Here is a 54,846-nt window from a genome sequence, read left to right as displayed (position 1 = left end):
GACACAGGGGGCGCTTTTCTAAAATTCAATCCCAGCATTCTTTGCGTATGCCCCCGTTCGTATGCACGACAGTTTTCTCCCTTTTTCTATTTTTTATGCGTGATATTAACGATATTTGTATCAGCGACAAGGTGGATAATAACACTTACTGGCTAATAAAAGAGATATATTTTATAAATGGCATGTTATAAAATAATACTTTGCACGTTTCATATTTGTTTTTTACGAGTACTCAAAAAAACATGGCGGCGCCCATGAAAGTAGGGTACACTTCCGGTTACTCGCATAGTATATTATGAATCTGCGCATGCGTAGTCAGTAAGCCGCTGGCGCGACTATTACTTTGAACTTTCAGTCGTTTACAATGTCAGAGGGATAAAACCAGACCGAGCTGAGAAGCACTCTGCCGGCCGAGTTCAGATAAAATGCCGGCGAGCAATTAAACAGTTTGACGTATGATTGGATCTAGACGCATTGATTCATTTTAACGTGGCTTTTCTGTTTGTTTGGAGATGCATTTGTGTGGACACGCGATTAAGCAATTATTCAATGGCTGCGTGTTTAAAGCTCTTTGGAAAAAAAAAACGCTCAGTTCATGTCAGTGTCTCAAAAGCTTTGCATGACGCGGGTACAAAATAATGTCAGATGTTGTACCAAACATAAAAGTCCTATGAGAATTACTGGACTCAATTTCTAAAAAATGAGAATCTTGAGAACTATGGCGAATGGGTAACAAAATGATGATTATCTTGATATGCAAATTACCCAATTAGATTATCGAAAATCGATTCACGAGGTTCAGATTCGGGCTAAGATAGACTATCTTGTAGTTTCTATAATCCTCACTCTTTTATAATCCCCATTGTCGTATTGACAGTTAACCTTCAGGCAGACCGTGACAATACAATGAGAAAAACATCAAATACTGCATCATTGCAGATGAAGCCATCGGCGACAGTAATGCCATTGAATAGGGAATTCATGCCATTACCTCTGATAATACATAATTATAGGTAAATTGTGATTTTGCCTTAAGCTTGTTTTAGTTCTGTCATTACGATAAGATACACTTATTTTCCCGTCTAAAAATACGTAAAGATATAGACTGTGCAACCCGCCATTACGGCCCGTATGTGACTGTTTATTTTTCCCATCAAAAAATTAGTGCAACATTTTGCCAATTTTTTTGCATTTTTCTATAATTTTTCTGATAATTTTAGACCAAATGAACAAAACATTTCATTGGCAAAGTTTTTATCAAAATTTTGAAAAAAATCTGACAAAAATTGATTGAGCTTATAAGTATAAGGGTGACAAATTGACTTCGGAGCTTCGGAGCTCAAAGGGTGAATAATGTCCATTGTCGTTGTTGACAACTGAATTTTAGTCCGGACTAGAACTCACTCGCCAAAAGTAAGATCATTTGTCAAACACGATACATTTGTAGGCAAGGATAGTTCTTTGTATACATACATTACGGAGAAGAATAAGAGAAATTTTCACTGAAACCGGTTTGTTTTAAAAATAAAGGAACATTGTAAATGTCACAGCTAAGGGTACAGTATATCAATCATTTGCATCATGCATGAAATCACACGTTCTTCTGCTAAGTGAAGATGGCGCACGAAAAACAGTCAATGTTTGACGTGTACAGGTACGTGTGTATACCGTGCGAATGCTCATTCGGACAGCTCGTATGAATATAAATTATGATATCGGTAGCTCTGTGCAAGCTCACTAAAACCTTAATTTAAGACAGATTAGCCGAGTTTGATTGAGAATTAGATAATGGGGAAATGACGCTTTCAAAAGGAATCTTTTCACACCAGGATTTAGACCGTATTTCAGTGGCATTGTCATGTTGTAGACTTCTCGCATTTCGTCATTCTGCTGAGTTTTTCCCCTGGAAATACAAGACGCCCGGTCAGATTAATGGAGATAGAAAAAAGCTAAAAGCGGTTACTGAACCCATCGATCTCTGCCCCCTTGAAATCATCTCCCTTGCTGCGGGTGCGGAGATTGGATACATAGCTGTTCCGGGCTTGCAACTGAGAAGAGCGTCGATCAATAGGAAGTTGCCATGGTAAACTGGGGTTTTCATCATTGGTTAAGATGACACCTTAGTACAGGGATATTAGCATATGACTCTTACTTCCTTCCTTCCGTAAGGTGTGCTTGCCTCATTGACGGCTGGAGTTTGTTCTGCCAAGGCCCAGGATGCGGTTGCTAATTTGACGGCGCTTGAAATGTTTACGGTCGTTACACGAGTTGCCCATTAGGATCAGAGGTCGAACACACATCCCTTGTGGACCATTTTAACTCCATTAACGGGGTGAGGAAATGAACGAAATAATATTGGCAGAGGACATACAAGTCTAATTGTTACCGGGAGTTGTAAGGGCAAGCACTGATGAATGTTTATACAAGCCGTCTCCACGCAAGACTAACACAGTTTGTGTTAATATTCTCGCCTAAGTGAAAGTGCTAGCAATAGGAGGGAAATGCACATACACTAACAGTAATAGGCCTATGAATTATATATGTTTATTTTATTTCCCCGAAGTGATAAGTCTTCCAAGGCTGTTATCGTCATCTATGATTCATGGTCTTTCGGTCGATTGGTTGACAGTGGTATGTAGTGATCAGAGGATTTCGTATTTTGACAGGCTTTCATTTGGCGATATGTTACGAGTAAAATAAACGGTAGAACATTAAAGCGTCATCATGAATAACTGTCAATTTGTGAGGTTTTCAGAATCTGTCTGATCACCGAGGTGTACTCTGCCTTGAAACTATCATGTCTCCGGGTGATCAGATGATCCATGCGGAAACCGAAGTCCGAAGAGTATTGCAAACTAATTCATTTGTAATCTATAGGATTCAATGATATTTTTACACTTGTTTAGTCTGCTAGGGAGTTAATTTATTCAGTGTTGTTAGAAGTCAGTTCAGTACTATACCACTGTGAGTCAGTTAACTCCAAAGCTGATCAAACGAGTGCAGTTGTGTTTATTGTACCTTGGATTACGCTTTTGAATAGGTCTCCTGACTGATTTAATAGAATATGTGGAGATATTACAAATGTCACGTAAAAACTGTCTGAACTTGTCTTTCGTGTTTTTTTTCTGCTCAGGCGAGTAGCGAATTTTCTCCTGTCGGCTGTACAAATACAGACTGATAGGTCGTCGCATCATTTCCAAATATGATGGCAATTAAGTGCTTAGTCCTACTCAACAGAGTAATTGGTCAATCGATTAATTGATTAATTGATTGATTGATTGATTTACTATCTTACTAATCTATTGATCCTTGTTGTTTTCACTCTGAACATAATTCGAATAAACCAAACGACATAGTGTAAGATTTCTGGGATTCTCATTTCAGCATTTAATACCAGATGACAAATCCATGGAAGATGCCACTGGCTAACAGCGTGTGGCAGAAAACTAAGGAGTGATGTCCGCTTCAAACCGAAATCTGAATGTGTCTTGAAATTTCAGTTCCCAATTGACGACAAAAGAACCGAGCTAAAGCTGTGAGAATCTGCATTTATTGATGTGACAGTAAATACACTTCCCATGGAAGCCGGCAACAAAATCTTGTTGAAATGGTCGCTCTACCAGCTGCATTCCCTCGCTGTGAATTATATCGTGCGATGTTCTGTTTTTCTGGGCTCCCTAGGAAGGTGGACATTCTCCACTAGCCTCGCTGATTGATGATTGGCAGGTGAACACACTTGTCTTATAATAACATGTGCGCGATTTAGACCCATTTGCAAAAGCGGTCATTAAATTTTTGCTTAAATTCCTTTATTCACTCTGCTACATTCAGGAGATGGTATTCCTTTTAGCTGCAATTATTCTCTGCATAGCAGAGAGAAGAAAAAAACAAGTATATGTGTATACAATCCGTCTCTTAGAACGTTTTGCTTGGGTCAAAGGTCAATTTTCCGAGGTAGTTCTTTCTGTTTGTAAGATTCTCAGGTCCTGACTGACGTCAACATTTGGATCATGACACAATGGACATCAATCGCAGTATGTTCATTTCTTTGTTCGGTATCTGTTGGCCGTAGGGCAGAAAACGGTTGCAACATTCTAGACTCTTGAGTTCGCCTTGAGTGTAGCAATATATTTTGAAAAAGAAATTCTCAAGAAAGATCAAAACATAGCATATGTCTATGGAACTTTGTATAACTGAAGCCTTTTAGTGTGCGTTTCACCTAGGTACCGCAACTCAGCGTATGAGACGGACACAATCCACCTACGAAACACACAATTAGCTTGGTTATCACGGACACATTTCAAAGCCACCGACTCGTCGATTTATTACAGTAAACCAGCATTGGGCAGCCGCTGTCTAGACTGAGAGATAAACAGTTGACCAGACTTGATCTACAATGTAACTTTTTCTTGTACAATTTCAGCTAAGAGTTCAAGAGGTGAAGGTATTCTCAACAGAAACTAACTAAAAAGCCATACATTGTAGATCAAGTGTATCTCTCAGTCTAGACAGAGCGGCTGTCCAATGCTGGTTGACTGTAATAAATCGACGAGTCGGTGACTTTGAAATGTGTCCGTGATACCCAAGCTAATCGTGTGTTCTGTACGTGGATTGTGTCCGTCTCGTACGCTGAGTTGCGGTACCTAGGTGAAATGCACTGTAGTGTGCCAGTACTTCAGCTTGACACAGAATTGAATAGGCAGTTTGCCTTTAACCCTTTAGGTTATTTTGGTGTGTGTGGCAAATTGCTATGCAGTTCCATATGGGCGTGTTCCCAGCTATCGCTTTCGCATCGCAAGCCTTGTATTTGTATTCTAAAGAAAGGAATGCTTAATACGTGATCATGTTATAGAATGTTCATTTGATGCATTATAAATTCTTGAAGTTTTGTGTTTTGCTAATTCTTAGGGTTTCGGACTTTCTTACAAAGAATAAGACGAGGTCTTCGAATTAAATTTATTGACATTGATTAAGGTAATACTCACCTTGAAACGATGAATTTGCTCCAACTGACCTGAAAGAACTCTCACAAAATCGAGAATACAGGTCAGGGTTCAGAGTCACAGTCCAAATTTGGGCACGAGTAACACACTTTACGTAATTATATCAAATTTAAAAAGTCCACCGTACCCTATGTAAACTTGATGAGAAAAGTAAAATTTCGATTTTTATAAGAACAAGGCAGTGAAAACTTTATTTATATTCTTTTCTTTATACATTTTTGACTTGACAGATGAGACAAACGTTAATCACAATATGCCATTGTAACAACCAACAATAATGTAGGAACATCTACTATTAATTTAATTGTTACGAGGATCATAATGATGGTATGGCTTTTGATATTTCAATTTTGCATTGTAAAATCTTAACAAGGTAACAAATACTTCCCTCATACGATGTGGTGGGGCGACTGTCTTTAATCAAGAATACATGTCAAAAGACTTATTTTCTTTCGTAAAGGTAACTCGTGATACTGGGGTACAAACGAAAAAAGACTTTCAACCGTGCTTAAAGCAAAACTAAGCTTGTTTTGAAATCCCAGAATAGTGAACGTACGGAGAGGCTATGACGATCCCAAGACAATTGGTCGGTAAACGGTAAATGGGGAGAAGATAGGATTCACCCGCGTTAATGGAATTCTGCCCGAAGAAGGCAGAAAATCCAAAAAATCATGCACATAAAAGGCAGAAAATATAAAGACAGTTTCTTGTCGAAATAGACAGCAACAAATACAGCGTAAGCTGAAGAATACAGCATAAAGGAATCCGTCAGACATGTGGCCGGCGGATAGCGCAAATCCCGTTATTATGGAGTCGGGTCGATCTTTTCAATTGAACCGTCGAGTAAATTTACTTACCTATGCGGGGAGTCCAAACTGAATGTCTACAGGCCTTGCAAATTAAATTAAAGGTGCAGAGGACACACATAATTTGGTTGTGAGGCGACACGATTTGTGTAGAAATGGCAAGTCAAATTGGATTATATTTCGTTCCCGACTGCTAATGACAGAAATTATCGTGTGCGATGAGCAGAGGCGCGAAGACTTCAAAATTGGAGTCGCATTATTTTTTTCCCTGCTGAGTGATTCCTGGGCACTCGTGTTTTTTTTCCCAAACATTACCACAAAGAAGAAAGATTTGATTAAAACAAGCAAAATAAGACGCGACCTGCTCTTATTAGTATGTGACGAATGCTTTAATTGCTATTCGAAGCACAAACTGCCATAATTTGTTCAAATGATGTGGACAATTAGCCTTCACTTTTGTCAGGCGACAAGAGCGGTTTATATAAAACGACCAGAAAGCTGTCTCTCGCTCCGTTTACCTCACATACTCTCCGAACGCACACGCTACATTTAGTCCGTCAATCAGTACATTATCCGTAAATGGGAGAAGGAAGTAGCAAATAAATCACAAGATTCCCGAAGGACAATTTCTATTCCCCGCTTTTGTGTCAAACTCGACAGCCAACCATAATCTTCAAAAGAAATCAACATTTAATGAGGTCACTACTGCTATTAAAAGCGTACTCGAAAGCTATGTGATATTCCGAACTCTAAATCATTCCGCTCTACGTAAAGAAGCATTCATCGATGACACGTTTCCTTGACATCGTCTGCTTGTTGTCAATTGACTTCTAATTTTCAGCCTTAATTAGCGTAATTACTCAAATAGTCACATTTTTGAAAAATATGACACGTGCGCCAAGACTTCAAAAATACGATAATTTGTTGTAAATTTGTAGGAATAGGCCAACTGAAATTCCCAACAGAACTAAAATGTGATATGATCTTGATAAGCGATTTCAAAAAATTGGAGACGTCTCTGAGCTCCGCCGTGAAAATTAGCAATAATCTGCCTTTTCTTTAACAATAACTTGATTTTACATTAACATTTGTAATTGCGTCAATAATTTACATATTGTGAACGGCGATATTATATTCACCTGGACCATCATTGTACGAGAGACAGCAGACAGACAGACAGATAGACAGACAGACAGATAGAGACAGAGACAGAGACAGACAGACAGAGAGACAGACAGACAGACAGACAGACAGACAGAGAGACAGACAGACAGACAGACAGACAGACAGACAGACAATCTTCCTTACACCTCTTCAAAATAGGATAACCAGCCTTGCCGGCTCAGACACCCCACCAAGTGATTGACAATACCATCATAACCCAGGTCACGTCACATTGGAGACAGAGAGAGGCAGAGAGACAAAGAGAACGAAAGAGATAGGTAAGGCGCGCAAATTGGATCGTAATTAAATATGATCCAATGATAATTAAATATGTAAAACACATGATAGCAAGGGCAAGGGGTGATGCTCATGACAGTTATACTGATGATAGCCAAGCCATAGACAAGTTGCGTGTCGACTCATACGTACGTTCGAGTATCGTACTCGTACGCGGGCTTTCTAGACTATCACTGCACGACAATTTGTTACGCGCAGAAAAGATGCGCATTGAACCCTGGTATGTCCGCAGCGGCCTAGATACCTCACCGGACGCAGAAACGATGCGCACAAAGCGTTTACTTTCTAAGTAGTCAAGACTTATTCATCTATCTTTTTGAATATGCCATGTAACTAAGTCTAAGCCAATCATGATGATGGAATTATACGTGACGTGTAATAAAAGCCATTGGAGCGTACAATTGACAATATTGCTCACAAAATACCATTTACCAGAAATATTCTCAAATTGCTGAGTGCATGAGTCACTCATTCACGAGTAAAGGTTTGTCTGTCTTGGCATGACGTCATCTCTCATAACCGTTTTGAAAAGCTTGGATATACGGTAGCATTAGCGAGGCATGTGCAGGAATGTGTAAAAAACACGTACACATGCCGAAATGAACTCCGTTACAATTCAGCAATACACATGCAAACACCTATATATGTATGTATGTATGTATGTATGTATGTATGTATGTATGTATGTATGTATGTATGTATGTATGTATGTATGTATGTATGTATGTATGTATGTATGTATGTATGTATGTATGTATCTATCTATCTATCTATCTATCTATCTATCTATCTATCTATCTATCTATCTATCTATCTATGTATCTATGTATCTATGTATGTATGTATGTATGTATGTATCTATCTATCTATCTATCTATCTATCTATCTATCTATCTATCTATCTATCTATCTATCTATCTATCTATCTATGTATCTATGTATCTATGTATCTATGTAACGAAAACGTTTGAAAACAGGAATGAGTCAGCGATCAAAGATCAAAGACAAGCACAGAGTCGGACACCGCATTATAAACAAAAAGTCGAAAGAAAAATGCTCGTGCGCATTGGAAGACACGACGGAGAGAAATGAATCTGTAGGTATCAGTATAAGTGCAACTTGCTATGCTGACAGAAATATGTATGCGACGATAATGAGAGACACCTAAAGGTTGGTTTTTCAAAAGTTTACATTTCCAAAGGTTTGAGGCCGTGCTAATGTTACGGGGATCAAATCATCATAAGACGACTACAAAACATTGGAAATATCTGTATTTTTTGAAATATTAGGACCCTGGAAGTATTGTGGCAAATTAAGAATTTACAAGTCTGACGAATTTTGAAGCTCGCCAACTTCTCAATCAGGCCTCTAAAATCTGATATAGCTTCATCGTTTGATGCACCAATATAGCACGACCCGAGATTAGTTTAATCGTTTATCGGAGCAGCAGACGCAGAAATCAAACTTGGTTCCTCGTCCTCGTCTACGCGTCATTCTGGACAACCATCTCGAATGGATCAATGCAGAGTCGACAAGCAGCGCGGATGGAAATGACTGTCGGTAACTGGTTTCGCTGGAAAGAAAAAATCTAAGGATCATCACCTCAGTATACACATTCATCTAGATGACTTAACCTCAGTCAGGGGTCATGCAAACGATCATTTCTAAGCAGTTAACTCCGAACCCTATCGCAAATCCGTCAATGCTGAGTGATATCGCGGCATTGCCACACAACAACATAGACGTCGTTGTAGCTCGATCTTATAAGAAAATTTCTCGACTCATTTTTGCGTCTGATTACGGTTTTCTTGTTTCATTGACTTTTATAGTTGCTGGCCACTTTTTGATCAAGACAGGGTAATGCAAATAAATTACACCAAAGCTGCTCTAGAGGATTCGTATTGCCAGCCTAAGCTGCTTGATTTAAATTACGTCAAGAAGTAAATCCAAACGGAAGTCTTAGTCCCGTATCGTTGGCATTTGCTCGGCGGCAAACATCGTCTAAGTAATTAGGGTAGGAAATTTAATTCCGCCTCAATTTCTATTTACCGACCAGTTGGCAGCCCTTCGCTAATCCATTGCAACATTACGGGCGATGGTATCACCCGAATACCGAGGCAGCATTGGATAAAATTAAACACGGTAGAATTTGTCACTGGTGCAGTTTCTGACCAAGTTATCTGAGCAGTTGACCGGAGAAATAAGGACGACGGTTATCCGCATTGCATTGGTTTGATTTTCAGCAACATATCAAATCTGGATGAAAACCTCGACCTCTATTCGGGGCAGAGGAAAGATATTTGTTACTGATCCTTGACATTTGTTAAAAGTGTGATGTGCTGTTACGCGTTTCTTTATTATCTTATAATTATGTTCTCCAAAACACCTTGATACATGACCATTACCACAACAGCTCTAAACATAAAGTCTGTTAAATTTGGTGATACGATATCGTGAATTACCCAGTAGGTTGGCGAGGATTTTGTTGAACACTGTGGCTATGAAAGAAAACAACACACACAGACAAGTCGTGCTGGTCTCAAAGCGAAGTGGGCGATGATCACAAACTAACTTAATTTTGCCTAATATGGCAGCATGCTCTCTCTATATATATTAGAAGACGTCTCCTGCGCATGTTAATGGACCAAACGATGTATTGAAAGCATTGAAAAAACTACGGTCCCTAAGAACTGCTCTAGTTCGCCACAGAGAAGAACCTTTCTTCCCCGTTCCCAGCATAATTGACCCAACCATAACGCTTTTACTGAAGATTTGTAGCTACAGGATGAAGGGCATTGGTTAAATCGCAAACAATAGCGATCACTGATCGATCACTATATTATGCAAAATTTGCATCGCTGCTTCCGTTAATCAATGCAATCAATGTAATCTTTAAAAAAGTTGAATATCCATGGTGATATCCAATTAGACTAATTTGCAACGCTCTGCGGAGAAAGTTTGGGAGAAAAATAGTGAAATTCTAATTTATATTACAACGCATGAACAGTGCGAATCGAAATAGATGTAATGAATGACGGTTGATAACGTCTAATCCGAGACAGTAGTTGCGTAGACAATAACCGGTCCGCGTTTCCAGTCTTAATATCCGGAGGAATACTGAGATGTCGTCTAGACGCCTTCTTCGTTTGACATTGCCATGGCAGCGTGTTATTTTCTAGTCGTTGTGAAACACAGGTCTATCCCCAGATACCTTGGGTCACTTTGGTGGAAATAGAAGATTTTTTGTCTTTTTTGATGGATCGATTGCAATGATGGCTTGTAAAAGCTCTTTTTCCCTGTATCTCTCCCGAGTTGATGCGATCAGTTGGTTTCATCTGTAGAAATGTGATGAAAATATCGTTACGATTTCTGCAAGAGTTCGTTTATAGAGACGTCGTTGCAATACCGATAACTCTATAACCAATTAAGACACAGTTGAAGGACAGCGATTCGCAAAGACGTCTGTATCGCTAGCGATCTTACTTTTAGAGATTCGTTATCGTGTTTGCATATACTATTTGTGAGAGTATCGCGATTTCAAATCATAGGTAATTGTGTGCGTGTAACGAAGTCTGCAAATTGATTCTGATTGAGCCATTTCATGATTTCGCTCTCTCCGTTCCTCCGTTTCTCTTTCATAATTTTTGGGACTGATAATCGATCATTTGTCACACACGCGACCCGGGAAGAGTTGAAACCACCGACGGAGTTCCAATGATTGAATAGACGTCCTGTCAGGGGGTAGCTAGCAGCGTGTCTAATTTGCAAAAGTTCAGCGTAATTCATCAGTGCTCTGTATATCCCTGCATAGTGACGTCACGTCACCACCTGGCATTTTCATCCATAGCCTGTCGCACATCCTGCCAATTCCAAAAAGAAGAATAAAGCTTTCTATACAAGGAAACAGGATCGAACAATTTCCCATGTAACAGTGTATTTATTGGTGGCTAGTAAAACTACAAGTTACGTTGCACCATAGACCTCGTTTTCCCGAGGGTCTACGGTTGCTACACATAATTAAAAAGATATTACTAACACCGATTAACATTTACCGACAATTTAATGGACACCGGTAATTTTTTAATGCATGCTAGTACTTTATCGCCATAGCAGCGTTTTTCATGTTCAGTAATTTAGTCTTTTATTTGTTTTGCAACTGATTATATGTACGGAATAATTGTTATAAAGAATATATAATCATGCATGCGATTTGCGCATACCTATCATGGTATATGTTAAAATGACTTTGCTGACAGCCGATAAAATATCGCAGAATCATCCCATGTACGTCATTTTAGTCAGGTTTGTCTTGTAGCACTCGATTTTGAACTTGCTGGCTCTTGTTTAAAATTTGTTTCTTTTCGTCTTAAGCTTGGCAAGTTGGTGCTTTGAGAGGAATCAGAGAAAGTTCTCTTTTCAACGTTTAGATGATAAATACAGAGAGCACGTTAACTAGGCAAATTATCACTTCGGCGTTTACGTTCAGCCATGTCAACTATAGCGAGACACTTAAACCACTACAGATAGTACAGTGTAGTTGACTTGCTCCATCAGCCATGTAGAATAACTAAAGCAAGTTGACGACAATTTGTGCTCGAATCGTATATCGTTCCCTGTCATTCATATCAAACAGTGAAACTCCACTGAGTTAGGGGTGCCCTCCACACGCCGACAGTAAATCAAAAAAGGGCACGCACACACCACTCCACGTATTTGCTTGCTTGTCGGACAAAGCGTTTCTTTATCATTGCCGACAGGAATTGGGGTCTCTTCATTTTGATCCTGTACAGTTGATCCGACCTTACACTCGCATAATTATGATTCACGATGAGAGAGCGGTGCAGGATGGCCCTGCATGAGATGTGCCGATGCAAAGCCGCTTGTGTTGTCTATCACAGGCCGCACCTATACACACAGCAGACACGTTTGTTCTTTCAAGAGTGCACATCAGCTTGTTATATCAGGCAAATGTCGGTCTTGGCACTCGCTCACAAATCGAAAAAGTATATGAAGGGGAAAGAGTTAAAAATAACATTTTTACTCTGTTAAAGGGACAAAGACGCTATCTTTTCAAATGATAATCGGTTATTTTTGTTTCATTAGAAATCTATTAGAGATTAGAAATTCTACATTAAAGATGAAACAAAAATGTCAGTATGGGAAAAAGACATCAAAATTCACAGCTACCGCCCAAGGCAAACTTTTAAAAATACCTGTACACCACTGGAATGCAGAGTGTTTCGCAGTCACCGTAAAAAGTTGAACGTTGGTAGTCGACATAAGTCGATTTGTTCGGTCGACCATTCAGCACAGTTTTGTGATCCAGGGACCGAAATTGAAGTTTAAGTTGTTTAATGCATACCACTTAAAATGTGAAAACGTGTCATCGATGATCGTGTTACCTTGGACATTGTCATGTCTTCGAATTCTATGCAGTACTCTTTGAAAGGTGTAAAAGCTGTTTCACCCTATTCTATATACAAAGAGTCTGGTGGCATTGAACTTTAAATGCTTTTCGTGCCTCCATTATATGGTGTAATTACGCAGACAAGAAAATTTCAAACGTTGTACACTTCAAGGCGTTGATAGTTTTTGCTGCTTCCTGATAACTGCAGACGTAACATGGTCACCTTTCGGTATGCCACGAGAGAAAGTCATTGTTTTTCCTCGACTTCTAGCAATCTTAGGAAGATCACAATTATGGACAGTAACACCGATAGTCACCTAGCCTGAAAGATTTAGTGATATACGGATGCTCCGTAAAACTCTCAACAGCTGCATGCTTCGTTCAGTCTAGCATTCATCCAACTTTTCAATCATTCCTTAAACAATGTTTCGACTTAAGCAAGTTTGAAGTTTACCTTGTTTGGATACAATTCGGTGCTTTGCTTGCTGGGTTTTGAATTTCAGATATGTAATTTTATTTCTCTGATAACTTTTATCGTCTGCATGTGAAGTATTTCGACCCGTGTTGATCCCTACGTCCCTGAACTACGGTCACTTGACAAAAATTCATGTACAGGTGTCGCGTTGCAAGCCTATAAAGACTACCGTAAATTTCCACCGAATGTTGGAAGCTCGCAGACGATTTACCAATTTGAAAGCACAACACTGCTATCGCGAGACAAAAGAAGACGGCGTGAGAGAATTGCTGATCTTCACGCATAATCGCTGCGAAGTGATCAGTGAATGTACCAACCGATGTTTTGCATTTGGGATTGTACACTGTGAGAAAGGAACATCCAAGAAATATTGTCTAACATCTTGACAGACCGTGGCGTGTCAGTGAAGCCCCCGTCCGCTTACGTGAAGAAAATTGCCCGTCCATCTGCCAAGAACCTACTTGCGAAGGATCTTCAGAACGCATAGTTTTTGTTTTAATTCACAAGTGATGTTGGACGGAAAACAACAACTACAAAACAAAAACAATAACAACAACAACGTCCTCCACCCCTCCTCCTTCTCCCAACCATCATCATCATCATCATCATCATCATTTACAATTATTATGATTATCATCTTCGTTGTCGCCTTCGTCGGCATCGTCAAGATCATGGAAACTTACACTCAATCTCGGCTGCAGGAACAAAAAGTACCGAAATAGAAAGTACGATAATATGGGTAATGAAAGACAATATTTTGAAGAAATTAATACGACGACTATATTTTAGAAATACAAGACTGGTATGGTGAAGGTAGAAAGGTAGAAGGTTGTATTTTCCACATTCTAAAGAGTCTTACCTTTTTTTACAGGTGATCTTTTATCTTAGTTACCATGACAACAATTGGTGTGAGAACAAACAAACGCAAGGGGAGCGAGGTCGCCCTGGTTTTATAAGAAGATTTAGTGAGATAGCCAGTCAAATCTCTGAAATTGAAAATAAGCTAATCGATGAAACTGTATATTATAAGACTTAATCGATAGCCATTTAACGACATGAGATGTGACCAAACTATTTGTGTAGACCTTCTGACCTTGTATACTAGCAAGCATGCAGCTGCCTTTTCATTGTAGTTATTATTCAAGATTTTCGACGATTAGATAGGATAATGTAAAAAACCCAGACGAGTTATTTAGGGGTTTCAAGAGTGATGAGAAGACGGATAGAGCTAATCCACCTAATGTTGTCTGGCAGACAATCTGTGATGTGTAGAAGTTATAATCCAGGGTGACGCCAGTTTTTCCCCGCATCGTGGACACATTAAATGTCAGATCTCAGAATTTCCAAAACCACGTAAGAGAAATCTGATCGCCAAAACGAAATTATCTAAGTAAAAAATTTAGGCTCTTTTGGTCACCGTATATTTCCGCCTCAAAATGTATGACGATGGTGTGAAACCGGAAGCATGGTCCAGGTAACTGAGATTGAGATGAGAAGTTATAGTTAAATACAGGATTTTTCTGAATGCTGACTTCTTTCTTGTGTAATTCAATATGATTCTATGAAGTCGGAGAAGCAGACGACAAAATGTGACGAAACATGTAAGGCACAAAGCTGCCGGACAAAGTAACTCACATATTTAAAGTATATTGCAAGGGGTATTAAAACTGTTCGGTACTATCGTTGAACGGACATTTCTGTCACCTTAATGACATTATTAACGTTTTATTCTAGTCTACGAGCCCGGTATCACTCTGTGTGCTGCGTTCGTGGTTTAAAAATAATAATGGTTTCAGTTCTTGTCTAGAACAGCGCACTTCCATGATATTAATATTATAATCATGACCTGAGTTTGGCATCCATGACGCTATTCTTATAGTCGTCGAACGAATACAGCTACAGGGTAAGTTGCATTACGAGGAAGTCCGTCATTGCTAATCGCAACCAATAAAATTACAGTCATCTGTAACGTCACAAATTTTAAAATTTTGTTACACTACAGTATACTACGATAATTTATCAAACTTAACCAGAGTAATTGACTTACATAAGCGTAAAGACACTATCAAGAAATACGCCATCTTGAAAAAGAACATTTTCAATGATCAATGTGAAAGTTTTCTTCGACACGGCAGGTATGGTAATACTATCATCCAGGGAATGTACAGAAAACACATTAAACTAACAGCAGATTTCTCTATAAAGTTGACCCCTGGACCTCGCTTCGAATCAACGAAGTCTCGAAACAAGTAATGAGAGAAAACCCGATCATCCTAGGGAGTCGATGTCTGACAAACCATGTGTCCCAGTAAGTACAAATATACTCAGTTCCCGTTTGAGATGTGCAAACACGGGGATGTGGTATCGAGCAAAAACAATCAAACCTGTTTTTTCTACTCCTCAACGATTGTAAACCTGTAATGAAAATAAGTCCCCAAGCGTTGTGATTCATTGCTGTTCGTCCCCTTTCTTTATTCGCAGGCACGTTCAGGTACACAGTGTTGGTTTATACGTCTGAGAACATTCCAGCACTTTCAAGTTTTTCAAACGCAACAATCAACATTTGATATAGCTGTATATATTACATTCTCCGCGATGAATACATCTTTATACTTACAGGGTGTGTCAAGGTCAGACAATTGAAGCCAGACAAGGGAACTTTGTGACGTTTTTGGTCATGTAAGTAACGCTGATTTATTGACGCGCCTCAAATGTACTTTTACGTAGCCATGCTAAAATTGATATCAACGCACTCTACATAAAAGTAAAAATTCAGAACTTGAAAACGTAGTGATATGAAAATAACGATCATGTGAAACACGACAATCATATAAAACAATCTCCAGCGAACACTGCATGGAAAGGTTTTTCTTACAAATTATCAACTGACAGAGCTACTCGACAACAGGACGTTTCAAAAAACGGGATGCATACTCTATTACCATGAAAAATAATGTTGCAAGTTAAGATACACTCGACTGTCTTACTTCACATTTCTTCATAGTACATTGTCATTTGTACATAAAATAAATTTGAATTTGTCCTGTTTGTTTGTTTGTACGTTTGTTTGTTTGTTTGACTGCAGAAAAGTCAGCTATCTCGGAAAACTAGCATCATAGTTATTGTTCGTTTTCGAGAGACCAGTAGATGAAGTCTCTAATCCAAAATGTGTCAATGTTCATTGATGTCGACAGCTACATCCCTTTATGTTTCAATTCTCCTTGGGCTTTCGCCCAGCACGATTCGACAGCGGTACCCTTTGCTAATACAGACAAGGGCGAGGAGAACACAGCTCCCGGGGATTTGCCAATTACGTTACCTCGCACTGGTGCGTGTAGTGCTCTGTACCAAAATCGAACCGGTGTCCTGTTACACATCTTCTAATTCATCAATACGTCGCTTCCACTCAGCCTTGTTATAAAAGGTGCACGACACTTTTTTCTTTCACTTTTTACTGATTGGTCGAACGTCTTTCCTGACTCACCGGGGTCGTTGTACTCAGTTGAATTTCCGATGGTCGAGGATGTCGGGGATTTCATTTTCATCAACTGCACGCGGGTATTCTAGAGAATGAATATCGAATAATTGGTGGAATTTCATCGCTCAACTCGGGTATCAATAGGAAAGCACGTTCTTATTTTACAGGGCGGAAGAATTTTATAATTGAGTCGAAAATCAAGCCACAAGTAATACGATGTCGCTAATTTGGAAATATTTTGTAAGGAAATTCTTCAAAGCTGGAGTACGCTTACAGAGCTAGATCTAAATTAATCACGTGGAATTGGTAACAAGCACAGGGTTTTGAAGACCACAGCGGCTTCTTTAATGTACATACCCATGATGCAACACTGGAAGCCGGCCGTCACGCACCACACAGCTTGGAGTCTGAGCTGGCACTTCCTCTTCTTCCTTGCTTGAGTCGAAGACATGTGGACATGGACTGGTTCAATCTTGCGCTTACAAGTCTAGAGCCTTCGACAGGCCTGGGGTGTAAAATTTTGGCGCGAGACTGAAGTCGTTGGCATCTTCTCAACATCCGATCCACAAGTCATCCGACTTCAGCGGAGGAAAGAAAAGATTTTCGGGCTTAAATGGTGTTTAGATGCCTGCGGGAAAACTAGAGCATTATATATATTGGAACCAGTAGGGTGCAATATTTTGAAAGTCGAAATGTCTTGTTAGGTAAGCAAACAGGCGATTAGTACGGGGCAGGCCGAGACAGAGGTCCCGTGTGGATAGCAGCCACAAAACCCTGAGGGGACAGTGTCGTTGGTGGTATTAAGTTGTGCTCTTTACTGCAAAACTGACAAGTTACTAGCAATTCATATTACTCATGTATAGTCTTTCATGAACGGAAGACCATATATCTATGTCACTCATAGCTTGATTTTTAAGATACTTAACATTGCTGTACAACTTCCACGAAATTGAAAGTCTAAAAAACCGCCCATCATATTTTTTTCATTGTATGAAACTACTGTAACATATACTTACGCTATCTGTTAGTATGGTTTACCTAAATTGATGAAATTGTCCATGACACGTCGCACATATGAGTGGTTAGATTATTACACAGAAACAGTTATTTTTTGCGTCCCTCCAAACTTTGAGCTTTGAAAATGACAATTATTATCCTAATTGCCTTCAATCTGCCCATTCATGCCACGTCAATCGAAACATCAAAACACTATCACACTATATGTGTTTGTATTCCAAAAGCAATACTGTATAATGTCTTTACAGATTATCCTGGTAATATACGAAAAGTATTACTTTTTCCTAGAAAACCAGAAATAATGTTAACATTCTGTTGTTTGAACACTACGTGCGCACTAAATTGATTTGTTTTAATCTTTTTTCGGTTTCCACGGCATTTATTGGCTTTGCATTGAGCCCTATATCAATTACTGGTCTCGATCGAAGGGAAGCCGTTGACCCTTTCAAATCCGGTGAACTCCAAAGAACACATTAGGCATTGAAGTGAGGTTATAGAAAATAATTGACGCTATTCGTAAGACCCACCAAGTTCCGATCCAGTCCTCTTTAAGGGTTCTATGGGAATCGACTATCGAGGTCAATTAACCTTCAAAACGGTATGTTTGGGGGAAGAGTACAATTGAATCATGCGAGCAGGTAAGAGGTTAAAACGACCGCGAAATGATCGCTTTTCTCAATTCTGTGATAATAACCCCTAATTGATGAACGGATGCAAAAAGTTGTGTGAACTTCTATCAACCAGCTTCAGAAGATATCTACATGAAAATGTCGTACCGTGGGCGATACACGTTCATTTTATTTGCTAAGTTTCTACATGACTTTGCCTTTGATGTACCGCTGTGAATTGCTTTGTGTCAAAAGACTTCGTCAGTTTTCAGCATGAGAAGATCACCACCATCTATTATGAAATCAGCTCCATCGTGAACGCTTCAAAGAACAGCTTTCAGTTGGCGTGAAATTGGAGTGATTATGTCTAACACACCGTGCATCTATTAAACTTTGCCGCCAGTGCGACCGTCGCTTTCGTAAAAGATGTTTGTATGAATGTATGTAAAAATATGTATGTATATGTATGTATGTAAAAAGATGTATATGTATGTATGTATGTATGTATGTATGTATGTATGTATGTATGTATGTATGTATGTATGTATGTATGTATGTATGTATGTATGTATGTATGTATGTATGTATGTATGTATGTATGTATGTATGTATGTATGTATGTATGTATGTATGTATGTATGTATGTATGTATGTATGTATGTATGTATGTATGTATGTATGCATGCATGCATGCATGCATGCATGCATGCATGCATGCATGCATGTATGTATGTATGTATGTATGTATGTATGTATGTATGTATGTATGTATGTATGTATGTATGTATGTATGTATGTATGTATATAGGCGAGCATGCACATCTATGGCTGCGTTCATACATGAAAACGTTGCACTTCTTTATATTACTTTCACCTAATGTGTAGTGTATACAACGCGATACCGTGCACAGAAAATGGTGAGAGGAAAATCATCTAAAGACATTTTATCTCCGCATTACAATAGCTTTACTTCCATCACTAAGAAGTACTTCATCTATTACCAATACAGTTGTATGTTGAAATTTTAAGGACAATAAAACCTATTATTCTGGGGCATTGTTCTTCGTTTAGGGCCTTAAATTAAAATGACTATATGGATGAATTTTTATATAACAAACACGAACAGCACAGACTGAAATACACTAGTAGATTTTCAACAATAATACGAAAGAAACAAACTGAAACAGACAGTGGCATATTCAGCATTATTTGGCAATAAGCAAAATTTGGATCGAGAATGAAACAGTTTAATGGGGCATTGTCAGTTCAAACACTATCCCGTTTCTCGAGGATCTGCATAGTGCCTTGTCCTCACGTGACTGTGAAATAAACTTGCCATTTTTATCGATTTTCATTTTAGTGTCAATGTGAGTTTATTTAGACCACTTTAGTTTTACGATTTAAGCCCTCTCTGTACCAGGTATAGAAATCCGTAGCAGAACTTGAATAATACATTAATTGATAATTAACAATCTATTGATTAATTAATTATTTTAGAATTGCTGTCTCTCATTTGAGTATCTGTAACTTACATCAGCATAAATTACGCTGTATGGGGTATGGCGTTGTTTTCGGTACAGTAATTTCCTGACAAAATTCTGCATACCAGAGTATATATTCAAGCATTCTGAAGAACATTAATCAATGAAAGTTATTTCTGGACTGACAAAATACAACAAATTTGTGATTTTGGGAATGAAGAATAATCAACAAACCCTACGAGACCGAATCTTGGTCGCCGATTGACGCGGGTGATTTCTTGGGGAAATGATGAAACAACGCCAAAGCCGCGCATGTTGCCGATCGCCACGTCTCACTTCGCCAATCCTGCATCTGAGAATAAATGTAGTAATAACAATAATTGCTACCTTTTTCGGTTTTATTTGCACACTTTCTACTATCACAAATTCATGGCGGAATTACAACGGAATTTTCTTGGCTCCAGAGGAGCATAAATAAAGCTAGAAAATTCTGTCTTCTACCATTGATATCATGTTAAAATATTTGAGACAACTTTGATGCATCGAATTTAACGCAGAGAGATATCTTGTGAACATATAATTCCCAGTAGGGACCAAAACCATTTTCTTCCTTCTTTTTGTTCATTACTTGTTTTCCTCAGGCTCATAATTCGTCCTCGACCCCGCAACTCCCCTGAGTCAGCGTCTTTTTTGATCAAAGCAATCGAAGACGGAAAAGATACGTCTCGGGGCAACGGCGACTGTCTCTTCAAATAAGCTTGTATATTTTCTGGCTAAGTCCCGGTAAACTTGATACATGTACACTGTGAGAAAGCCGTCTCGGTATAAACGTGTTAAGGGATAGAGTACGGCAGGACTGCTGAAACACTACATTTGGACGACCACAATTCATCGCGACTACATGTACGCTCCAAGCTTCAATCTTGCACACATCTCGTCTACCCATTAAGTCAAGATATGAGAATGGGCAGATGTTCTCAGTTTGTGTTCTCTTAATCACTCTGATGAGCCGCTCTAACCTCATGGCATTTTCAATAAGTGGACCCTGAGAAGTTTACCTACCTTGAATTATAATTCTGTCATCAGCGATGTCGGTTTTCGATCAGAGCTAAGCTGAGCGGCAAGTCAAGGCAGATCAAAGCGAGATAACTGCGGCGGAACATCAATGCTCGCACTTTCCTCCGGAAAAAAAGAAAATCGATTTTCGTTTTAGAATTTAATTTGTTCAAAGTTGACATTGATTGATTTGCTTCGATTCTCTAAGATTCGTATCACTTACAATCTGTGCAATTTTAGTCGAGGAAAATGAAATTTAACGAATACTCATTGAAGTTTGGAGTTGATATGTTTGTTAGAATGGTATATTTGGCCACAGCGAACAGACAAAGAGATTAGTTTTACTTTGTTAACACATTGCCTTCGATGCACGCAATGGCAAACAGCGAAAGTGCAAAGCAACGTAATGTGAAACACATCAAAACGTTTGTGGGATAGCGGGCCAACGGCGTTTTCTGTGCAACCTCGTGAGATTTCTCAATTGCAAAATTACGCCTGGTGTATACCACTCGCCGAGTGGTTCAATATTGTATTATATGCTTTCACATTGCCTGCATATGAAAGACGCCGAGGTCAAGGGTCGAGAGGCCTCATCTTGTCTACTACAGTCACGTGGTACAGACCTATTGGTAATTGATAGAAGCAAGTAGTAGGGCCTCGGCAAAACAAAGAATTAGCGACGGAAGAAAACTAGCTGCGAGGCATCTTCGGTATACGCCTTGCTACCGAGCGGTATTTTCTCTGTTAAATATTAAACATATTTTCCATCAAGTTCATTCATTCATGCATTTTGCCTGAAGGATGGATAAACCCTCGTGAAATGCATTGACTTGGGAAGCGTCTGTCTTCATCACGCATATTACATGCATATTAAAACAGAATGCAGGCCTACACAAAGTGGGGTTGTTACTTAACATAAAACACTGTATCAGGCATGTGTACAGCGTGATGTAGACTGGAAACTGACGAACTGCCGTGGGCTGGTGAATACTAGTATTTCCACATCGAATCTTTCTCTAAACACACTTATGGCTGTTTTCAGAGAGACATCTAGCACCTGATAATGAAGAAGAATAAATTTTCACCTTGCGTTTGAACGCAGAATTTACTAAAATATGTATCAAATTTGTAACTGGTTTACACACCGTACTATTAAGCTTAGTTTTGGCATTGGAATATGACAGACATCTCATCAGGGTTGCAGGGTTTTACTCTCTCTTGATAAATACCGATAACAAAAATGGATAAAACAATATAAATGCATTAATATTTTACAAGATTCAGTTTCGCTATTTTGATGCTTCAGGGTATATTCATTGATATTAAAATTCCACTGATTAGTTAATGAAACAAATGTAAGACACTGATATTTGATACTTTCACTGGGACGATAGTTAATGGATTTTTTCAGTATACGAAAGATGGATGTTAATTTAATGTCAATGAATAATAAATCTTGCTTCATACTTAGATGTAAAAACCATCTCTTAAAATGACTTCCCTGGTGCAGATCAAATCGTTTCGTTAAAATATATAATTGGAAAGATAAGTTATAACTGATAGAGCACTAGAAAATAAAAGCATTAAGTAAAGTGAGAATAACAAAATGTGTACGTGGTACCATGAAGGTTTAAAAAAAAACTTTAAAGGGACGACAGTTGGAACTTTTACTGATAAAAAAATGGTCATCTCTAAGCCGTGCATGAAGAAACCACGCCCCTCTATGTATGACGGAATTAGGCGAAGTTGAAATTACTGATCCAGATTTAATGCGTGCGTTGCAAATGCCAGCGAGCAGTTTTCAGTTTGTACCAACTTTCCAATATCATAAACTGCGGGCAAAAAGGTAACATCATAAGGCGTTCCAAACATAGCTGCAAATTTATAAAAATATGTTGTTACAGTATCCGCAGACGGAAAATGAACTGAGTTATTTTTGAACGACGACACTGTTCTGTATCGGTATAAAGATATATATTATGTGTGGTACACGGCTGACTGAGTGCCCTGAGTACATGACCCCGTCAAGACTCATCTCCCGCCCCGTAAATGCACCTAAAGGTCCTCATAAAGAGTGCCACCTAGCGCACCTTTTGTAATTTGATCCGTAATTAACCATGTTTAAGTCTATCAAAGGCGACTTACTTTACGCTTCGGGCTCTCGAATTAGAACCTCTGGAGGTCACAATTAACAAACACTGTGACTGGGCTTGTGCAAAGATGGGCAGTGCGGCAGCGGGGCTCTATCGCCTGTGACATGGAATACAGAATGCAGATTTATTAGGCAGAGTTTTTGAAGTCAAACAGACGGGCTGTTTTTCTGTACGACTTCTGTTTTGGATTGGAATTCTTCAAGTCAACTGTACCGACTTGGTGTCTGCGCGGGGAAAGATCAGTTTTCGCCGATCACATCGAGTTTCTGATAGCATACGCATGACATCGCGTCGAGAAAACAGCACGGAAGTTCTATTTTCAGTAAAACTTCAAAGGTGGCTCGCATGAAAGGTATCCTGGTTTCAGGTTGTGAGTCAGACAGGGTCATTTCTGGTGGATACATGTCAGAGCTGAACATGGAGGAAGCCAGATGGCACTGCTCTTATAAGTAAACATTAATTCGCATAACCCACTGAGGGTTCTAACAGCGAAAGTCAAAGTTGTGATCTATACTGCTCGCAAGACGAAACCCAACAAACATGTTTCTGTCTCCCTTTCAGAAATCAGAGGAATACGAGCTTTCCGATGACACCACGACCCAGACATGGCCTAGTGAGAGAATCTCTGCAGCTTAGTGAGCGCATTAGACGACCTATACAATGTACCTGCTTCCACCGTGTCGCTATTGAACACAGATGAGGAGCTCTACGGGCAGTACATGTGATACCGATCGACCGGCAACGTGATTTGAATTTAAATGGTGAGAAGTGTTCATTGGTATAGACACGCCAGGTCTTTGCACACACTGAGCGCGGTATTTTGTCTGGATTGGTAGACCTATATTTACAGAGAATGTGTGAATAATGTAACATGGCCCACTCAGTCGACAAAGCCACACACTGAATCGGATATTAGAGATGCCGAGCTGAGCACAAAGAGTGATGTACACGCAATCTCATGTTCCCTGAACCACAACGCCGGCGTTCGCTACACCGTGACTTGTAAACCCAGCATCCGGGCACGCAGATGAAATTCACAGGTCGCTTGGATCACTTGATCAAGGGCGAACACACTTAGGTTGATATCATGGTATGTTGAACCAAAAGCAGAGCTGAGAACTTGATCGAGACGAAGTACCCAACATGGTGAAACGTTTGCCGGGTTTTTCTTTGCGCTTTGTGCCGCGGCTTTCCTAACACTGTACACAAAAATCGGGAATCTTCCGCAGCCACCGATCTACAGAACGCCAACGAACCCGAGGTGAGTAAGAATAGAATACAGCCTTATCAGGGGCAATATTTACAACCAATATCGTATCATGTACGGGATTTGGCATACTTATGCGGGATTTGAGGAACGGGTTGGTTGATATCGGTGTAAGCACCCTTGGGATAATCATCGCCCGTGATCATGAAGCTGAGTATACGCACGCAATGACATTGAGTCTGTAGACGCGATGCTTGGAAACCACCTTCGGGTGATTTCATGCACAGCGCCAGATAGAGGCGCACATCAACTTCTTAGCCAAAGTCAAATCGTCGAGCCGAAACAGTCGAACCCAGAGTGATCATTTGAAGCGAATGCACTGTGGCGATTGAATAATCAGTTCGTCCTCTCGTCGCTAACGCTTGGTATGTTTACACGATACCATTAATGCGATGTTCCACTTCTTGTTATTATTCTATCTTATTCCAGCTGTGACATTCTGTTTTCATAAAAATTATGTCATCCCTAATCGATATGATGCATTCGGGTTAAGTGGAGAGCAACGTTAGATAGTTGGTACTTGGTGCTCAATGTTTTACTTGTTATCGTGTTCCCTTCCCCGTGCCCCAGTGTATTTTCAACAACTTGAACAAGAAAGAGAAAGCGTGTCACTTTGAACTTTCAGTCTTTTAAAATGTCAGAGGAATAAACCAGACCACGCAGTGAAGCACTCCGGTGGCCGAGGTCAGAGAAAATGCCGGCAAGCATTTAAACAGTTTGACGTATGATTGGATCTCGACGCATTGATTCATTTTAACGTGGCTTTGTTCGGAGATGCATTGGTGTGGACACGCGATTAAGCAATTACACAATGGCTTCGCGTTTAAAGCTCTTTGACAAAACACCCCTGTCAAGCTCTCCATAGCTTTGAATGACGCGGATACAAAATAATGTCAGACGTGATACTATACATAAAAGTCACATGAGGATTTCTGAGCTCATTTCCTTAAAATTGAGAAAGGTAAAAACTATGGAGAGTAGATAACAAAATAATGATTATCTAGAAATGTAAATTACCCAATTGCTTATCGAAAGTTTAAGAGTCGGTCAAAGATAAATGATCTTGCAGTTTTTATAATCCCGACCTTTTTTATGATCCTCATTGTCGCATTGACAGTTAACCTTCAGGCAGACCGCGACCATACAATGAGAAAAATATCAAATACTGCAGCATTATTACAAGAGAAGCCATCGGCGACAGTAATACCATTGAATCGGGAATTCATGCCATTACCTCTGATAATACATGATTATATAGGTAAACCAGTATTTAAATTGGCGACCAAAGGTGAGAGATGTATCTGTAATTGGTACCTTTCTTTATACGGCAACAGGAAAAGTATCTTATACTATACTACTTATACTATTGATGATGAAAGTGTTAGTGTTCTATGATATTAGGCGCCATCATTTTTTTTGTGTTTTTCGGTAATTTTGTTCTTTTCTGTAACTATGAGATCAGTTTCGTTTACCGCTTTCATAATTATGTAAAAATGAATATTGTCCAGCCTGCTATTACGGCCTCTATGTATGAAATTTTCATTATTGGTATCTGAATTTTAATCCGGACTTGAATCCACTCATCAAAGGTATCAGTATCAGTAAGATTACTTTTCAAACACTATACATTTTGTTGGCAAGGATAGGACTTTGTATGACAACATACGTTACGGATAAGAATGAGAGAAAAGTTCACCGAAACTGGTTTGTTTTGTGATAAAATAACGGAAATATTGTGAAATGTCACAGCTAAGAGTACAATTTATCAACCATTTGCATGTATTAAACCCAACTTATCTTCAGCGAAAAGAAGATGGCACATGGAACATAGTCAGTGTGTTATGTGTACGTACATATACCGTGCAAATGTTCCCCGGGACAGCTCATATGAATATAAATTATGAGATCAGTATCTCTTTACAAGATCACTAAAACCTCATTTAAGACAGATTAGTCGAGTTTGATTGAGAAATCGCGTCATGGGACCAGGAGATGATGGAAATGGCGCTTTCAAAAGGAAATAATTTTATTCCATGATTTAGACCGTATTCTAGTAGCATTGTCATGTTGCGGACTTCTCATATTACGCCGTCGCCATTCTGCCCAGGTTTTCTATTCCTGGAAATACAAGACACCATGGTCAGATTATTGGAGACAGAAAAAAGCTAAAAGCGGTTACGGAACCTATCGATCTATGCCCGGTGAAATCATCTCAATTGCTCGGGGTGCGGAGATTGAATGCATAGCTGTTCCTGTCTTGCAAGATGAACGTCAATCAAAAGTAAGTTGCCATGGTAACACGGGTGTTCCATCATTGGTCCAGATGACACCCTTACCGAGATATTAGCATATAACTCTTCCTTCCTAAATTCATGCCGTTATACATCTGGAGTGCTTGCCTCATTGACGGCTAAAGTTTGTTCTTATCCTGGACTCCGCAGAGGCCCGGGATGCGGTTGAAGGTTTGACGCATGGAATGTTTACAGTCGTTACATGAGTTGCCCATTAGGATCAGAGGTCGAACACACATCCCTGGTGGATCTTTTAACTGCATTACAAGGGTGAATAATCGAACGAAAAAAGCATCATCTAAGGACATACAAGTCTAATTGTTACCGGGCGTTGTAAGGCAAGCACTGGTAAATATTTATACAAGCCGTCTCCACGCAAGACTAACACAGTTTGTGCTAATATTTTCGGCTCGGTGAAACCGCCAGCAATGAGAGGGGAAATGAGCATGTACTAACAGTTAGGCCTATGAATTATATATCTGTATGTTATTTTTCCTGAGTGATAAGTCTTCCAAAGCTGTCATCGTCACATATAATTCTCGATCTCTCGGTCTCGGTATTGGTTAATAACGTAGTGATCGGAGGATCTAGAAGTTTGACAGGCTTTCATTGGGCGACATGTTACGAGTAAAATAAACGGTAGAACATTAAAGCTTCATCAGTTTCAACTCTTCGCGTATTTTGTGAGGTGTTCTCCTGTATGTTTATATTATTGTTCGGAAATGTGATTTCTTGTTCTAGTCTCACACCTAGTACGTCGAAATGCCCAGCGTAAAATTATGTCAACACCTAGATGTACATGTATGTATGTATGTATGTATATGTATGTATGTATGGCTGGATATGTGCAATATTCGTAATCTTTCTTGTCATGTTGTTATTGACAACTGACTTTTAGTCGTGACAAGAATTCATTTATCAATGATAAAACAGCAGTTAGTACAAATGTGTCGTGTTTGCAAGTCTAATTGTCGATTACGTTTCAACAATCCTAAAGAGAAGAAGAGGAAAAAGCATTTGTTTTAAAGACTAAAACTAATGAAAGCCAAACGTTACAGCTATTGCACCTTTCAGGTATAGAGCGCGCCTCAACTCTTTTCTAGTATACGAGTCCTTGGGGCTCATTTTAAAGCTCTTGGCGTAAGAAACACTTTATTCGAACACGTGGAGATATTAGAGCTGTCAAGTAAAAACCGACTGAACTTGTCGATCGTTTTTTTGCTCAGGCGAGTGGCGTATTTGTACCTGTGTTTAACGTTTGTCGGCTGTACAGATATGACAGATTTGTCGCATCATTTCCAAATATGGCAATTGATTGCTCAGTCCTTCTATTCAACAGATTATTCGATCAATCGATTGATTAATTGATTGATTGACTGCCTGATTAATCTATTGATTATTGCTGTTTTCACTTCGGATATTATTGCTTTCGAATGAGCCAAACGATACAGCGTCAGATACACGTTAAACTTTCTGGGAATCTCTCGTCAGTTCTACCAGATGGGAAATCCACGGAAGATGTCACTTGCTAACAGAGTGCGGCAGAAAATTCAACATTAATGTCCACTTTGAACCGACATCCGATTGTCGAAGAAAGGACAAAGCTAAAGGTGTAAGAATTTGTATTTGTTGATATGAGAGTAAATACATTTCTCATGGAAGCCGGCAACCAAATCTTGTGCGCCGTTAAAATAGTCGCTTTACCAGCTGCACCCCCTCGCTGTGAATTATATCGTGCGATATTCTCTTTTGCTGGACTCCCTAGGGAAGTGAACATTCTTCACTAGCCACGCTGAGTGATGATTGGCAGGTGGCCTTACTTCTGTTATGATATCATTGGCGTGATTGAAACTCTCTTTTGGAAACGCAGTCATTCAATGTCTTCTTGTCTTTATTTACAAAACTTCTATTCATCTATGTTCAGTAGATTTTCCTTCACCTGCAATTATTCTGCTCATAGTACAGGGAAGTAAAAAGGGGTATCTGTGTATACAAACTGTTTCTCGGAACGTTTGGGTTGGGTCAAAGATCAATTTTCCGCCGTAGATCTTTCTGTGCGTAAGAACTCAAAGTCCTGCCTGACATCAACATCTGGATGAGACAGAATCCAGGGATATCATGTGCACTTCATTGTTCTGTACCTGCTCGCCGTAGGACAGAAAACGCTAGCAACGCTTTATGCCAACTCGAGTTTACCGTTAGCTTGGCAAAATATTTTTGAAAAAGAAATTATCAAGAAATACCAAAATAAGCCATATGTGTAACTGAATGTTTTTGCTCTTTATACTTGACACGGGACTGAACAGACGGCCCTTCTGGTAATATTCGAGTGTTTATGACAAATTACTATACTGTTCCATGTGGGTGTTTTTAAGCTGTCGCTTTCGTTGTGCGTGTATTATTAAGATAGGAATTATTACACATGCGTGTGCATATTTTCACGGAAAACATCTGCAGTTAATGCATTATGAAATTCTAGAAATGTCTATAGGAAAATGATATTTACTGTCACATTGCGGGGAAAGATTCCGTGCATTCGACCATCCTTAATAGCCACCATCATGTGAATTAGAGCTGCATGATCCACAAATGATACGAACGTACCAATGATTTCAGGAGACAGTTCTCTCACTTACGAAAGACAGAGATGACATTAACAAGTATTTGATGCAAATGACTACATTCATAGTTCGCTTATTCTACCTAAGAAGTTATTGGACGTTTTGCCCAGTTCAAGGTTCGATATTGGGTTTGCCATATTTATTTGGTTTTGGGTTTGAAATTGTGTGGCATATACTGAACGCGTGGAAATGTTGGTACGGTTGTCAGTCGGTTGAACAGTTTCTCAATCATTACGTTCGTTCGGAGACCAAAATGGAAAAAAAGCTGTCATAGAGGTTTCTGTGTAGTACATAAAAGAGTAATATGACAAGCAAGGAAATCGCGTGGAAATGGTGCTACGCTTGTCGCCGGTTGAATAGTTGTTCAATCGTTACGTTCGTTTGGACTCACTTCAAACTTAAATGGGAGAAAGTTGTCATGGAGGTTTCTGTATAGTACATTAAAGAGTAATATGACTAGCCAGGAAATGAAATGCATAACAGCAAAGTTCCTCTCAGATATTAGATAAAAGATCACGATCTTTCACTGTTTTGCAGCATCTGCTTTTACTGTTTGCTCTATTGTGAGCACTGCCAAGTTTCGTTTTTGATGCACGGCTGCACTTTTCACTTTGAAAAGTGGACATGAGTCTCGCGAGATTTGACTCAGCCTGGTCAGAGAAGAAAAAAACTTTGTCGTTTGCGAGTTTGAAGGAGGGGAAGGTTGATAACTGGAAATACATATTGTTCATCTTTCACTCAGCAAGTTATGAGTTAGAATGTGTCTGTCAGCCAACATACCCTATCTATCTAGCTAGCTAGCTAGCTAGCTAGCTACTAGCTTTCTAGCTTTCTAGCTTTCTTATTTATAGATCATCTTTCGGCAATAATTCTAGAACATTAGATACTAATGTTTAATGTGATAAAAAAGATCATGATGATATGTCTATCAATATTTTAATTCGTTCATTGTGAAATCTTAGAGAGGTAAATCGACATCATATTCACACAGTTTAGTAGGACGACTGTCTTTGATCAAGAGAGCTAGGCAAGAGAGTCATTTTCTTTTGCACGGGAGAAGTTTATAAATGTAAATTGCAGTATTAAGAGTGGCGATAACGAAAACAAGATATGACACAGTGCCATAAGCAAAACTAAGCCTGTTTTGAAATCGCTGCAGAGGGAAAATACGCAAATCTATGACTACCAATAAAATTGGTCGGTAAACAGCAAATGCAGACTCAAGGAAGATGATTATTCCCGCGTTAATGTAATTCAGTCTCAAGAACGCAAGAATCCTGAAGATTATTTATATCATGAACTATGAAGTAAGTTTTTCTTTGTGGAAATAGACAACAACAAATATGAAGAACATACGCATAAAGGAATTCATAATACATTGAGCCGGTGGATAGAGCAAATTCAGTTATTATGGAGTCGGGTCGATCTTTTCAATTGAATTACTGAGTAAATACTTGCCTATGCAGGGAGCAAAAACTGCATGAGTACAGGGCACAGAAATTAGATTAAAAGGTGCTGAGGGAACACAGAATTTGATTGTTAGGCGACACGATTTGTATGGAAATGACAACTCAAATTGGATTCAGTGTGCGAAATTAACGTCGGTCCGACGGTCCGAGACCGACAGATTTCTCGTCGGGCCGAAAGTTTTTAGCAACATGTCGGACCATATGACCGACTGGAATTTGGAATAAATAATGAAAATTTATCCGTCAAGATCTGTAACAGATGCAGATGATGACTGACTTTGAATCATGTGATTCAGACTTGAATGTCATGCACCTATGAATGTTTTCCAATGATGGAGTGCAGGGCAACAGGGTTGATCGCACTTCGTGGCCTGGTATTGGGGAATTCGATCGCTATGGTATGCCAGACAAGGGGGGATGACATTGTCGCAACATAGTAATTTTTTTGCGACATTTTACATTTAGGCCTACTAATAGTCTAATCCCTGCGATCTGCAAAGCACGGTGCAGCTAATTATATTCATGGATTGATTTTGGTGCAACAATGCGATACAACATTATAATAATACTCGTCTAGTGAGTGTAACTCTGTTAGCATATCGGTGTTATATGACGACAACACCCAGTATCACTTCACTAGTTCCACATTTCGACTGTTCGGAATTCATAATACAGCCCTTCAATCCTTCATTTTATCAAACTGACTCAGTTTTCTTTCCTTGATTTTCAATAGAAGCGTTCAAAACATAAACGGTTCATAGAGGAGTTTAATACGCTGCTACGGCAAGATTCGTTGGAAAAATATGCATGACAAACGCCGATCTCATTTTGCTATCGAGATCGAGCGTATAGAAATTGCAGACAACATGAATGACACACGCCGCCACTCGTGGAAATGAACGCATGATTTCTGATCGAAAAGTTTTGCCTGAGCGATTGAAGGGTCACATCGCCCTTTGAAAACTTAAAGTTATTAAAATGACTCTGAAAAGTTTGACATACACTCGTAAACTGCTAAAAACCATCGCCTGTATTCCCCTGCCTCTGGGTGTTTGACATAATTTTATAGTCTGAGAGTGGGAGATTTGACATGGCTAGAAAAAAATGTCAAATTCTCCTGTTAGTCCCATAGTCCCCCCCTCCATGGTGGAAAACATTGATAAATGTGTGCGCATGACGGTGAGGAAGATGAAGGCTGTGATCTTTTTCAGATTCCAGATAATGTAGATGAATGATTCATGATCATTCACTTAACTACTCTGCAATCTATATGAACAATTTACTTTGGAGTGAATACTTGCTTACTCCGTTGTTCAAAGGACATGAAAAATTAAAGATTGCAACATTCAAAAGAATAGTATTGGTGAAGAGAGTGTTGACTTTAATGGTAATACAGGTCATTAAAAACTGCAGTTACTGAGGACCAGCAGTTTTCTGTAAGGACCTGAAGCTTTGGCTTGGTGCAGGTCCTTATGACCTGAAGCTATTTTCTCTTAATTTCGCACACTGATTGGATTATATTTCTTTCCAGACAGCTAATAACAAAATTATCATGTGCGATGAATAGAGGCTGGAAGCCTTGGAAGAAAATTGGAGTCGCATTATTTTTACTTGTAGAGAACAACGGACAGATGGTGCGCAATGAATCGACATTCTGAGCTCCGGTGTTTAGAAACGTTTCACAAACAGGAATACGATTTGATTAAAACAAGCAAAACAAGTCGCGACCTGCTCTTATTATTGTGTGACAAATGCTTTAATTGCTATTCAGGGCACAAACTGCCATAATGTATTCAAATGATGTGGACAATTAGCCATCTCTTTGATCAGACGACACGAGTGGTTTATATTAAAACGCAATGACAACTGTCTCTTGCTCCATTTACCTGGCATACTCGCCGAATACACAAGCTACATTTAGTCAGTCAGTCAGTACATTATCGGTGAATGGGAGAAGGAAATAGAAATTCAATCGCTAAAATCCCAAAAGACAATTTCTATTCCCTCTGCCTTTGTCATACTCTACAACCAACCGTAACCTTCCACTGTAACAGTAATCAACATTTAATGAGGTCCCTACTGCTATTTAACAGCATTCTCGGAAGCTACACGATATTCCGAACTCTTAATCCACCCTTCCATTTGAAGAAAGGCTCATTATTGGTACGTTTCCTAGACATCAGCTGATCGTTGTCGTCATTGGACCGCCAACTGTCAAATTGCTGCGTGCATGAGTCACTCCTTTTCAGTGGAAAAAGCCGGTTTGCCTCTCTTGACATGACGTCATCTCTATTAATTGTATCCAAAAATCAAGGATATGCAATAGCATTGGTCGAGGCCCGGGCAAGCATAAGTAAACACTTGAACACACACAGATGCACGCCGGTGTACCTTCCTTAACACCCATACAAATCCAGATATACACATATGTAGGTAGGTAGGTAGGTAGGTAGGTAGGTAGGTAGGTAGGTAGGTAGGTAGGTAGGTAGGTAGGTAGGTAGGTAGGTAGGTAGGTAGGTAAGTAGGTAGGTATGTAATTAGGTAGGTAGGTGGGTGGATGGGTGGGTGGATGGATGGGTGGGAGGGAGCGTGCGTGCGTGCGTGTAATATATGAAGTGGACTATATTCATAGAGGGAGACACGCGCTAAAGAAATGAATCCATATGTGTAATTAGTGCAACTTGGAATGCTGACCTAAATATCGCATATTATGTGCGTCAAGGTTGATGTTATTCCACATTACATTTCCCTAGGTTTGAGGGTTATGCTGTACTATGGTTGCGCAGATGTTATCGTGAACACTTGACAACTAAATGAACTGTATCTATAGTTCTTGTGAACGTTACAACAGTGTAAACGATGAATCGGTGTGGCAAAAGTGGAATTTAATAGACACATTTTGAAGCTTGCAAACCTCCACCTGGTTACTTAAATCAGATGTCGCTCCTTCGGTCGATGCATCATCATAACTCGACCTGCGATTCATTTAATCGTTTATCCGAGCGGAAAATGCTGAAATCAAACTGGGCTCCTCGCCTTAGTTGTGCGTCATTCTGGACAACCCTGTCGAATGGATCAATGCAGACAAGCGGCGTGGATGGAAATGCCTGTCGGTAGCGGTTGTCGCTGGAAAGCTAAACCCCAAAGATCATCACCTCAGTATACATTTCTCTAGATGGCTTAACCTTAGTCGGGGGTCATGCAAACGATCATTTAAGCAGTTAACTCCGAACTGTAACGCAAATCCATCAATGCTGTGCGATATCGCGGCAATGCCACACAACTACAGATAGACATCACTGTAGCTCGATCTTGCTAGAACATTTCTCGGCTGTTTTGCGTCTTATGACTGTTATTAGTTTTTGGCTATTTATGATCAAAAATAGACACTGTAATTCAAATAAATTAAACCAAAGCTTCTCTGGAGGATTCGTATCTCAAGCCAGAGCGGGTTTTATTCATAACGTAAATTCTTAAGGAAGTAAATCCAAACGGAAGTCTAAGCCCCGTATCGTTGGCATTTGGTCGGCGGCGAAAATCGTCCTTCTAATTAGAGGAATAAGTGTAATTTCCCCTCGGGGTACGTTTACCGACCTGTTTGCCGCCCTTCGCTAATCCATTGCGACATTACGAGCGATGAGAAAAAAAACTGGGCAATTCTAAGACCCGAAGTCTGTGATCTTACCCGGAGACCGAGGTCGCATTCAATAATGTAATATATAGTGAAATTTCGTAACCGGTGAAGTTTCTAACCAGGTTATTTCAGTAATTGACTGTAGAAATTATAAGGACGCTCGACTATTGCAACTAATTGTTCTCCCACATTGCTATTCATTGGTTTGACATGCTGTGTCATGGCAACTCTAGATTTAGGGCAGACAATATTAATACAGAAGTTTGTTACTGGTCCTCGACAGTTGGCGAAAGTGTGATGCAGTGCCAAACATTTCTTTTTTTATGTTATAATTTTTTTCTAAACACTTTGATATATGAACATTATCACAACAGATCTAAACAAAGAGTCTGTTGATTTTTGTGATACGATATCATGAATTACTTAGGCTGAGTTGTTTGTGTTGGAATATTTTTGGAGGTTCCCTGCGCATGTTCATAGACTAAACGATGGATTGAAGGCACAGAAAACACGACAGGAACTGCTCCAGATCGTCACAGAAAAGACCCCCCCCCCCCGTTTCCTGAATGATTGACCAAGCCATACATTAAGCACAATAAGGTTGTTCTAAAGATTGGTGGCAACTTGATAAAGATAATTTCGCGACAAGAGCAATCACTGATTGGATAAAAACATAATGAAATTGTCATTTTGATTTGAACGCCCGACGTTGAAACAGTATGAATCCGCCTCAAGATTGTCACTGAAAGAGACAGACGTAATGAATGACGGTTGATAAGGTCTAATCCGGCACAGCATATAGTTCCGCAGACAATAACTGACCCACGCTTCCAGTCTTAATATCCGGAGGAATACTGAATTGTCGCCGAGATGTCTTCTTCGTTTGACATTGGCATGGCAACATGCTATTTTCTAGTCGTTGTCAAACACAAGACTAGTGTATCCAAAGATACCCTGGGGTCACGCTGGCGGAAAGTAGCTATGTTTGATGGATCGATTGTAATGATGACTTGTGTAGGTTTTACTTTAGCTCTATCGAGTTGATGCAATCGTTGGTTTCATCTGTGGAAATGTGATAGCATTACAGCAAATATATCATACAAAAACTTTATTACAGAACAGCGAATTTCAAAAACACGTGTGTATCGCTGGGGATCTTCCTTTAGAGATTTGTTATCGTGTTTACATGTACTATATAATTTGTGAGAGTATCGTGATTCCAAAATTATAATAGGTAATTGTTCGTGTAAAGAAGTCTGCAAATTGATTCTGATTGAGTCGTTTCATGATTTCACTCTCTGCTTTCCTCCGTTCCCCCGTCTTTGGAACGGAAAATCGATCATTTGTCACATATGCGACTCGGAAAGAGTTTGAACCACCAACAGAGTTCCAATGATTGAATAGATGCCCACCTGGGTGATGACAGCGTGTCTAATTTACAAAAGGTTATTTAGCGTAACTCATTATTGCTCTACATATACCTGCATAGTGACGTCATATCACCACTTGAAAAGATAAAATTACTTTGCATCCACTGACTTCCGCACATCGTGCTAACTCGAGCTAGAAGAATGAAGCTTTCTATGAAAGGAAAGCGGACCGTACGATTTCTCATCTGTGTAATTGTTGGTGGCTTTTAAAACTACAAGTTACATTGCACCATAGACCTTGTTGACCGAGGGTCTATGGTTACACACATAATTAAATAGATATTACTGAGATCGATTGGTATTGTACCCGCAACACAACGAAGGTGAATAAAGAAGGGACCGGACGCATATTCCATTTCAAATTTTTTGCCTTCGTGTTGGACAAAGCCTTTCTTTATCATTGCTGACAGAAATGTGAATATCTTGGTTTTGATCCTTTGCAGTTGATCAACCTTACACACGCCAAACAATTATTCAGTTATAATGAGAGTGCGGTGTAGGATTACAGTGCACGAGATGTAGTGGTGTAATCGTCAAAGCCGCTTGTGTTGTCTGTCTGTCACCGGCTGCACAGCTACAAATAGAGGGGACACGTTTGTTCTTTCAAGAGTGCACTTCAGTGATGGCTGTACTGTCGGCTTGTAATATAATCAGTGTTGGTTCTGTGACTCTGAAATGATCTCGAAACTGCTCGCTTGTAGCATTGACACAAAAGGTGATGATGTCAATCCATACAAATGGACAGTTCTCCCTCGTTTATTATAAAATCTCTTCAAAATCGATCGCTGATATGATTTACTCAGAAAAGTCTGATTTATGTTTCTTGCAGATATCAAATATGATGTAAAAAGCAAATGAAAATGAACACCATACTTATGCACGGTTGGTACGAAGACGAATAGGAATAACATCTGTTACCTTTCAGCACGCATGTTTCATTTTAGTTGCAAGATTTACACACACTGTCATACACAAACAGAAATAAAGCTTTAATACATAATATCGATGGTGTTCTGATGTTTCGTATGTTCGCTTACCCCATTAGTAGAATAGGACTTTTGGTCTATCTCATACTCACCAGAACACAGCCGTGTTCGATCGATAAACCTGTCTAAAATCCAATAATTTCCATATCAAGTGGCATGTAACCCATACAGGACATGTAATTACTTTCTCACTAAAAGCTCAAATGATACCAAAGTAAATATGTCTGTGTTTGCACATCTCACTTTGTAAGTCCGAACACTACGATTGGAACTGTTTTATAAACACACGACGGAGCTTCGACAAAAGTATGTGACCTTGAAAGCAAGGCTGGGCATCTGCTGACTTATTGACACGGTCCACCTGGTATTTGTTAAAACATTTTATTTGTATATCCAAACCTTACACATCGAATACATAAATCTGCTAGGCATAAAGATTTGATCTCATTTTTTCCCCGTAGGTCTTCTGTTTTGGAATTGCTCAGCACAAACTTCAGCGAGCTGACTTCTCAGATATCGCACAGCGCCATAGAGAGGAGTAACGGTTCATGTAGCAGAGGTGAATAACATAGTATTTGTCAAGACCCACAAGACTGGCAGTACCACGCTGGCTTCCATTATCGAAAGATTCGGTTACCTGAGAAATCTGTCTTTCGTTCTTAACCCACACAGCCACATTTTGACCAGTCAGTTGTTCCACCGCAAGATGGCCATCAAGTCTCCCCCTCTGCTCGACTTCAAAGACGGCGACGCTGTCACGTTCAACATTCTGACGAGCCACGCACGGTACTCAAGGAAGGAAATCAGCCAGGTGATTCGTCCTGGTGCCAAGTACATCACCATTATTCGGGACCCCGTCGCCAACTTGGAATCGGCTTTCGGTTACTTCCAACTGGCCGAGAAGCTCGGCTTGACGATGTACAGGCGCCCTTTCAACATGTTCCTTCGGAGACTGGACGAGTTCTCGCAGCTGACCTTCTCCCGTCGACCGTACATCAGAAACGGCCAGATGTACGATCTCGGACTAAATGCCCAGCAACAGACCAACATCTCATACGTGCTGTTGAAAATTGAAGAATTTTCTAAGGAATTCAATTTAGTTCTCATCCAGGAATATTACGATGAGTCGTTAGTTTTATTGAAAAACCTACTGTGTTGGGATTTTGACGACATTTTGTATATCCCTAAAGGAGTTCGCAGTAAACGATTAAGATACAATTATGACAAAAGTTTTGACAAAAACATTCGACAGTGGAGTCTCGCCGATTCCATTCTTTACGATTACTTCAATAAAACACTATGGAGGAAAATCCACGCCTTGGGCGACCAATTTTACCGAGACTTGGAAATATTCAGGCGAAAACAAAAGGAAGTTTTTAGGACTTGCGTCGATGTTGGCGTCATTGATACGTCAGACAGACGAGAGGAAAAGTTCGTGCTGGTGACGAACGCTTCACACTTTTGTCAACTTTTGCGGTTAGAAGACACCCATTACTGGAAAATACTGGGTCAGCGCCAGATGATAGCCGCCCTCAGGCGGATGAATTTTACGCTGAATTTCAAGTGACAATCTCACAGGTCACTTTTTTTTCTCTGCAATACAAGACTGTTTGTGGTGAGCGGAATATAAAAGGAACTTTTCCTTAACAAGTAGGTGACGAGGCATGATGCATCAAATTTCGTTGCATTGTTTTGAGAATCTTTTATTTTGCAATAAACATCTGTTTATGAACAATATTGCAGTAAAATATCGGTCTTTACCGAAAAAGCTCTTCAGTTGTTTTCAACGACAAATATCTTTGGCAGAGGACGCACTCGCTCACAAAACGACTCCAAAAGTATGTGCTAGGAAAGAGTTAAAACTTACATTTAAGTCTGCTAAAGGTTTAAAGTCACTATCTTTCCAAATCATTATTTCCTTTATTTAAGAAGTTATTTGTGCCATTCTGTTTGAATCGTCTGTCAGCAGAGCTCTACTTAAAGCTTGTGTATACACATAAAATGTAAATATGTTGATGACATGATTTCTGCTCTGTAACAGAAAGTATGTCATCGAGGCATGTATTGTTACATCTACACGCAGGGAGTCATTTCTACTGACTCCCATGGTGTTGTTTTACCCCCCGGATAGATGTTTATTAATCGTCTGATGTTCATTTCTGAATAGAAAACGTGGAAACCATGGAGACAACGCCGTTGTCGCCTAGATACAGAAAACAGCAGAGAGGAATCCGTTTCTCCAGCATCTGCTAATCGTTGCCGAGTGTCACCATCATCATCGCATTATTCGGAATCTATTTTTCTTTTATGTGACTCAAGCTAAAAAGAAACATCCGTCTTTACAAGGGGACTGAAGCTGTTGAAGACACTTCTGAAACACTGAATACAAGAACGAGGAAGAAGATGAAGATTTTGTTACCCCGGCAACGGGGCTGCTCCTGGATTCCATCGTTATCCGCTTTTCAAAAGGTTTGGGCCATGATCTTGGATTTAAGTTAGCATCAGATCCGCTTTTGAGCTTGTGAGCTTTGCACGAACTGGTACGAAAAAAGAGTTCCTTTGGGAAAATTTTCCGGCAGATTAACTTAATAAATACTGGAGATCTTGAGAGCGCAAGTTTCACTGTACATCATTAGCGAGTATGAAAGTATGGAAGGGATAATGCTTGACATTGCCGTGGATAAATCTATTCCCTGTTATTGGAAAACAAAAATGTTTATTTCTTTGCAAAATGCTATTTGTTTGACAAGCATTGCATTTCTGATATAACATTACTGTAATTTATGTACAAAGTACTACTTTTTGCAAGCGGAAATATATGTAAACATATGTATATTTTTGTATATAGGGTCAAAGGCCGTTTATACTAACTCAGTAAATTACATTTAAAACACCGCAGCTTAATAGTCCGAGGATTTGGAAACATTCTGTGATGGGAAAGCTTAAAGTCTCTCCTTGATCATTATGAACCCTTCAAGTTATGGATTTGTATTTCTTATGTACTGCATAGGTTGCCGGCAGAAGTTAGAAAAAGGAAGAAAAGCCATCAGAATATTGGTATTTCCGACTTACCTTACTAGATACTTCGCATAGAAGTGCATCATACCCTTTGATTTCGTGCGGTTAACGTGCATTTCAGGCTTCATAAGAGCAGAGATCTGAAAAAGATTGAACTATTTTAAACTTCTTTGGTGCATGTGAGGTTATTCCACCTGTGCCGATGCCTGTGTCTCTGACCCATGATGGCGTGACCAAATTTCATTTACAGATGTCGCGTAATCGGCGCAAAGACCGAAGTAAACTTCGGAATACCGGAAGATCGCAGACGATTTACCAAAACGTGACACTATTGTCTCGAGACAAAAAGAACACGGCGAGAGAGAATTGTCGATCTTCACTCCTGACCGCTGTGAAATGATCGGTGAAAGTAATAAACGATGTAGTGCATTTGGGGGATTTACACTTGATGAAAGAGACATGGGCAAGTTGCATTACGAGGAAGTTCATCGTTGCTAATTTCAACCCCGAAAATTAGTTTCGTCACCGTACAATCAACAGCGATATTTTGGTACTCTGCAGTGTATACTATGATAATTTAAAACTTAATCTGGGCAATGGGCTTGCCTGACACACTACAGAAGCACAAACTCACTATCTAGAAATACAAAACCTTGAAAAAAGAACATTGTCGATGATCACATAATGTTTTAAGCGACGTTACTCCGTACAGATGACACTATCTTTAAACATTCAGTTCAAATTATATGGCGGTTCTTTCCTTCGAACAGTTATATGGCCAGAGAGTTTAACCTTACATCGAGACAATAGGTATCGTAACACAGTCACCCAGGGAATGTAAGAAGGAATATTTTAACTCACAACACATTTCTCTGAAAGTTGACCCTGGACCTGGTTTCGAATCAAAGAAGTCTCGAAACAAGTATTGGGAGAAAACCCGACCCGAAGTACATGTCTGATGGACCACATGCCCCTGTAACATACTCAGTTTCCGTTTAGACTATGCAATCACGGTTATGTGGCGTCGAGAAAAAAATCAAAACTGTTTTGTCTACGTCTAAATCATTTTCACGGTTGTAAAACTGCAGTGAAAACAGGTCCCCAGGCGTTGCAATTCCTTGCTGTCAGCCCTTGCTTTATTCGCAGGCACGTTCAGGTAAACAGTGTCGGTTTTATACGCCTGAGAACATTCCAGCACATTAAGCAGTTATTCAAACGCAACCATCAACATTTGATATAGCTGTATAAATTACTTTCTCTTCGATGAATATAACTTTATACTTGCGGTGCGTCACACTCATACAATTGAAACAGGAAAGGGGACTTTGAGACGCTTTTGGTCATATGAGGGAAGCAAGTTTATTTATCGACCTCTTCGCCAGAGCAAATGCCAATACGATATTTCGTGCTCATTAGGAATTTTTAGTGCAAAGCAATGAAAGTTACGTCAGTTGTAAATTTTGATGTAACAGTACTTTTCAATATTTTTGCTATGTTCTTCATGTACATTGTTCTGCTCAAAAAACCACGTCGAAATTACTAGTGTTCAACCTGTGAATACGTTCAGTGTGTCTAATGCCAAATGTTGTGGACAACTGGATTTTAATCAAAAGTAAAATTCATCAGTCAACAATAGTGTTGCCTATTGTATTAATCTATTCTGGCCTTGTGCTTTGTATTTTGATATAATCAAGGGAAAGCAAACAAGAAAATGTTCTTGTTGAATCGTTCAAAAATAATAAAAACGTTACCAAATGACATAAGTTACCTCCAATCTTCATAAATATACTTCTTGCACTGCACATACTGTTACTTCGAAAGACACGGTAACACCTTGTCCACTGATGATGATGATGATGATGATGACGACGACGACGACGACGACGACGACGACGACCATGAGAGTGATGATAATGATGATGATGAAGATATGCTGTTGTTGCTGTTGATGTTTTTCTTGCTTTTGCTGTTGTTATTATTGATGATGATGATGATGATGATGATGATGATGATGATGATGATGATTAAGATGATGATGATGGTGGTGGTGGTGGTGGTGGTGGTGATGGTGATGGTGTTGTTCGTAGCGAACCACATATGATTGAATCAATGCACTTTATATATAAAATGTAAACTAAAAAAGTTAGTGGCATGATGGGTAAAATTTTTAAAATTAACGATCATATAAAAAAACAATCACCCAAGAAAACTGAATAAAAAGCATTTCTGACAAATTACCAAGTGACAGAGCTATTCGATGGTAGGACGTTCAACAATATCCGATTCAGCGTATGGCTTTGTCGACTTAGTGGATCATGTTACATTATTCACACCTCTTCAGCAAATATAGGCCTACTAAATTATTGAATCTAGACCAAAAAAATCCGTTCTCTCTATACGCAGAGATTTGACATGCCTTTACCGAAGCGCACCTTGCACTATTTTATAATTCAAATAATGTTGCCCTCGATCGGTATCGCACGTACTGTATAGCTCCTCATCTGCGTTCAAAAGCGACAAGATGGAAGCAGGTATAGGTCGTCCAGTGTGCCCACTGTGCTGCAGAGATACTCTCACTATAGGCTCTGTCTGGGTCATGATGTCCCTGGAAAGCTTGAATTTCTCTGATTTGTGAAAGAAAGACAGAAAGACTGTTTTTTTTGCTTCTTGTGAGAAGTTGATCACAACTTAAACTTTCGCTGTGTTTGAATCATGAGTGGGTTGTGCGAATTTGTCCTAACTTATAACAGCAGTGCCATCTGGCTTCCTTCGTGTTCAGTTGTAACGTTTATTCACCAGAAATGACCCTGTCCGACTCACAACCTGAAACCAGGATACCTTTCATACGAGCCACCTTTGAAGTTTTGCTGAAAATAGCACTTCCGTGCTGTTTCTCGACGCGATGTCATGCGTATGCTCTCAGAAACTCGATGTGATCAGCGAAAACTGATCTTTTCCCGCACAGACACCAAGTCGGTAAAGCTGACTTAAATAATTCCAAACCTAAAACAGAAACATAGCCCGTCAGTTTGACTTTTAAAAACACTGCATAATAAAGCTGCATTCTGTATTCCATGTCACAGGCGGTTAAGCCGCTGCTACAATGCCCATCTTTACACAAGCCCAGCCACGGTGTTTGTCAATCGTGACCTCCAGAGGCTATAATTCGAGAGCCCATAGTGTAAAGTTAGTCGCCCTTGATAAACAGAACATAGTTAATTACGAATCAAATAACAAAAGGTGCGCTAGGTGGCACTCTAATCCGGGCACTTAGATGCATTTACTGTGTGGGAGATGAGTCTTAACGTGCTCCTGTGGTCAGCGTACTCAGCCAGTCGTATATACAGATGACAGTCATCGCTACCAATAAGGTGCAGTGTCAGTGTTCGTAATTACCTCGATTCATTTTTCTTCTCTTCTCTGCCTATACATTTTTGTAAAGTAACAGCTATGCCTGGAACGCATATTGATGTTACCTGTTTTCCCGCAGTTGATGGTATTAGAAAGTCAGTAAAAGTAAAAACTCCGACTGGCATTTTGCACGGCACGCATTAAATATGGCATCGACAAGTTCAACTTCGCTTAGACTGAATTACAGTCCCTCCACCACTTGTAGAGAGGCGTGTTTTGGTCGTATGTGGCTTAGACAGGATGACTTTTAGTGATGGAGGGATCGTGCGTGAAAATACATTCCGAAATGCAGAGAAAAGTCGCATCATATTAACTTTATTATATCAGTGTGCCAGTAACGCAAACGCGTCGTTCTGATTGGACAAGAGCACATGATGGCCGTTATGAAAAACTGTTTTACCAGTGCTAAACCGGGAACCACAACTGGCATAGAAGGTTAACGCGAAAACATAGCGCGTTTAGATAGATCGGATTCTTTATCATCTATCAGATGGAACAAAATTAATGAAAATATCACTAAGAGTCACAGTTATCGGCTCTCTAGAAGGACTTCATCTTTAAACCTTCGTGAAACTACACAATTCTCAATTATTGTAATGTTCAATCTCATTTTCCAGTGCTTTATCGGATTTTTTCTAACTTATCGTTCCAATTATATATTTTCAAATACATGGAGTTGATATTCGACTAGATTAAGCAAAACGACGATATAGTTTCATTTTAAGAAACGTAGATTTTCATTCGTACAAGAAAAACATATATTATTCATTGATATCAAATAAGCCTCCTATAGTTTCACATACTGAAAAAAATCCATTAATATGTGTCCTGGTGAAGTAGCCAATATCAATGTCTTACATTTGTGTCACTTATTAATCTGTGGAATTTGAACATCAATGAATATGCCCACAGGCATCAAAATAATGAAGTTGAATCTTCTTAAACATTGATGCATTTACAAATGTTTTGATTCAAATTTGTTTGGGGCATTTATTAAGAGAGCGTAAAATGCTACAACTATGAGACATCAGAAAAATGTGTTTCTGAAAACGGCTACAAGCGTGATGACAGAATATTTTGACATTAAAATATTCATCGGCCGACTGCAGCACACCCACATCAAATCTACAAAGAACTATATACACATGTACATACGATGCAGTGTCTTACATTCAGTAACCCCGATATGAACCGAAAATGCTCCTGTGTTTCAGTATATATACTGAAAACACGATTAGAACTAATTTGGATAATTGGATGATGAAGTGATGTCGGTTTAATCTGCAAATGTAAGCTCATCTGCTTTGATTTTAAGTTATACACTTGTTTTTATGAGTAATTTATAATATTGCAACATTCAGCTATAGGGTACCTAACACTGTCTTAGAAATTTGAAAAATGTGAAGATCCAATTATCCCAAATTAGCTCCAATCGTGTTTGCAGTGGTCTGTAATTTGAAACGTTTACTACAAGTTTGCAACATCATTGAAACTGCTATGATCAATATCATGAACAATATTCACCACAAATTAATTACAAGGGTCATAAGCATACAAACATGCAATGAGCTGAAATAACAATACTAAATTTCTTTGACTGCTGTCATTGTCATTACATAACAAGTGTAATTGCGTTTGGTAAAGCCCTTCGCTTTACATGCCAAACTGTGAAAGCTTATCAGATATGTAAATTATAAATTAGCTGACATGAAAATGCAAAATATCTTTCATTAAAACAATACAACTGTCTCATCAATATGTATAGTACGTTTCATAAACTTTTGTAGAGTCCAGTCTTACGTCCCTAATTTGCAAAGTTTGTAAAATATGCAAATTAGTAACAAGCTGGTGTAAAATGCTGAATCACTTTCAGTAATATTTTCCCTTAGTATATTCAATGTACATAGCATGTTTTGTCAACTTTGATCAAGTGTATTCAGAAATATATCCCTAATTAGGAAAGTCATTAAAGGGCCATTATTTGTAACTTTTAACCATTTTTTACGTCGGAAAATTTCATGTTGGAGGCTCATATTTGCTGCAAAATGTTGTTTTACGAAAAAACAAACATGATTAGTGATGTTATAGCCACATGAAACTGCTAATTTTTGTTCAAACGTGTTGCCCTTCCGAGCTCGTTTGTTGACGTCTGGCATGCTCAGCGTGCTGGGCAGAACGCAGATATGGTGACGCCACGATCACGCGAGATGTACAAGTTCACGTTTATTGCGGGATCAAAACAACATTGCGTCGTGGATTGCCAGACATCTGGCTACGCAACGTGTTCGGACAATCGACTACGACGTAAGTACCAGGCATAAGTAATGAATATTTATTTTGAAATTGCTGTAAATGGCTCGCGCAGGTGCAGAAGAATGCCTACGTTGCAATCCGCGTGTCAACAGAGTTTGTATTTCTGTCCGGACAAAAATTGAAATTTTCGTTGTAAAATCACATGTTATTTAGTTGCAGGGTACGTAATGTTTCCGAATAATATGCGATTCTCTGTTATTTGACAGGCTATTCAACATGAGCCAGTGATCATTTCAATCAAAACTAACGGAAAAATCGCCAGAAGATACAGCTAATGGAACTTTAAATTTGCAAATCAGTAATTAAATTTCATGTCATGCCTTAGTATCTTTCACAGCTGATATATCGTAGTATGATCAACATTTGTAGCAATTTTTATCAAATTGTGTGCCGCCGTTTTGAATTTATATCAGTCTTTTCTACAATTATTAATTATGCAAATAAGCAAAAAATATGCAGCCACACTTTCGAAAAACTAATTAGTTCTTGCCATTTAATAGCTAAATCTATGTACCAGATTCGATTCTGATACGATGAGCCGTTCTTGAGATATCGCGCTAACAGACAGATAGTCAGACAGACAAACATCCCTGCAAAATTAGCTCACGTGTTCACACACGTGAGCTAAAACAACGTGTGTGGGGGTATTTTCTGTTCTGATATAGACAAAGAATATGACATGATGAAGACAGACGCTTACATAATTAATGCATTTCATTGGGGTTTAGTCATCCTTCAGGCAAAATGCATTGAATAAATTAACTTGAGTGAAAATATGTTTTACATTTAACAGAGAAAATACCGCTCGGTAACAAGGCGGTTCCCGACGATGCCTCGCAGCTAGTTTTCTTCCGTCGCTAATTCTTTGTTTTGCCGAAGTCCTACTACTTGCTTCTATCAATTACTAATAGGTCTGTACCACGTGACTGTATAGTAGACAAGATGAGGCCTCTCGACCCTTGACCTCGGCGTCTTTCATATGCAGGCAGCATGAACGCTTATAACACAATATTGACCCACTCTGCGAGAGGTAAGGAGAAGAATATTGGCGGAATTTCGCTGTCTGGAAGTGTCAAGGGTTGGCACAGAAACCCTGTCGGTCTGCTATGCCACAACACGTTCTGATGTTTTATCAAACTTTATGTTTTTAATTCGCTGCTGGCGATCACGTGCATCGAAGGCAATGCGTTTAAAAACTCAAATTAGTCTATTTTCCCATTCGCTGCGACCACTCATTTTTTTTTTCATTACCGTTATCACAAACATATAAACTCAAAACTCCAATTAGTATTCGTTTTAATTTCAATTTTCCTCGACTAAAGTTACAAAGATTGTAAGCGATACGACTCTCAGAGAATCGAAGCAACTAAGCCAACGCCAAACTTTGAAAGAATTAAAATCTAAAGGAAATATCGATTTTTCCTCTTTTTAGGAGTAAAATCGTGGCGAGTATTGATGTTCCGCCGCAGGTATCTCGCTTCGATCTGCCTTACCGCTCAGCTTAACTTAGATCGAAAAACCGACATCGCTGATGACAGAATTATTATTCAAGGTAAACTTCCTAGGGTCCACTTATTGAAAATGCCATAAGGTTAGAGCGGCTCACCAGAGTGATTAAGAGAACACAATCTGAGAACATCTGCCCATTCTCATATCTTGACTTAATGGGGAGACGAAATGCGTGCTAGCTTGAAGCTTTGGAGCGTAGTCGCGACGAATCGTTTACATCCAAATCTTGTGTTTCAGCAGTTTTGAATTATTCTATTCCATAACCACGTTTATGTCGAGATGGCTTCACTGTATCTCAAAGTGTACATATTTAGTGTACCGAGGACAGAACCAGAAACATTCAAGTTTATTTGAAGAGACAGTCGCCGTTTCCGCGAGAAGCATGTTTTCCGTTGTCGTTTGCTTTGATCAAAATTATGCCTACTCGGAGGAGTTGCGGGGACGATGACGCATTACCAGCCCGAAGGAAACAAGTAATGAACAAACAGAAGGAAGAAAATGGTTTAAGGCCCTACTGGGCATTGTCTGTTCACCAGCTATCTCTCTGCGTCAACGTCAGTGCATCGAAGCTATCTAAATTTTTTAACTCGTCGACATCAATGGTAGAAGACGAGTTTCCTACATCAATTATGCTCCTCAGGAGCCAAGAAAATTCCGTTGTAATTCCGCCATGAATTTGTGATAGTAGAAAGTGTGCAAATAAAACCCGAAAAAGGTAGCAATTATTGTTATTACTACATTTATTCTCAGATGCAGGATTGGCGAAGTGAGACGTGGCGATCGGCAACATGCGCGGCTTTGGCGTTTCATCATTTTCCCGAGATAACATCCTCTGCAATCGGTGACCAAGATTCGGTTTCGTAGGGTTCAATGGATATTATTCCATTTCCAAATTCACAATACGGCTGCATTTCGTCAGTCCAGAAAGAACTTTTTAATTGAGTATTTATGTCAGTCCAATAAATATCAATGTCCGTCAGCACGCATGAATAAACACTGTAAGCAGAATTTTGCAAGGCAACAACAGTACCGAAAACAACGACAAACCTAATACAGCGCAGCCGATGCCGCAGCTGTGTAATACTGATAACGGGGGGGGGGGGGGGGGAACAGCAATTTAAAATTAATTAGTCCATTAATTAATTAATTAATTAATTAATTAATTCTCATATAATATATTATTAAATCTCTGCAGCTACGACTTTCTATTCCTCGTGCAGACAGCGTTTAGATCGTACACTTTCCGCTCCCTACCATTTGAACATGCAACTGTATGAATTATTTCTTAGTGATTAAGTTATTATAAAATGCGGGGATAAAAATGTATTTTAAAGATTTTCCTCTTGCGTGATTCTGAGCAATTTCTGGGCACTGTTTTGCAACACATTCTGTGCTCTTTCGTGAAAGTGATACATATAAAGTGTAATGTTTTCATACATAAACGCAGACACGGGTGTGCATGTCGGCATGTACTCATACATAAACGCATACATACATACATGCATACATACATACATACATGCATGCATGCATGCATGCATGCATGCATGCATGCATGCATGCATGCATGCATGCATACATACATACATACATACATACATACATACATACATACATACATACATACATACATACATACATACATACATACATACATACATACATACATACATACATACATACATACATACATACATACATACATATTTTACGAAAGCGACGGTGGCACTAGCGGCAAAGGTTTACACATAATCACTCGAATTTTACGCCAACTGAAAGCTGTTCCTTGAAACGTTCACGATAGAGCTGCGATTGTGGTGATCTGCTCAGTCTGAAAACTGATGAAGACTTTTGACACAAAGGAAAGGAATTCACAGCCGCACACCAAAGGCGAAGTCATGTTAAGAAATGAACGTGTATCGCCTGTGGCACGGCATTTTCTCATTGATGTCTTCTGAAGGCTGGTCGATAGAAGTTGACAGACTTTTTTGGTGTCTGTTCATCAATTAAAAGCTTTTTCCAAAAAACGGAGAAAAGCTCATTTTCGTGGTCGTTTTAACCTATTAGAGTTATTAGTGTACAAGTGTACTACAGTATACAGGTCATTTGCATGATTCTTTAACCTTATCTTTGACACTGTTTGTAGTCTCCGATCATTGCACCATTCTACCCCGAATCCATTTTTTTTTATTTTGAAGAGGAGAAGAAAGCTTAATTGAATATTGAATTACTCAAGACACGCCATCGGCAATTGGTTAATGCGAGTAATATATCCCCGTCACTACTTTGAACATGACGTCATATACCCGGCCAAATAGAATACTAGTATTGATGAGGGCTACAAGACAAGCCCTTCTGTTACTGTCACAATATCCATGGGTGATTTGAATTACCTTGTCAGTCTTGCAGCGAGCAGCACAGCAGCTTTTTTTCACTCGGGACTTCTGTCTTGGCTTGCGTCACACATATGTACTGATTTGCTTACCTAACAAGACATTTCAACCTTCAAAATATTGCACCCTACTGTTTCCAATATATGTAAAGCTTTAATTTTCCCCACGAGCATCGGTGTCGTGAAGAGGGTCCTCTTCAGATGTTGGCGACTTTAAGTCTCATGCAAAATTTAAATCCCTGTCAAAGGCCTTTAGACTTGTAAGCGCAAAATTGACCACATGACGTCTCTCTTCGACGCAAGCAAGTGTTGTACGAGGAAGAGCCAGCTCGGATAGCAAGCTGCGTGGTGCGTGACGGCCGGCTTCCAGCGTTGTATCATGGGTATATAGATTGAAGAAGCGACTGTGGTCTTCAAAACCCATTTGCTTGTTACTGATTCAATTTAATTTTACACCTAGCTGTGCATGTGTACTCCAGCCTTAAAGTATTCGCATACAAAACATTTCTCAATTAGCGACATCATAATACCTATGACATATAGTCGACTCACTTATGTTTTCCTTAAGTTGTAAGATAAGAACGTGCTTGCTTATTGATTTCCGGGTTGTAAAGTGAAATGAGCGCTGAAATTCAACCAATTGTTATGCATTCATTCCCAAGAATATCAGCGTGCCGTTGATGAAAATGAAATGATCATCATCCTCTGAAGATTGGAAATTCAACCGAGAACAGTGACCCGGACGCGTTAGAAAAGACGTTCGGTCTATCTTCAGAAAAAAAATTAAAAGAAAAATGTCGCGCACGCACCTTGTGATGAAGAGGCTGAGTGAACGCGATGTACTGATGAGTTAGAAGATGTGTAACAGGACACCGGTTCGATTTTAGTACAGAGCACTACACACGCACCAGAGCGAGGTAACGTAATTGGCAAATCCCCGGGAGCTATCTTCTCTTCGCTATTGTCTGTATTAGCAAAGGGTACCGCTGTCGAATCGTGCTGGGCGAAAGCAGAAGGAGAACTGAATCATACAGTAATGCGGTTGTTGACATCAATGACCGTTGACATATTTAGAGCTACCTGGCTGCGCTTACTAGTTTACCCCAAAACGATCAACAACTATGGTGCTAGCCTCCTGAGCAAACTGATTTTTCTGAAAATCGAAAAAAAACGAGAGGAGAGCAATTTTTACTTTTTACAAACGACAACGCGTTGTAAAGTGCTAAAGTGGGACAGTCTCGAATAGCTGAACGGGCAATATTATTTGATGATAATAGGGCATTTTCCGCTAAATGCACCCAATTTGTAGAACTTCCTGCCATCGAGTAGCTCTGTCACTTCACAATTTGTCAGAAAAACGTTTTCATTCAATTTTCATAAAGGACGTTTTTTGTATGATCATTAATTGTCATTTATTCTACCAATCACCTCACTAAGTTTTTAAGTTTTAATTTTTTTGTAATCTAGAGTATATAGAGTATATTGACATTAGTTTGTGCGCTACGAACATCATCATCATCATCATCATCATAATCATCATCATCATAATCATCATCATCATCATCATCATCATCATCATCATCATCGTCACCTTTATCGTCATCATCATCATCATCGCCATCAACAACAACAACAACAACAACAACAGAAACAACAATACAACAACAACAACACTATTATGGTCGTCATCTTCCTCCTCCTCCTCCTCCTTCTCCTCCTCCTCCTCCTCCTCATCATCATCATCATCATCATCATCGTTACAACTTCCACATCCATCAGAAATATCATCATTGCTTATATCAAGCAACAACATTGCACCACACGCGGCAGTCTGACAGCACTACCTCGTTTACTTATATTCTTCAGGCCATGACACAACACAAGTGAACTAGTTCATAACGCAAACGCTCATTTATGGTAAAATACTTTGACTAAAGTGGACAGTAAACGGTTTATTGCAATTAGAGTGAATGTTGAATTTCTATGTCGAAGGCAATCAAACAAAACGCAAGAAGCGTGTCGAAGAAAGGTCACAACCTTATCACTGGTGACAGCATCATTTCCTCCCGAGAGAGACTCGTGGGTGGCTTGCCCCAGGAGTATGTGGTCTGCACTTCAAGAGAAGCCTACAATGGCTACAATCGGTACCATTTGTTCAGAAGTAGATATAGGTAGTCGAAGAGGGCGCTGTGACAGGGATCAACCGCTTGACACTTAGAGCTGCTGTATCTGTAATACATGCGTCAAATTGAGCTGTACAAGCGACGGAACCTGCCTGGAAGTTTAATATACTCGATCAAGGAAGAGTGTGTTCGATAACCAGTGACAAGGTGTTAAGTGTAATATGTGCAGGACACAAATTTACGAAAGATAGAATCTAACATATTTGTCTTTTGATATAATTTTCCTCTGGTTTCAATTGTTGGACTGTGACACACTGTAAGTATTAAGATGTATTCATCGACGTGAAAGAAATTTATACAGCTATATCAAATGTTGTTGGCTTTGTTTGAACATGGATGTAAAAATAGATGTTGTTGGCTTTGTTTGAATAACTGCTGAATGTGCTGGAATGTTCTCAGGCGTATAAACCAACAATGTGTACCTGAACGTGCCTGCGAATAAAGCAAGGGCTGACAGCCAGGAATTGCAACGCCTTGGGACCTGTTTTCACCACAGTGTTACAACGGTGAAAATGATTGAGGCGTAGACAAAACAGTTTTGATTTTTTTTCTCGATGCCACATATCCGTGTTTGCACAGCTTAAACAGACACTGAGTATAATTACTGAGACGTATGGTCCGTCAGACATGAACTCCCCCGGGGTGATCGAGTTTTCTCCCAATACTTGTTTCGAGACTTCGTTGGTTGGGAGTGAGGTCGTGGGTCAACTTTTAGAGAAATGTGTTGTGAGTTCTGATATGCTGTCTGCACATTCCCTGGGTGATAGTGTTACCATACCTGCTGTCTTGATGTAAACTTTCACATCCTTCCAACTCTCTGGCCGTATAACTTTTGGGAGGAAAGAACAGCCATATAATTTTACATGGATGTATTAGGTTTGATAAATCATCGTAGTACACTGTAGTGCAGTTTGGACAAAAGCTGAAAAATCATGGAGGTGGCACACAGAATGATATGCCGTACGTCAGTAACTCCAAAACAGCTCGGAGACTAGCAAATCAAGTTAATTCAGAATGATTAAGTTGAAAGGCCATTGAGATGACAGAGAAACATCCGTTCATCAAATGTACCAAACAGTTTTAAAACGCTTTGCAAAATGCTTTGAATTCGTGAGCTACTTGGTCCGGCAGCTCTGTGCCCTATATGTTTGGTCACATTTTGTCGTCTGCTTCTCCTGCTCCATAGAATCTTACAGAACGACAGCAAGATAGAAGTCAATAGCTTTCAGTATAGTCCTGTGTTCAACAAGCATCACTCCTCATTTTAATCTCGGTTACCTGGACCATGCTTCCGGTTTCATACTACCGTCATACATTTGGAGATGGAAATATACGGTGCCCGACGAGCATAAATTCTTAACCTAGACAATATTGGCGTTTTACCGAGAGGGTTTCATTTACCGCCATGGTTTTGGAAAGTCTGACATTTAACGTGTCCATGACGCGGGAAAAACTGGCGCCGAACTGGATTGTAACTTCTACACATCACAGAACGTCTGCAAGGCAACATTAGCCAGATTAGCGTATTATATCAGGCACCGTGGTTTACCCTCTCCGTCTACTCATCACTCCTTAAACCCCTCAATCACCCGTCTGAGGGCTTATTTTACCATCTTATTCAGTCATCACAAATCTTGAATAAAAGCTACAATGAAAAGGAAGGTGGACGCTCACTAATATATCAGGTCAAAACTACACGAATGGTTTGGTCACATTTCGTGTCGTTAAAAGGCTACCGATTACGTCGATTCGCTTAAATTCACCTGCAGATACTATAGGCTACGCTATCTTAATAAATCTTCTTAGAAGACCTAGCTGATTTTGCTCGCCTTCTATTTGTTCGTTATCACATCAATTGTTGTCATGGAAACTAAGATAAAAGATCATCTGCAAAGGCTCTTTCAAGTGGAAAATATAACCTTTTATCATATACCCATGACCGTATCCGTGTCTCCTCTGACGCGTCGTGACGTGAAACGTAAAACATCAGTCTGATACGGCACGTTATACGTCATCAATTGTTGTTTATTTCCGATTTTGATGTTATGATTTTCATCTTGCATTTAACGATCAAATCCATCTTTTTCACTTCAATCAAAATTTACCAATATAAAACGAAACATATTACTAGTACATATGAATTTAACGTTCCTTTATTTCAGATCTAAAGAGAGTTACAGGACAGGTTGTTGTAGAAAATTAAAAGTTGATGTTTACAATCTGTTGTATTTCGCGCTACTTCGTCGTTCCTGTTCACGTCAGCCATGTTTCAGCAAGAGTTATTAAAGTGAATTCAAACTTACAATATTGTCCGTGTAATAATTATCCACCAGAACACCGGGACGGTGACCAGAATTAGTAAATTGGCTCCATTCCTTTTCTGAACTGCGGTAAATTGCGCTGAAATAATCCTGTTTAGACTGTATACACTCGACACGATGCGATCGACGACTTCTTGATCAGCTGTTGTAAACAAACATATATCAATGCGCTCAGATTAGCGGCAGAATATAAAAACATAGTCCCTTCGAAATACTGACAAAAACTAATAAAATTTCTTTATTTTTAATTACCTTTAACATAAATATACGGTCATGGGCATATGATAAATCGGTTATCCCACGATATCAGCGCTTGGTTGGGACGTATTGCCACTCGTGAGGGTGCGCGCCGCATCACACTCGTCTTAGACTCGTGTGATGCGGCTCGCACCCTCACTCGTGGCAATACGTCCCAACCAAGCGCTGATATCGTGGGATAACCTCATATTATCTTCACCATACCACTCCCCATTCTAATGTATATTAGTCGTACCAATTATCTCATTCATTTCTTCATATTATCGTCTTTCATTGCTCATTTTAACGTTCTTCTTATTTCCGTACTTTTACTCGTGCAGGTAAGAAGGACTGCAATTTTCCATGATAATGACGATGCCGACGATGAGGACGACCAAGATTATAACAATTGTGAATAGTAATGACGACAAGGAGGACGAAGAGGAAGAGAAGGCCTAAGAGGAAGAAGAGGAGGAGGACTGTGTTTTTGTTGTTGTTGTCGTTGTTATGTAGTTTTTGTGTTCCATCCGACATGGCCTGTTAATAACAACGCAAACTATACGCTTTGAAGAATACATCGCCACCGGTTTCTTAGCAGGTGGATGGGCAATATACCTTACGTCCGTCAGGGGACGGGGAATGGCGGCTTCACATCGCATTCTCTCGATACGTTATTTCTGGAACGTTTCTTTCACCCAGTGTACAATCCCAAAATGTAAAGTATGTTTTCATACGTTCACTGATCAGTGACCATGCGTGCAGATTGACAATTCTCTCTCGTCGTTTTCTTTGTATCGCAATAGTAGCGTCATGCTTTGG

General features: G+C 39.5%; 1 protein-coding gene and 1 long non-coding RNA gene across 5 annotated transcripts; one reads left to right on the top strand and one right to left on the bottom strand.

Moving 5' to 3' along the window:
* Positions 1-15,825: 15,825 nt before the first annotated feature.
* On the bottom strand, positions 15,826-23,651 carry LOC139119005 (uncharacterized). The gene is made up of 4 exons (XR_011548830.1): positions 22,938-23,651; positions 20,799-21,849; positions 16,988-17,208; positions 15,826-16,715 (listed from the first exon to the last, which is right to left on the bottom strand). It is a non-coding gene; the product is annotated as an uncharacterized lncRNA (long non-coding RNA).
* On the top strand, positions 22,995-41,424 carry LOC139119004 (galactosylceramide sulfotransferase-like). Of its 4 annotated transcripts, XR_011548829.1 has the most exons (4): positions 23,009-24,206; positions 26,320-26,493; positions 37,105-38,293; positions 38,811-39,252. XR_011548829.1 is itself a non-coding variant. In XM_070682615.1 (3 exons), exon 3 carries the CDS (start codon positions 37,350-37,352, stop codon positions 38,208-38,210), a length of 861 nt encoding a protein of 286 aa, XP_070538716.1. In that variant the 5' UTR covers positions 23,100-24,206; positions 26,320-26,493; positions 37,105-37,349; the 3' UTR covers positions 38,211-38,376. The 4 variants fall into 4 exon arrangements, 2 of the variants coding, with proteins under 2 accessions (XP_070538716.1, XP_070538717.1); XR_011548828.1 differs by lacking the exon at positions 26,320-26,493 and having other exon boundaries at positions 22,995-24,206; positions 38,811-41,424; XM_070682615.1 differs by lacking the exon at positions 38,811-39,252 and having other exon boundaries at positions 23,100-24,206; positions 37,105-38,376.
* Positions 41,425-54,846: the final 13,422 nt, after the last annotated feature.

This window comes from Ptychodera flava, chromosome 19 (genome assembly GCF_041260155.1).
Source record: "Ptychodera flava strain L36383 chromosome 19, AS_Pfla_20210202, whole genome shotgun sequence".
NCBI classification, from domain to species: Eukaryota; Metazoa; Hemichordata; class Enteropneusta; family Ptychoderidae; genus Ptychodera; species Ptychodera flava.
This window is presented reverse-complemented; position numbering and strand designations above follow the sequence as displayed.

Excerpts from the sequence above, each read along its gene's own strand:
- LOC139119004 (XM_070682616.1), top strand. The coding sequence starts at position 37,350 with ATGGCCATCAAGTCTCCCCCTCTGCTCGACTTCAAAGACGGCGACGCT.